A 69917-nucleotide genomic window follows, 5' to 3' on the forward strand; every position below is an offset into this window, starting at 1 on the left:
ATTTTGGTTTATCTAAAATATGATTCCAAATTACTCTAGCCAATTAGGCTAGAGCACGTTGGTGAAAACACCTGGATGCAAATTTCTTATAGATCCTGTGCGTAGTATATTTTATGCATGGAATTTATCAAACTGCTAATTTTTATTATTATAATTAATTCGTGCGGTTGGATATGACGGTGCGGATTAATCCCGTTATCCTACGGATGCAATTGTACCCAATTCGAAGCTAGCTAGCCTGCACCAACTAAAAAGTGGGATTAGCTTTTCTTTATTTTATTATTTCCCCCCAAGATTTTCCATACATCTTTTTATTTTTATTTATTATTTTTTTTTTTTGAGAGATAGGTAGCAACCACGCTACCTGCTTCGTTTATTTTATTTAGAAATAAACTCAGCTGGAAATATGAATCAACTAGGATTCGAACTTGGGTCTCGGGTATCAACCATGAAGCCTTTTGCTACTTGCTCCAGGGACGGTCGGTGATTTTCCATACATTTTATCTTTCACTTTTTAAGTTTTATCTACAATAACTATACTTTTCTCTGCATCAATTCTGTGACTAAGCTTTTGGTTGATCTCAGGCTTGTAACATTACAGGTGGAATGAACGATTTACCCTATTTTTCTAAATATATGGATAACATTGCTCTTTCTTTATAATTTATTTTGTGGTATAATATTTTAATTATTTGGTTAAATTATAGAAAATTCTTCTATAAATATATATATATTTTTTTTAACCTTTTCTTCTTTCCTTTCAAAATCCTATATTTTGCCCCCCTAAAATTTCAAAAATATTTTCAGACGGTACAACATTAATAGAGAGGACAAAGTGACCAAATTATTTTTACTTCTTTTATAAAAATAAATAATAATAATTTTTTAATATATTTCAGAGCAATTTTGATATCAATTATAAGAAATGAACGAAATATTAATGGAATCCTGATGGAGGGGGGCTAAATACAACAACTTGAAATATTTTTTTTGAGAAAAAAGTAGCTTCATTCATTAGGATTATGGACTGAACTACATTATAAGGCAACTAGGTCTAGGCAGAATAAAGGTTCCACAGGTATCTGAATTTACGCGATTCCGCCAATAATTGCTTAGAGGTGTGTTTCTTATTTTCGAAAATTTGTTTGTTACGCTCCAACCAGATAGCCCACCACGAGAAGGCAATGGTCATTAACTCCGTTTCCCATGAGGTTCCTCCTTTGAGTTTACTCAACTCCTAACAACCTGAAATGTTGAGAGGGTAAAATATAGGTTTTTGAAAGTTAAGGAGAGATTTTCTATAACTCAACCTAATTATTTTCTAATTTTATAATATCAGAGATTTTTTTTTTCTCTTAAGATGGAGTAATGCTATGCTCGCTGATTGGGCGAGGTGTGTTGGAGTGTTGAGGGCCTCACCATGTGCGGTGGAGCGGCCTAACAAAATATTCATGCATCCAAATAGAGCCTAATAGAAAAATGCATGGATTAAATCACAATATTGTGAAAGCAATTAACTGCAATTAAGTGGCAATGTGATTCTCGAAGTACACTAATCCAAGTCAATTTGATGGTGATTAGTGTGACTAATATTAGAAGTTAATGATTTCACGAAAACAATTGGACTTTAAAAAAAAAAAAAATTTGTCGGCGCCGAACTGGTTCATTGTTCATCAGATTACTTGTATTAATCTAGTACGGCAAATCAAATTGATCAATGAAGTTACAAGGACATTGTTATTATTAACATTACATTCCCAAATAAAAATGACCTTAGATGGTGTGTAGTGATCTACCTAAAACCTTAACCAATAAATTTACTACTAAATTAAAGTAAATGACTTTTTTTTCTTTAACCGTAAAATAGAAAACAAACATATAATATAACTCACATTTTCACACAACCACTAATCAAAAGGTCAGCGGCCAATATAAACCAGCTTAACATAAAATAAAGAAAGTACAATTAAATATCTAAATCAAATTATAAAAGAGTCATGACTTATTTTACATAACATATTAAAAAGAGAGGCAAAAATAATTCTAGCACTCGATCGAAAGGGAAGCTTCAAGTGTCAAACAGTGAGCAGCCTCGCATCCAAGGGTGTGGCTGCTCACTTTTTTTTTTTTTTTTTTCTTTTACAGTAAAACCATCGTCAATTCACTAAAAATATAGATAGAGAATTTCACAATATAAACTCACATCTCTACGCTATCACTAATCAAAAAGTCAGCGGTCAACAAAAATCAGCTTAACCTAAAAGAAAGAAAGTACAATCAAATATTTAAACTAAATTATAAAAAGAGCCACTACATTTATAATGCATACTAAAAAAAAGACAAACGACCATTCCGGTACTTGAAGAGCAAACTATCAAGTATCGAACGGCAAGCAACTTTTCATCAAAAGATAAGATTGCTCACTTTTTTTTTTTAAAACTGTAAAATCACCGTCAATTCGCTAAAAATATAGAAAAAAAAGTTCACAATATAAACTTATTTCTCCGCACAACCGCTAATCAAAAGGTTAGCACTCTATATAAATCAACTTAATCTAAAAAATGAGAGTGCAATGAAATATCTAAACCAAATTATAAAAGAGTCACTAATTCTATAATACGTACTAAAAAGAGAGACAAACAATCATTTCAGTTATTATTGACGCAACCTACTCTTATGCATCTTTATTAGGAATAAACAATCCTTTTATTGCTAATTGATTCTTCTATGTTGAACATAAAATATTAAAACACCATTTTTCAAGAAGCTTTATTAGGCTTTCAGAAAAATATGATTGTTTCACTATGCACAAGTCAACTTTTCTTTATATTTGATTAGGACCAGAAAATATAACAATGGATGTGCAGGGATGAGGATGATGATCCAATGGAATTATAATTCGCTTCCTATAATTCAAGTGTTGCATTGAGGTTAAGTTCATTGTGCCTATGCAGAGATAAGGACCAAAAAGTAAAATATATATACACATTGCTTTCATTTCCCATGGGCATTTAAGATCATCAAGGTGTAACTTATATATCACAGGTATTTTTATAAGCCTTGCGTATCCATATTGGACTCGTGTCCGATGTGAACACTTTTTGAGCGCGTGTTTGATGCCGTTCCATGACGCAGACAATTATATATATAATCAAAAGGTTAAATCTAACAGTGGAAAACTCGATAGCACCAAATCTTTGCTGCTATCGATAGCATCCCAGCCGGACTCTATATATATATTTATTTATTTATTTATTTATTTATTTTATACATGTAAAATGTAAGATGATAAGTATTTTAGTTTTTAATTTGATGAATGCATATAATTTTTTGGACAATGTAAATAAATTATGTATGATGGAAAAGTTTTTTCTTAAAATAAATAAATTATCAATAAAAATTTTACTAACTGTCCCTAGAGCAAGTGGCAAAGGGCTTGGTGGTTGGTACTTGAGACCCAAGTTCGAATCCTAGTTGATTCATATTTCCAACGAAGCGGGTAGCGTGCTACCTATCTCAAAAAAAATATATTTTTATAATAAATATATATATTATTATATAAAATTATTATATTTTATTAATAGTGTTCATGTCGTGTCCATGTCCTAATTTATTAAAATTTGCCGAGTCGTCGTGTTCAAATCGTGTCGTGTCCAGTATTCTGTGTCAAAGTCCATGACGCCTAGGGTGTAACTGTGCAAGCAAAATCTCAACTACTATAAATCTGAAAGTTTGAGCCAAAAATTAAAACAAATTAAAATTTGAGGCCCTTTAATTTATTTCCTTAGCATCAAGGTAGTCCAAAAACCAACATGTAAAAAGAGTTTTTATTTAATAATCTATTATATATATGTACCTAAAATTTTGATATTTAATTTGAAGGCCTTGTAAAATCCAACGAATTAAATTTCAGTCTTATGATATCCATAATTAGACTTCAAAGCTGTATTGAAAAATATTCTGTTTTGCTTATGTAAATAAGCTTTAAATTTTGCAGTATGATTAAAAAACTAAAGTATTACATTTTCTGCATTATTTCAGACTAGAAAAGTATTTTTTGTTTGTTTGATTTTCAAAAGAAGTAGTTTTTTTGAAATGTTTTTCAGATTTTATAATTTTTTATACTTTCTAAATTTTTTGTTCAAAAAATGTAAATTATAGAAAGTATGTTTTTAACCTTTTTTTTTTATAGAAAATAAGTTTCCATGATTTTTTTTATGGAAAATCTTGGGCTCAACAAATTATGATGGCCCTTGTTAATACCAAACCGGCCCAGCCGAATACCGGTTTCGGTTTCGATTTGGGTTCGGATTCGGATTTTGGAATCCGATTCGGAGTCCATTATGCTCTCGCCGTGTCAGAACGTTCGAGATTTGTATATTTATTTCATTATTTCATTTTAGAAAAAACTTCAAAAACCCTCCATATGGTTTCGTAGTTTCTCACTTTATCCCCCTGTGATTTAAAATATATCAAATTGTCCCCATGTGGTTTCGTTTTTATCTTTTTAGTAGCTTTTTCGTTAATATTTCATTAAATTATATACAAAAAACTTGAGATACCCATCTAGATTTATCAAATATTCACTTTAGTACCCTTTAATTTTAACTTTATCACTGATTTAAAAAAAAAATAATGAAATTAATAAAAAAAGAAAAAAAAAGAAACCATAGGGGGCAAATTGATACATTTTAAACCACATGGGGCAAAGTGAGAAACTACGAAACCACATGGGGTTTTTTTGAAGTTTTCCCTTTATTTTATTAACATTAAACGTTACTGCTTTTCTTTCTCTTTTAACTCTACCCGGCCCCCGACTCTTCCTATTAGGGTTCTTCGATCGCTCCCTCAAATCCTATCCAAACCCTAATCTCAATTCGGAGGGGAAGAGGCCGAGAGCGAGGGCGCTATCAATCGAGATCCGTCGTGGTTAGGGTTTCCATTTTCGAGGTCGGTGTCCATGGCGGGGCGAGAGGTTCGAGAGTACACCAATCTCAGCGACCCCAAAGGTGAGACCTTTTCTCTGTCCAATTTCTAGGGTTTTTGACGATCTCTGTTGTTGTGCGTCTCTTTTTGGGTTTACGGTGTTGGGATTACATGAGAAAGAGAAGGTTTTTGAACATTTGGTGTTCCTGTTGGATCTCACAGATAAGAAATGGGGGAAGGGGAAGGATAAGATCGACGATGAGGACATCACTTTCCAACGCATGGTCGCAAAGGTTAGCGAATCGGCCCTTCTATTGTTTTCATCTTTATTAATCTTTAAAAAAAAAGTATTTTTTTTAGTCTTTTTTGCTGGAAATTTGTGCTTGTTAACTACTATTATGATGATTATGATACCATCTACGCCTGGGATCCTACGGGAATTTGTTTTTCAATTGTAATTTTATTAATGTAGTTATTTCTATTATATGGAGAACTCATAAGGGGAAAAGGAATTTAACATTTAAATGTATGAATAAACTTTAGAATTGCTTTACTGCTAATATGTGTTGTGAATGCGTGAGGTGAGGTGATCACTTGTCGGCCATGTTTTTTATCACTAATCGCTACTAATGATACATCCAGTGATTTTAACATATTAATCTTATTATAAGATTTGGGGATTTGGGTCTAGGATTAGGTTGGACGGAAATACAACCTATTATGTCTAAGTGAGAATTGCACATTCACGTAATCCAGATGGTATTTTGAGTATACGCGCATGGACAAACATGATTTACCAAATGTTTACGTTGTTTAGTTGATCGTTATTAACATTCTAGCTCATAGCATTAGCCAGTTTCTTATACTTTTTGTATGTGAATGAATACAGTGTTCTAAATTCGAAGTCATTCCCATCATCGATCGTCCATCTTTTTTGTAATTTTCTTCATTCTGTTTCTTCCATGGTTCCACCACCATTGTCATCAATTGTAAGATGATCTTGGGCTTGTGATTTTTATTTTAATGGATACTTTTGCCAGAAGTACCTAATTGATAAATGCCATAGAAACTATAACCTAGAGGAACTATTGAGAAAATTCGGTGACTTGAAATTGTATACTTGGTTAACAGAGATTACTGGTATTTTGGTTTATATTGAAGTAGCGAACTATTTATAAGTTCACTCCATATAATATTATGGCATGTGCTTTGGTTTTGTTTTCACTTGGCTCTCTTGCTTGTTGATGCGTGAAAGATGAAGACTGTTTTCAACATCAGTAGTAGCTATCTTACTTTTATGTTTAGACTAAATGGTTCTCAACTGTCATTCCCTAGGCAGATAATTCTAAGTTACCTGGTTTCATCTCGAATTCAGCATCAAAGGTTTCGATGCGAAGTCAATAGATGGTTGCCCTAAAGTATGTGACAATCTAAATCATTGAATCTTCTCAGTATTGAGTTACACATCACTTAACCCTATTATTATTAGGCAAAGACCTGTTAATTTATGGCGTGTTCCTGTTCGTTTATGTGAACCTGGTTTTTATGAGGGATTTATTAATTATTTTTATGCAATAAACTGCTAGCAAGGCACCTTGCAGTTTCTTTGTGATGTGGTGATCTGATAACATGCCCCGACAGGGATCTTGGCATCTCCTATTGGGGTGGTTGATGCTAACAGATGCAGGAGGTTGCTGGTGAACGTGGAGGCTATCTCCATGGGCGAGGAGGTACTATTCTTTTTTCCCTGTTTTTTTGTGTTAATTAGGCTATTTATCTACTTCATCCTGTTAACTTTTTTTTAAAAAAAATTAATCTGCAGCTTTGGACAGTGATGACCTGCTCTACCTGAAGGAACAAATGGAGGCTGAGGAAGATGCTGAGCGTCTTCTCCGCCGGACAGAGAAGCGGGCGTTTGCTGCTTTTAAGATATCCTTGTGCAATTGATTAATATAGTGAAATTTTGTTGGTTTTTCTTTAACCTATTTAAAGTTTCTTTGGGTTTGTTAACTCGTTTTTTACAAAGCAGCAATTCTAGCAGATTCTACACCTGCTTCACTACCCTTGCCTCTCCGTGTTGAACCAAAACCTAAAAGCGGAATCAGGTATATTCAGAAAGGGTTTTTTTTGGCTCAAATATTGAAATTTCCTGAAAGTGTGTGACTTTCACTTTACTGAAAATATTGAACTGATATATTAAACACTTAAAATATGATTATTCTAGACTTTTGCCTCTTGTTGATGGCTCATCTTTTCTCTGCTATAAATATATATATATTATATATATAATAATATATATTTATATATGAGTGAGGCTACTATGCTTCTGTAAGCACGAAGCTTCCGTGCTTCTAGGTCGTTTTTGATGTTGCGACTTTCGAATCGTCGATCAGCTCCGTTAAACTTGATCTAGAGATTGAATTACTAGAAAATAAATTTGCAATTTTTGATATCATTTGCCTAGTGAATCAAGGGGCTCAAAATCAACGGCTGAAAATTAAAATCTTACAAAACGTGATAAATATGACATTAAAATTTAGATCAAAGATATTGATCTTGTTTTATATAGTATAAAGAATTTTCTAATAAAATTCAGTGATTTGGATATTTTATACACCGTTAAACTTGCAAACGGCTCACCACGGCCATTAAAATTATTGATTTTGAGTCCCTTCGATCACTAGGCAAATGATATCGAAAAATCATAAAATTTATTTTCTAAGCACTTCAAATACTCTAGATCAAGTTTAACGGAGCCGATCGACGATTCGAAAGTCGCAACACGAAACGACCTGGAAGCGAACGGAGGCTCCGTGGCTTCAAAACGCATAGTAGGCGCTCACTCTATATAAAAGTATTAATAGATATTATAATAGAGTAGGGCTACTATACTCTTATGAGTATAGAGCTCTTCGTACTCATAAGTTGTTTTCTATGTTGGGCTTTTCGAATCGACGATCCACACCGTTAAACATGATTTAGAATATTTGAAACTTCTAGAAAATAAATTTCGTAATTTTTCAAAATCATTATAAAGTCCATCAAGCGGGTATAAAATGAACGGTTAAAATCGAATGACATCCTAAAAATAGATGATCGGATCCTTCAATTTAAGATCGGAGTTATTGATCTTTATTTAGATAGTGAATAGAATTTTCTATCAAAATTCAATCTATTCCGATTTTTTTTTACCATTAAACTAGCAAATATCTCATACTAGCCGTTAAAAATTATCAATTTTGTGAGCTTTTGATCGTAAGGTAAATGATATTGAAAAATTATAAAATTTGATTTCTAAAAGTTTTAAATGCTCTAGATAATATTTAACGGTATGGATCGTCGATTCGGAAGTTCTATCATCGAAAACAACTTATTATGAGTATGAAGGCGATCATACTCATAATAGTATAGTAGCCAGACTCTATATATATATATATATATATATATATATATATATTAAGAGGGTGAAATGAGGTTTTAGTATATCAGAGAATTGCGATATTTATTAGGAATTTGATGGATTTAAGTAGACATTCTGCTGCTCTTGTCATGACACGTGTGTCTGACTAATGCGTGCAGGCAGCAAGATCTCTTGAAGAATATTGTTGAAATCAAACCGAAACGTCCGAGAGTTGATAGCCCTTCTAACAGAGAACAAAGTGATAGATCAAATGCTAGCAATGGTGGGAACTCGGGGAAAACCCCATTGCTGGGAAACAAATCGAGTGAATCGGTAGGTGTTCAAGTTTATGTTAACTCCGAGCAAGAAAAGAGCATTCCTTTGAAATCAAGTAGAGATGTTGTCGCTAACAAAGCGGAGGCTGCTGGTGGGAGCTTGCTGGGCTTATCTTATGAGAGTTCTGATGAGGATTGACTGGGGATATTGGCTCAAGCAAGTCTGTTGTATAGTTTGAAAATTTTCTTGCCAATCTTGTCTGTTTTGTCTAGAGTTGTGCATTTTGGTCCGATGAGATTGTAAGATTGACAGCTAGAAGAGGGACATTGTGTTTTTCGCTCACTTAGTGCAATATATCATCTATTTTATTGCGATAGAAAATTTTCACCTTCAAGCTAGTAGAACTTCACCTCTGTGGATTTTTAGCAATTTGGTTGTAGTAGTTGTCGTTACTATTTATTTATTTATTTATTTTCAGAAGTGTGTGTAATTAGTCTTAAACTTTCATGTTACTATTTATTTATTTATTTATTTATTAGGGATTAAGGCTTTTGTATGGACTTTATTTGTTCTATCAGAATTTGACAGGCATACTTGAGCAGTGATGTAAATTTTATTATTTTTCAATAATAAACCTTGCGTAGGATGCATGAGCAGTTATTCTGGGGACAGAATTAATCTTGATAAGTTGGGCATCTGGTTTAGCGGCAAATGTGTGGTGAAGGGAAGCAACGAGAGAATTTTAAACTTATTTTGAACGAAACTGTAGTCAAGCCTAGCATCAAAACACATGCATTTACAGGAATGCTTCATCTTAGACAAACAGAGCCAAGCAGTGCAATAATTCTGCAGAAGTGATAAAACAAAACTTGCCTGCTACACTTTAAAGTCATTTTTATCAACACTCGCTAGTCTACTGAAATTTGGTCTCATATGAATTATGTAAAAAAAAAAGACACAACAGTGTAACAGGGCTTTGATATACACCAAAATATGAGAAAAAATATTTCACATTTTACAGGGTTAGTCGACAAGCACTCACTATTATAGGCGGCTACAGTGGTGAAATCAAGTGTGACCTAACAAGTTTTGAATTGCAGAAAAAAGAAAATACATCTTACGGACAACAAAGAGAAGAATCTTAAATCTGAGCCCACTAGCTTCCAGAATCTTCCACGGACATCAGAAGACCCTTTCTCAAGCAATGGGCTTGCAAGCGTAAGAAAGCAATGAAGGGATTGATCATCCAGAGATCTTGTAGATGAGAGTTCACTTTTTCTTCCATAAGTTGATGATCCCATTTGCAAAAGACTTCAAGTTTCCCCAGATATTTGTCGTTTCTTCATTGGCATGCTCAGATAATTGTTTGCTGAGAAAAGAAAAGTAAAACCACCGAAGTCACATTCAGCATGTAAGAATATGCATGTTATGCACAGCAGGGCAAAGAGAGCTTCTAGCCAGAAACAGCATACGCGAAATAGGAGAAAAAATTAAGTACTTGTTAGTACATACGGCGACGAAAATACTTAATTTATACAGTACAGTATAAAAACATGCACTTAACTAAGTTTAAGGAATTTTCTTATAGACAACTTCCATGGTAACATCAACTGTTTTGCAAATTAAACAAAATATTGGGACTACGGAATGTAGGAGTTTTGCAAGTTGAACTTTAACTTTCTTTTGAATAATGTAAACAAGGTTTTTTGATCTCAATTGTTAATCTTACTACATTAAGGACCAGTTTGATTCACAATTTGTAATATTCCGGTAATTCTCCATATTTTTTATTAAAAACATTCAAATCATTACCATTTAACTCAAGTTAGGTAGTTGTTAAAGGTGTTAGTAAAGTAGTGGAATTATTATAGATTTCTAGGTGGTAGGAATACTAAATTATCATGGGTTAGAAGATATTCGCATTTCCATGTTTGATAGAAACCATTAGCAGTCCATCAATAAGACTATAATAGTTCTTAACAACCTTCAAACCCAAGTGGCTTGATAAGTTAGAAACAAACTTGTCGTTCCAAGTATAAAATATACAACATTCCCGGAATATTACAAAGTTTGAATCAGGTCGCCCCTAAAGGTAAAACCAATCAACTAACTAAAATGCCAGATGTAGGGAAGAAAGAGTTATGTAATTTTAACCACCCTACCTGTGAAGTTCATTTGATTCTGGAACTCCCCTACCGCCACTTAGTTCATCTCCCTTTGGGCTGTTAGGCGCCTGTGAAGTGCTCACCTTTGTCCTGTTGTGTTCTGCTTCTTCTGAAGAAGAATGTGAAGTCTCTATTACTGTTTCCAATTTGAAGGAAGATGAATGTTGGTTCTGCATAAGTTGCAGAGGAATCAAATAATAAGGCGCACGGAAGAAAATGAATGCCACGAAATTATGTTATCAATATAAATATCAGATATCTCCGCAGAACAAAGGGGGGAAAAAATTAACTAACTTGCTGAGAACTATCAGTGAAGGTACTTGTCACGTTGGAGTTCAGAGACCCAACGGAATCCTCAGTTGATACCAGGTCTAGAGGCTCTTCAGTGGAGATATTCCTGGCATTGCCAGAAAACTGAACTTTTTCCACTATTTGATCACTTTTGAGCAAAGAATCTTGATCTGTCTCCATTTTCTCAGCAATCATCACCTTATATCTTACACTTCCTTGACTACTTGAGTTTAGTGGTTTTTCTCTATCAGCAAAAGAAGGGTCTCCTTTAGCAACAGTACCTGAAGGTTTTGCTGTCTTAAATTTGTCTAAAGATGCCATTTTATGATTGTGTTCCAATTCCTGTATGATCTCTCGTACAATGTAATAAGATCCTCCAACCCCTTCTCGGACAAGGTAAGCAGAAGGGAACTTTCCTCCATTCAAGGCTCTGTAACTGCATTAGAAACAAAGCCAGACAGGCACTGTTCATGATAAGCTTCAAAACTGGCTAAGCTTATTGACTAAAATTTTGCAGATTTTAGTAATCATATATTACTATGCGTGGAAACAAACAGGGTACAGGGGAGTGGCCAAACCACACACATCTTTATATCATACCCCTCGGATTAGAATACAGATACAAATAATAAATGGATACTAATAATGGGAAACATATCCTATTAATATGGATAAGGACACAAATTGAATATCGGATTTATTCATATTTCATTAAAAATATATTTAAATGTAACTAATTATGTGCTATAGTACAAAAGTGTATAGAAAATGTAAGTTAGACACTTGGTGCCTAGATGAACTTGTCCTCCCAATTTAGAATAACCTCTTCAGTATCTGGTGGCCATAGAGTCTTGGACTTTATCCATAAAGCATATAAGAACTTCTAAGGCTCTATTCAAACAGTAGTCAGAGTCTAGGAAAACCAAGAGACCGATCTTACTTCTCAACGAAGGCCTCTATCAGAGCACGTCGCTCTTGCTTTGGAATTTTCTTCTGGCCCTTTTGCGCTTTGAGCGGGTCTGTCTGTACTGAAGCAGTATGTGATTTCCCACGGGATCGAAAGGCTGCTCTTGTTATGCTATTAGAGATGCCAACCAGGACTGTAAAATGAAAGTGGTAAAGCAAGGTTTATGCATCCAACAAGCAGAAGAAAAGTTCCAAACGGAGTACTTGCTCTTTTAAACATACGATTTCCAAATGGCAAGTGATATTTATACTATTCCCAAATGGAAGAAGAAGAAGAAGAAAACTTCATGAAACAGAAGATACTATAGATTCAAGAGGAAGCACAGTATTTGCAATGATGAAAACTGTCACTTGGGGATCAAGTCCCAAAAAAATTTACTCCATTACTAGGAAAGAGGTGAAATCACTAGTTTACACACACTTTTGCTATTTAATCAGCTTATCAACTCTTGTTATGCAAACATTTACGTTGAAATAGCAGATTTATCTCCACAAAGCTAGATTGTATCCAATTGTTTAGCTTAAAACCCTACTCTTTTGGGTAAACTTATTCTTTCTACAATACAGCAGACTAGTTTCGCTCTAATCCTTTTTGTCACCACATTTTGACCAGGTTACAACCTCGCTATCTCATACTAAACCCTCGATGACGAATTTAACGAATGGAAAGAGGAGGAATACAACAGAAACGCCATTAACTACGATGATTCAAACGCAGGTTATATTAACGCTTGGGATTAATAGATTCGCGTGGAAAACGAACGCGATCCAGTGTGAAGCGATTAAAACTTCGCAAGATTACACAAAACATCCAACATGACAGTCCAAGAACCCTAAAACCCTACAAAGCGTACACAAAAAGGACCAAAAGAGAAGAGAGGGGAGAACGATCGGCGAAGAAGAAACCCTAACCCCTTTTGGAGGTCGACGAGGAGGAGAATCGCGCGGCGGTTTGCATCGGAGCACTCGACTGGGGGGATCACAAGCTCGATCCCGATTCCATGGCGATTTTAGGACGCTAGGGCACGGGGGGTAGGGGGGAGGGGTATTAATGGCGACGCCATAGAAAGCGAGAGAGGGGTGAAGGGGGACGCCGGGGTTTTAGGTTTTTTGTTTTAAAGAGGAAGAAGAAGACGAAGAGGAAGGGCTTTACCTAAGCCGACGAGCGAGAGTTCTGCGGGATCATCGATCCCGAAACGTGAGACGGTCTCATCTGCCTTTCATCGCGCGGATGGCACGAATCTCAAAGCTAAATGAGCGGTATATGATGCCCGTCCTGGCTTTTGAGCGAGTGTGAGACCCAAGCGGACACCGTCGTAGTAGGACACGAAGTTGGACCGTACGGGCCCACACCGTAGCTAGGCCTGGGCCGTAATAATGGGTCTACTTGATGGGCTTGTAAATGCACCCATCGAATGTCCAGATCAAATAGCTAAGTTACACTTTTTTGATTCGCTGAGCCAAATGATATTTTATTTCTCAAATTAATTTATTATAAATTTTGACTGAACGATGACGTGCCGCTGATGTAACTACATTGTGAGAATGTTGTTGTCGACGACGCGTTAATCATTAGAATGTCGCATTGCAGTTATATCAACAAAATTTCAGCATTTGATTTGCTAAATTGAATTGTGAAATTTAGTTAGAACAATCGGCAAAGGTTGCAAAAGTAAATGTTTGAAAGACTTAAGTGTTATAGGCGTCATTGTTCGATCGAGGACCAAAAGTGTAAGATATTCATTCCAAATTTAAGTCAAACTATCTGAAATGTTTTGGGATCCTTCAGGTTATAGTTCTTGTAAAATGTTAGTGCATTACAGTTATAGTTTACCCAAATCTCGAATCAAATTAGTAGGACGATTTTATTGAGGAAGTTCTCAACAAAGTTTTGTTTCTGTACAGTAGAATATTAAAAACTCTGGGTCAAATAGATCATTAAATGCTTATTCGACGGCACTTGAGGAAAGCGTCGCCAAACGTTCTTACTATAGAGTAAACACCGACGCTTCACAAAGCTACATTATATGAATCGTCTATTGTATCAAACTAATTGTAGGATATATTATATTATTATCTTAAATTTTTTATACTTTAAAGCGTCAAAATATATCTCACTGACATATGACATAAGCGTCGATATATATATATATACGTGATGACTTTCAAATGAGACGATAAATTATTTTAAGACGTTTTTAAGTATCATTAATTATTAAAATTATATATATTTTTAATGATATGTGACTGCAATGGCTGATCATAACATGTGAAACAAGCCGAGCCAAACAGGCCCTGAACTTTCCATGTGAAGCGTGAGCCCAAAGAGAAGGCCCTCGACATTTCATGTGAAGCTTGATGAGCCCATAGAGATGGTGAGCTCGAGAAACGGCCAAGCTCCATAAGCGGTTTCTTTTTCTCCCTTATTACGTGCCACTCACCTCACGCTCCCTCCCCACACGTGTCCCCCTCACACCCTACATCCCTCCCCCTCCTCTTCACGCCCCTTATTAATGCATGCATTACCTCCTCTCAGCACTCTTTGCATCATCATCATCATCATCATCATCATCATCTCCCTCGCTCAAACAAGCAGTATTTTGAGTTCAAGAAGATCAAAGAAGCAAAGCGCTTCAAAGAGGAGATCAATTAATACGAGGTACGTAGAAGAAGTAGAAGGTTTGTGAGGTGAGAAGAGAAGCCATGCCGCTCCGCCGCTTCGCCTTCGGCCGCACCGAGGACGCCGTCCACCCCGACACCATCCGCGCCGCGCTCTCCGAGTTCGTCGCCACCGCCATCTTCGTCTTCGCCGCCGAAGGCTCCGTCCTCTCCCTCGGTAAAACGAATTGCCTCAATCTACTTGCATGCACGACTAAATATGCACCTTTTTGTTGTCCCGTGTCTTCTGTTTGTATGTACAAATATTTTGCTCGACATATCTCTTTATCTAAAATAGAATGTCATATTAAGAATTTAAATACTAATTATTAGACAATTTGATGCAGACAAGCTGTATAAGGACACTTCCAGCGCGACGGGGCTGGTGGTGGTGGCGATCGCCCATGCGCTTGCGTTCTTCGTAGCGGTGGCCATCGCCATCAACATCTCCGGCGGGCACGTCAACCCCGCCGTCACCTTCGGCGCGCTTCTCGGTGGCCGGATCTCGCTCATTCGTGCCCTCTTCTACTGGGTCGCCCAGCTCCTCGGCGCCGTTGTGGCCTCCCTCCTCCTCAGGATAACCACCAGAGGAATGGTAATCGTTGAATATAAAATATTAAAAATATAATTCTGACAAAAAATAGCCGCTTTATATATATTATTTATATATTATTTCACAAGGTATCAGGTATAACATCTTTATCAGTTTTCTATTCAGATTCCAGTTTAAGATTTTTTCAATTTCATCAAGAGAGTTATGATTTTAGCAGAAGAAGTCTAATGACAGTTACTATATATATTGACACTTTTTTACACTTAGGGATCATTTGGTTGCATGTAGTTGCAACTACATTGCAGTTGTAACTGTATGTAAATGTAAATTTTGTGTTTGGTTTGATGTATTTAATTCCAACTCCTGCAGTAGGAACTGTAGGAGGAGACCCAACTGCAGCAGTTCGAACTACGCTCAAATTGGCCGCAGTTCCAACTACAGCAGTTAGAGAGAGTAATTTTAAATAAAATGTATGCTTACCTCCTCAATATTTTTTAAACAAAAATTATTTTCTTTTTTACATTGGAGGTAATCTCACCATCATATATATAAAATAATAAAATTTTAAAAATTATTTCTCAACGGCATACAACCAAACAAATTATTTATACTTGCAGCGCTTTCTATTACATCCAACCAAACAAGATTTTTGTATTTATAACTGTCGTATTTCCAACTGCATGCATTTCTAACTACACTGCATTTATAATTACATCTAACCAAACGGCTAGAAACAACTTCAATTGTGTAAAGAATAAATTTGAGGAACTAAATTGTAATGAATTGAGGGGCTAAGTTTATTATATTTTTATTAAAACTTGGGAATTAATTGACACTTGATTATCTATGGGGACCAAATTTAAAAATTAGTGTTTCTTATTCTTTTTTTGAAAAAAAAATAGTATATTATCTGCTTATACATTTTAAAAAAGAGCTTTAATTTACATATATTCTCTTTATTTACTAGTGTTGGAAATTTTCAAATTTATCAGTGACTACTCAAAATATCTTTCTAAAATTCAATCCCATTAATAAATAATAAAGAAAAAGAGAATAATTTAATTTTTTTTATATTTTGGTTATTCAAGATAAATAAGGTATGTTTGAAGATTAGAAAGGGATATTATATATTCTCTTAAAAAATTAGTGCTAAACACTCTTTTATGTACTCTGTTGAATGAATGCACTTTGTGTAATTAGCTAGTCCTTTCTAATTTTTAACTTCTGTAGAATGGAAAAACTAATGAGTTAGATGATTGAAAATAAAAGGACATAACTGTACTAATACTTATGTGGAGGGCGATAGTGTTTTGAATTCGGAGTACCTATTATTTTTTGCTCTCGCACTCTTATCATGCAGCGTCCGCCGGGCTTCTCGCTCGCATCGGGAGTGACCGAATGGCACGCCGTCCTGCTCGAGATCGTCCTGACGTTCGGGCTCGTGTACACCGTCTACGCCACGGCAATCGACCCGAAGCGGGGCCACATGGGCACCATCGCCCCGCTGGCCATCGGCTTCATCGTCGGCGCCAACATCCTGGCGGGGGGGCCGTTCGACGGTGCAGTGATGAACCCGGCACGAGCGTTCGGACCAGCGCTCGTGGGGTGGCGGTGGAGGCACCACTGGGTCTACTGGGTCGGGCCGTTCGTCGGAGCCGGGCTCGCCGGGCTCGTCTACGAGTATCTGGTCATACCCGAGGAGACTCCTCATGCTCACCAGCCCCTGGCACCTGAAGATTACTAAAGAAGTGTGTGTGTGTGTGTGTGTGTGTTTGTGTTTTTTTTTTTTTGGCTATGTTTCTTATGCTTGTTTTGTTTGTGGAGTGTTTAGTAGTGTGTGTTCTTTAATTAGGTAAAGAAATAAATGCCTAGTTCATGTAAGGTGGTGTACATTGGACAATAAGTATGGTTTGATTTTACTTTGAATTTATTTTACTTGATGGCGAATTTCATTTTCTCACAGCATTATTTTTTTTAACTTTTGTTGCAGGCAAGGGTCTTTGTCATGATTCTCAATTTTACAGTTATTTTAAATAAAGTTTCATAATTTGATTGACACAAGTTCCTAGAATTGATTGGAATCGGAATTTGTCTTAGGATTATGCAATAAGGAAGAGCTAGTTTCAAACCAAATATACCGACCGTATCTAGAGCAAGTGGATGGTTGGTACTCGAGGTTTTAAGTTTGAATTTTAGTTGATTCACATTTTTAGCTAATTGTATTTTTAAATAAAATAAATAAAGCGGGTAGCATGCTATATATATTTTTTTTAAAAAAATAAAGTTTCAAACCAAAATTTGTGGATACAATTTGTTTGAAGTGTCAACTTGCCTCTCAATCTTCGTTTGTTTTATTTTTATTCTATGATACATTGGTCATTAAGTTAAACTGGCTCTCCTAACAAGGGTACCGGAAGTCCAGCTCTTCTGACAAAGGCGTGTTTGTTCACCGGAAGTCTAGCGACGTATTTGTGAGTTCATGTAGCCTGACTTTCTCCGGTGGCATACATGTGCGATCAGTCTTACGGAGCAGCCTACATGTACGGTCAGTCTCATAGAGCAACGAGTTCGCACAGGACACGAACTTGTGAAGTTCCTACATATACAATTAGTCTCACAGAGCAACGAGTTCGCACAGGACACGAACTTGTGAAGTTTCTACATATACAATTAGTCTCACAGAGCAGCGAGTTCGCACAGGACACGAACTTGTGAAGTTCCTACATATACAATTAGTCTCACGGAGCAGCGAGTTCGCACAGAACACGAACTTACGACTTAAACTCGAACTTGCAACTTCACGCTCGAGAAGTGCGATGTCCAGTTCCGTTTTACGGACGAAACTCACCGACTTCGACCGAGTGCGGTTCCGCGGAACAAGCATGCCCTAAGGAGCAGTTCATTTGCAACTATAAATGCAATACAGTAAAAAATATGTACAATAAAAAATGTAGCAATAATAATCCTAGCATCTTATAATGGTCCCACGCACGTACCGGAATGTGTTATAGTTCAAAAGAATTTGTTTGATTATATAGAGTTGAGGATTATTTTTATCAATTTTAACAATTTATATTTGTATTGATGAATTATTTCTAATATAGAAAAAAATATTTAAGAAATGATTAGATAGGCAAACTAACCATCTATTTAAAATTACTTCCTCCAACTACTATAATCAGAATTGCGGCTAATTTGGGCATAACTTCAACTATTGCAGTTTAGTCTTCTTATGCAATTCCATCCTAGCAATTTAATCTAAACCATCACACCACACTATATTTAAATCAGTATTATATTACAACTATAGCACAATTGTAATTAGGGTAAACTTCAAATATCACCCCTGTAGTTTTGCATTTTCTCACTTTAGTACCCTACGATTTAAAGTGTATCAAGTTAGTGTCATGTGGTTTCATTTTTATCATTTAGTCAGTTTTTCTGTTAATATTTCGTTAAATTATATAAAAAATATTTTAAATACCCACCTACATTTATCGAATATTCACTTTAGTATCCTTTGGTTTTAACTTTGTCACTCATTTAAAGAAAAAAATTAGTGAAATCGATAATAAGAAGATAAAAATAAAATTACATGACACTAAATTGATACACTTTAAATCACTGGGTACTAAAGTGAGAAAGCATGAAACCATATGGGTGGTATTTGAGTTTTTTCTTGTAATTATATGGAGCCAAACAATCTCTAAATTTAAGTTCGGTTCACTCTTTTAATAAGAAAATTTTTTAAAAATGCTGCCTATGCATTTATTTTGGAGTGTAAATTTTATATTCCATCCATTTTATATGTAAAATTTGTCAATAGTCGTATCAAGATAATTAGTTAAAAAAAAATCTCGTATGAAATGGACAGAATATAAAATTCACACTACAATAGAATTAGGTTATGATGATATATTTTTAGAATATTTTTATATAAATGTTCCATTTATGTCAATTTTTTTTTTAAAAAATCTATTAAAGCCTAAATATAAAGTTCAATTCAATAAAAAATAAAAAATTTCTCTATTCAACCAACTCCACCCAGTCCACTTGGCCCGATTACAAATAAAAAAAGAAAAAAAAATGATCATCATCTCTCATTCTCCTCCTCCGCCGCCGCAGCCGGCGAGATAAAATTCCAACGGTTGGAGTTCGGCCACGAGGATCTTGCAGGAACTGTAGAGGGCTATAATCGCCACGTATCGCTCCGTCATAGATCGCTAAAGGAGTGGGTGCCAAATATCCCACATATAGCAACACTTTTAAAAAATATCAATAATTTAGCTAGCAGCATTTTTTTGACATGTACTAATATTTAAAAGTATCGTTATACATTATTTTTATTGTAGTGTCAACTAATTTTGGATGTAATAATAGTATTACTCTTTTTAATAAATTTTTTTTTTTAATTTTCATCGAAAGAATCTCAAAAATATTAAATTATATATAAAACAATAAAAGAATATAGTAAAAGTTAGGCCGGATGTTTGTTGGATGTTATTCTAATATAAAGTGTATACCAACTAGGGGTGGAAACGAGCCGAGCTCGAGCGAGCTTACCTCGGCTCAAATTCGGCTTGAAATTAATTTCGAGCCTAAATTTAAGCTCAAGCTTGGATTGAAATTAATTCGAACCGAGCTCGAGCGAGTCTAATTTCGAGTCGAGCGAGCTCAAGCCCTAAACGAGCCGTTTGAAATTCTCAATATCATACGATCAATAGTTTAATTTGTATAGGATATCATCTATAATTTGATACAAAAATATGTCTAATAGTTCAAAGTACAAAATAATTATATGAAATATAGTATTATAATATAAAAAATTAATGAGTTGAATATCTAATCTTTTCAGCCTCACATATCTTTTCTCCGCATTCATCTCCATATTATTCATTTTATTTATGCAGTCAAAATAAATAAATTATACAGATAATATTGGATTAAACTATCCAATCATATATAACTAAAATAAAAATTTATATGATAAATAATTTTTTACTTTAAAAATATTTGTATATTTTTCTCAAGCATACAATTAAGTGCAAGGTAGGCCGAGGGGCATATGCTGTTACTTGGTAACTTGGAGGGCTTCCGGTTGGCCACTTAGGTGAGAGACAGAAAAGAGAAGAGAGAAACATATGAAAATTTAGATCTCTGTCAAGAAAGAAAGAAGGAAAAATGTATAAATTTAGTGAAATTTGCTCTTTTATTTGTTTATGGGTTTGTTTTTATGGTCAACACATTGGCCAATTTAACTAAATCAGATTATTCACTCAGCCTATATATAATTAAAATATATTATATATATTTTTTTAATATATATATATATTATAATATATATATAGAGTTGAGCTAGAATACTCTCGATAGTAACGGAACGTTTTATATCGAGTTGTTTCGATGATAGAGCTTCCAAATTGACGATCGGCTCGTTAAATATGATCTAAACCATTTAAACTATCTAGAAATCAAATTTCACGCACTTTCGATATTGTTCTTTATCCATCTAGTGAACAAAAAATAATGGCTGAAAATGAATATTCTTTAAAAAATGAATGATAGGAGTCTTGTAATCAAGATCAAGAGTATAGACTCCTGTTTTAAATAGTTTAAAGAATTTTCTAACAAAAATTCAATTGATTTGGTATATCTTTACAACCGTTAAACGAGAAACTGCTCTCTTATCCACCATTAAAAATTACAAATTTTGGAGAACCCTTTGATATCAGGACAAATGATGTCGAAAAAATTGTGAAATTTGATTTCTAAACACTTCAAGTGGATAGATCATGTTCAATGGAGGCGATCGTCAATTTGGAAGCTCTAATCCATCGAAAACAACTCGATAGTAAACGCCCCGTTTACTATCAAGAGTATTCTAGGCTCAACTCTATATTATATATATATATATATAATATAGTATATATATATATATATATATATGTAGGACTACCTATACCTATCGAAAATATAGAGGATTTGATGCTTTTCGAATTTTTGACCCTTTTGATTTAAGATTGTATGAGTTGGAAAATGATTGCGGCCCTCTTTAGGATTAATTAATATCCCTATAAATTGAGTGGTCCCTACAAGGTAATAATAGTATTAGTTCCAATCGAGCACCAGATCCCTATTCTTTCAATAGCAATAAGAAGCTCTACTCTCTGCTCTCTCATCCCTCTCTCATCGCTTCTCTCTTCTCCCTCTCTCTCTCTCTCTATATATATATATATATAGTGGCTCCGAATACTTGTACAAAGGTATCATGGGGTGATACATTGTGTGTTTTAGGCGCTTGGATGAGAGCATGTGAGGTTGAGATGATGGTGGTAGGTGTGGTGGTGGTATAGTGTTTAATCCAAGACTATTACTAATCAAAAATGTAGATCCAATGGCTTAAACACCTAATAGCACCAATCGAGTGGATGCTTGTAAGTATCATACTCAACTCATAATATATATATAATATATATATTATATATATAGTATAATTATAGAGAGAGAGAGAGAGAGAGAGAGAGAGAGAGAGGAGAGAGAGTAGGGCTAGAATACTTTTACAAGTATCACACAAATGATACTTGTGTGTTTTTAGCCATTGGATCTTTTTTTTGATTACTAATAGCCTTTAGATCAAACACTATTCCACCTACCACCATCATTTCAACCTCACATCTCTCCATCCAAGGGCTAAAAACACACAAGTATCACTTGGGTGATACTTTTACAAGTATTCTAGCTCTATACTCTCTCTCTCTCTCTCTCTCTCTATATATATATATATATATTCGAGCTTTTCGAGCCTAATTCGAACCAGCCGAGTAATACTCAAGCTCGGCTTGAAATAAATTTCGAGCCTTTCTTTTTGTTCAAGCTCGGCTCATTTAATTTCAAGCCGAGCTCGAGCGAGCCAAATATCGAATCAAACGCGAGTCGAACGCGAGCCGGCTCGCTCATTTGCCAGCCCTAATACCAACTCTATAACGAGGTGGTTTTTATGTCACATTTTCACTACACGCTAACCTAATCAAAACTCTCCTTTTATATATAGTACAAATTGTACAATAAAATTTTGATATTTTGTATAAAAAATTTACTGATTTTATATTTTTGAAAAAATGGGCCATCATTTTAGATTTTATAGATTATGTTCAAATTTTTAGTAAACTGGTTATAATAGTCTTTTTTTTTCTTTATGTTTTTTTTTTTTTTTCACTTTCGTTCGTCTTCCTCCACATTTCTTCTTTTCCTTCTCTTCCCCTTTCTTCTCATTCTCCACTACCCTCATATCGACATCACGTTCTGCTTTCTTATCTCCTCCGCCGATGCCGGCTCGGATATGGCATATATTGCAGAGGTGAGGCTACTGCGGAATACATGATTGCGGACGGCGACGGCGACGAGTGTACCACAGGATTTGAGGGCGACGAGAATGGAGAGCACGTCGGGCAGGGGCAGGGGCAGTGCTGCGGCACGGCAGAGGGCGAGAGAGAGGGCGCAATAGCGAAAAAGAGATGTAGAGGGTACAAGAAAAAAAAAAAAATAAAGAGTAAAAATAAAAAAATTCTTCTGAAAAGACTATTACGTGTTGTGACAATTATCAGAAAATTGAAGAGAGTAGATGTTGGTAGCCGAAATTCCCGACTCTTGACCCGGTCGAAAATCCTCCTTGGGAAGCGCGTCGGGGTGAGGAACGGCTGCAGATAGTGACCCTCGAAGTTTGCGCCCTTCGACAGATCAAGTGATTCGGCTGACGAGGGATCAAGCCAACCGAGTTCAAAAACCACTACTATCTGTTCGGTTCGGCTGGAATGAGCCGAATGTACAGAACAGGCCAGAAACTAGGCCGGAAGAAGAACCGAATGACTAAAGCAATACGAGCTCTGATCGGCTTGAAGAGCCGAAATTACTTTCTATTGATTAACTGATGGGAAGTACAAATATGGATATATAGTTTACAACGGAGTAATGCCCGTGGGACAGACAGACTCCAGGATTCTATTTTAGCGAACTACTCCTAGAGAAAAGCAGTAAAATTACAGGTAGACTACTCCTAGAGAAATGCAGGAAATTGCAGGAGAATAAGGGTGGTCTTTTGTTCACAGGGGAAAAGACCTCTTTTTAGAGTATTGTTGCCCTATTTATAGATCGCCCCTGCTGATAAGTTATTCTATTTTCACGATTGGCCACTATCCTTATTATTCGGACCACCTTCAGCCGATCAGAACTGCTTGCAACCGCTTACGGTTACTGTAACTTCTTTCAATTGACGTGACGGTTTTCTTTAAAACATTGCTGGTGCTCCTAGTGCACGGCTAGATTGATGCCTTTGAAGGGAACACCGGCGTACCACCTATCCGTGCCTAATTGACTCAACAGTAGAGAAGAAAGAAGAAAGAAATTGCACTACTTGAATTAAAATTTATATTGTTTGAGACAAAAAGTTACACTGTTGGAGATGAAAGTTACACTTTTTAAAAAGAAAATTGTATGATATAAATTATTTGAGACTAAGTTGGACTATACAAAATAGAAGTTGCCTTTTGTCGTTAAATCTACTAGGGGGCGCAACCCCACTCAATTTATTGGCTCAATTCAACATATAAATTATTTATTTCCTAGACCTATCATTATAGAGTAGAAATTTGGACCTACCAACAATAAATAACCATTAGACCTATTTTAGCCAACAATAAATAACCAACTAGTTAGATAGAATAGAAGGATGGGTCATGGGTGGGTCTAAGTGCACGATTATAAGGTTACACTGGGCTTAGGCTAAATTTCCTCACTTTACCGGGCCGCGTCGAATCAGGCATGTGTTTGCTCCACCGAAAGTGCAGAGTGCAGCAATTTTCAATCAGAATTGCTCACTTTCATTATTATGTTAGTCAAAACTTCACCGCTGGTCGAAACTTAAATTTTTCAAAATATCTTAATTGACTTCGGTCCACTAAAAACTGAAATCAATTATAGAAAAAAATAATATATTAATCTATTTCTTACACTTTCATGGCGTGTTTGGTTCGCTTCTTTTTCACCCTGAAATTGAAATCGGAATGGGTGAATCTGTTTGTGGGTGTTTGGTATGCGGGAGTTCTATTTTGATTCTGATTTCCGAGTGGAATGAGAATTCGAGAATCACCTCTTTTTTCAATCCGGCCTAGAAGGTCGGATTGGAAGTTGAATCTGAATGGAATGAATATTTATTCGGATTAAATTTATTTTTTCAACTTTTTTAATTAAAATATGAGTTTAAATTTAGAAATTAAATTTATAATTTTAGATTTTAATTTGAATTTTAATTAAAAATTAAAATTTAAGCAAGTCTTTTGAATCTAACTTATAAATTTGAATTTAAATTAAATTTTAATTTATATAAAGTTTTATTCAAATTTTATTTAAAACTTAAATTAAATTTATGGATTCAAATTAAAATTTAAATTGTAATTTTAAGTTTGAATTTGAATAAATCAAAATTTAGTTTTATATTTTGAATTATCCACTAAACTTCAAAGTTTAATTTTTTTTAAAAAAATTAAACTAAAATTTTGACATTATTTCAAAATTTTNAATAGATTTAAAATTTTCACATTATTTCAAAATTTTGATGAAAATTTTTAATATTGAATTTTTATTTTGAATTTAAATTAATATATTATAAAGATAAAGTTAGTATATTAATTTGATTACATTTTTTACCTGAACCAAACACCGACAATGGGAATGATTTATCCCGATTCCGATTCAGATAACGAACAAAACAGAATTAGATAATGAGTCATTCCGATTCCGATTACAGCTTATTTCAATTCCGATTCTGATTCCAATTTCAACTTCGAACCAAACGCGCCCTCAGTTTTACGTTAATCACTTTCTATCAAATAGATTAACAGCAGAACTGAGAAAACTTCAACTCCACAGCTAGTTATTAACCTGCGCTCTAATTTACCTGAAAGTCTACTTCAATCTAAAATTCACCTTTGGTGAAACAAACATGTCCGGTACCACACCTTATATTTGATGATTATAATTATCGAAATAATCCAACAAATTTGATTCAAAATATATCTGAAAAGTCTATATGGAAAAATAAACATTTTTTAAAAATTTTTTAAAAAATCTCCTTGTAAGAAGCCTGTTTTTAACAAAAAAAATGGTATAGAACATATCCAATAATTTAAATTTGAATTTTAAAAATCCCTATCTTAAAGTTTAAGAAGTACTGTGTATATATGTATATATACACCTGGTGCATAGATGCTGTTGTTGTTATTATTATTATTGTTATTAATTATTAATTATTATTATTATTATTATATTTAGTAGTACGTAACCGAATTCGGTTAAGCCACATCGCTCTTATCCAAATTCACGCACCTCTTAATTATGCGTACGTAGTGGGTATTGGTGTGTATATATCTATATTTATGTACACATGATATAACACACACAAACGAAGGAATAGAGGCTTCTAAAGTGGTGAACGAGAACAAGCGTGTTTTGTATTGATAAAGGGGAAAAGAAAACAAAAAAAACAAAGGAGATGGGGAGGTGTACAATGATGCAGCTCATGGTTTTCGCAATATTGTTCGTCGGCGCGACGAAGAGGGCCGAGTCGCGGTTAGATTCGAGCTTCGACAAGCGTCGACGGAGCCTCCTCGCCAACGGGCTCGGCTTAACGCCTCAAATGGGGTGCGTAGCTGCTCTTCTTGTTCTTCGTCACTAATCGCGAATTAATAATAATAATTGGTTTATTTTTTTAGCCAATTTAATTATTAATTGCATTTAGTAATTTATTTTTATTATTATTAATTTTTGAGTACAGCTGATGCTTTGGTCTCTACTGGGCTTGCAAAGCTTGGATACAAGTATGTCAATTTAGGTAATGTTCTCTTCACTCTCCATTTATACACAACCTCTATATATATATATATAGATAGATTTAAATAAGATGATTTATTTTTTTCATGTGTGAAACAAATGAAATTTTATTATATTTTTTCTAAATATTACAGATGATTGCTGGGGAAACTACAATCGCACACCAGAGGTTCAAATTTGAATTATTTCTCCCTTTTTTTTTTCTGGGTTTTTAATTTGTTTGTTTCATCGACGCGGTAAGTTATTTTGCTTATATATCTATAATACGGTTTACTTAAAATATTTCAGGGTAATTTACTTGGAAATGAGATAACATTTCCGTCGGGAATCAAAGCTCTCGCCGATTACGTGCACAGCAAAGGGCTCAAGTTAGGAATATATTCTTCTGCAGGGTAAAGTTACTTTGGTGCTTCTTCAAATTTATCATACATTATCTCTACTTTTCAAAAGTTGCTGCATGATTTAAATAATTGAGTTTTAACTCACGAAATTCGAACTAAAAGGATTATTCGTCGCTTTTAGGTTCCGAACATGCAGCAATCGAATGCCGGGATCGCTTGGCTACGAAGAAAAAGATGCTAAAACCTTTGCTTCATGGGTAAAGATTCTAAGATCTTTGATTTTTTAATATGTTTTTCTACTATTCATTATCGAAATAATATTACAATTTAGTTAGTAAGTTTGTCAGAAAATTTTCAGTCATTAACTTGCTTCGAAATGTAGGGAGTTGATTACCTGAAATATGATAATTGTTACACCGACGGATCGAATGTGACGAAGAGGTTATCTTATTTTTCCCAGATTATTATCGACTAACTCGACTTAAATTCGCTCGTCAAGCTAAATTTTACAAACTATTTGTAGATTCCCTGCAATGTCTCGAGCACTAAGGAAGGTCGATCACCCGATCTTTTACTCTCTGTGCGAATGGTAAAGCTAAAATTGATCACATAACTTAATCTGATCATAAAATTCTGCAACTTTTTTTCTTATTTGTTCATTTTAGTGATTTTTTTTTTTTTGGTTTTTTTGGTTAATGGGGTGTGTTTAGGGGATGGGCAGAGCCAGCATTGTGGGGTAACATGTTTGGGAATAGTTGGAGAACAACCACTGATATTAATGATACATGGATTAGGTATGCTTCAATTTCGCCGAAGAAGCATAAAAACAAAGAGGAATTAGCCTTGTTTAATCTCTTTACGAACTTGAATGGATAATTTTGTTCTTGTTTCAGCATCATGTGGAACATTGATGAGAACGAAAAGTACGCAAAGTACGCAAAACCTGGTGGTTGGAATGGTCAGCATTGAGTAGATCAGATCAACTTTTAGCCTCACAAGTTGTTGCTTCAGATTATCATTTGAATATACTAAGAAAAAATTTGCTTTTCTTTTTATTTGTTTTTATTTGTTTTTCCTGCTGCAATCAGATCCTGATATGCTAGAAATAGGAAATGGAGGAATGACAAAAGATGAATACATTGTTCATTTCAGCTTATGGGCCATTTCTAAGGTACTTTTAGAAAAAAAAAAAGAAAAGAACACCCACAAATGGATACATTCAATTAGTTTTAGATTTCATTTGTTCTTAATTTCTTATCATGTAGGCTCCCCTCATTATCGGATGCGATGTGCGGAACATGTCGAAGGAGACTTACGAGATTCTGACGAATGCAGAAGTTATCGCGATCAACCAAGGTGGTGAACTCGCGAACAAAAATCTTTTCTTACACTTCAAATTTTCCGAGGATACTTATTTCTTTCGATTTTGGGAAACAAAAAAACAGATTCCATCGGCGTTCAAGTGCGCAAAGTAAAGAAAGAAGGAGATCTCGAGGTAGATCACTCTTTGTTGTCTACTACTGCGTTGTACAAAACTCATTTCGCAACTCGGAAAGCGGTTTCGAAAATTATTTTCCGTAACAGGTATGGGCCGGGCCGCTTTGCGAAGAGCGAAGAGTAGTCCTTTTGTTAAACCGAGCCGACAAGGGATCGAGCCCGATGACGGCCCATTGGAAGGACATAGGAATTCCCTCTGGCACAGTTGTTGAAGCAAGAGATGTTTGGAAGGTATAAATTAACTTCAAATATTTGTTATTTTTCATTTATTTGAACATTTGTACTTCTCTTTTGTGCGCATGAACTATGTTAATTGTGAGAAATGTAGCTAAGAATGTGTATCTTCTTATTTCTGCAGCATAAGACACTGAAAGAGAAGCTCACAGGGAAGATAACGGCGACGGTGGCGGCCCATTCATGCAAACTTTTTGTGCTAAAACCGATCCATTAACTGATATCAGATTTTATTTATTTTATTTTTTTGTTTTGTTTTGCTTTTGTTTTAATATAAAGTTAGGTCCCAAGATCAGAAATTCTATGTCTTTAGTGTTTTTTGTTTTGCTTTTGTTTTTTTAGTATAAAGTAAGGTCCCAGGATCAGTAATTCTATGTCTTTAGTGTTTTAGTTTGATTTATTGGATGTGGGGTGAATAAACTGAGATTATTCTTTGTTTAATTCGCTCTGTGTAAGATGGTGTTGAACTGTTAAATTTTCTATAAAACCATAAGTAAATGATGGTTTATCAATTTCCTCCTTTATCTACGGGATTTATATCTGTGTAGAGCTTAAGATCACAAAAATCAACAAACTTTTCCTAATGGAAAATTCAACATTACATATTAGATAATTAGGTGCACAAAAAAAAAAGAAGATAAAACACTTAATATTTCCCAAATTTTTGCTTATAAATTTGTCCCATACATTGGATTGAGTTAAACTTATGAGTGGAATTAAACATAGGAAAATATTGTTGATTTTATATGATTTTAACCCTTTTGATTCAAAATGTTTATGTATATGAAACGTAGTGAAAGGGCCATGAATTTCGACCCAAATTCCCCACAATGTGGCCCCATGCGAAGCAAAAGGCGCGTGGGGACGCATCACCTCATCAGTGGACTGTTACGATTTAATTTTTGGTCATCGTACGGTGATCCTGCGAGTCCGCATGCGCCAATAAACGGACGAAAGAGCGGTTGGAATAAGTAATGTGTAGGCCCTCTCAGCTGATCTGAGTCGTCCAATGTGAATCCGACGGACAACGGTTCCCATTCGGGGTAACTTTAGTCCCACATCGCTTGTTTTCATAACGTTATATGTCTTCTTATAACCGATGCGCGCTCCCTGTGCTGTCTCTTCGGAGACATCCGATAAAATTGGAACGATACAGAGAAGATTAGCATGGCCCCTGCGCAAGGATGACACGCACAAATCGAGAAATGGTCAAAATTTTTTTAAACTAATTATCCTTTTTGCAAGGAGATTTTGATTCCTCGAAGTGCTCTGTTCTATTTATTTATTTATTTATTTATTTGTTCGTCCAAATTTTCTCCAAATTTTGATCTTTGGATTGGAGTTTTGATCTTGGTTTGTTCTCTTTGATCTCTGAATTATTTTTTTTTTTTTCAAATTTTCTCATAAGTTTTCTCTGTAAATTAGGGTTCGGTATCTCGGTTTATTCTCTTTGATCTCTGGATCCTCGAAATGCTCTCTTTTATTTGGTTTTTTTTTTTGGTTCTTCCAAATTTTCTCAAAAAATCTCTCTTTGGATTAGGGTTCCGATCTCGGTTTGTTCTCTTTGATCTCTGAATTTTCTTTTGCCTCACCGGAAATTCCTCTACTAGTTAGGGTTTTGACTTATTAATTTGTTATTTTAGGTGTTTGATTTTCTTTTTTTCCTTTTCCGTTGGTAATTTGTGTTCTTACGGAATTAGGGCTTTGATTACCAAGTTTAGTAATTGAAATGTTGAGTTGTTAGTCTCGTTCTGTATGATATAGTAATGTTTTGTCACAAATACTTGATTTTTTGCAGCTACATATGGCTACGGATTGTGTGATCATAACTACGAATTTGCACCTGATTTTGTGGAAATTTTGTTTCCCTTCAAATAGGACATTTTTAATTCAGTTTCCCTCTTTATTCTTGATAATTTTTTCTAGACCTTTTGCATATATCTTGATTCTTAACAATGTGTATATATCTACTCTTTTTTTTAAAAAAAATCCCCTTGTGCTTCTGCATAATATTGTTCGGTGCTTCCAAGTGTTGAAATCTTTAGAAAATAAGGAAAAAAAAACTTGATTTTGAGAGTGATATTGTGCCTCATATCACCTCAGGCGTAAATAACCACCACTCAATGTGCAAAAGAAGCAGCTACATTAGATTTTATACGAGTTGGTTGATTCCTTTCATTCACATTACCAGAGAACATCTCTTCCATATTATTTTGAAACTTCAATCACCACCTTGTTTATGTAGCATGCTTTATCACTTTAAAACAGTTAATCAATGAGGTATGGTCACATTAACAGCAAAATATGTCAAGATACCATATATGCATAGCATGTAATCTCTGTATATATTTCCTTTATTTGTTCTGTGTTCGATGTGGTCGTGATCTCCTCTTTCTTTTTCTTGCATATTCAGATGCGAGTGAGGCAGTCCCGCTGCTTTTTAACACATAAATGGTAATCTTCTTTTATATGCCCTTTTCGTCTGTGACATTGTTATATATGTTAGTGTTTTGTGCATCTGCTTTTGTGCGGCTGTTCTCTAATCACTTTAGTTGGAAATCCGTGAAACAATCTACAATTTTTACTAGACCCGCATGCTCGGAAATTTGCGTTGGATCGAACTTAAGGCCTCGTACAATCTAGCTATTTTCTTCTATTTCTGATTCTGGCGGTCGATGCAACTTGATTGCAGTTTTGCTTCAGGCACAATACTTGATTTGGTAATATTATATCCTGCTCATGGAAGTTTGGTCAGCGTATGATTATGAACTGAAGAACTTGAAATTTCATGCACTTTTTAAGTTTCAAGTTAAATTTTGCAACCCTATATGCTTAGATATCACTATTTTAAATAATCCATAAATAGTTGTTGCCCTGCATTCTTGGGTTGTTATCTTTCTGCAGGTAGTAGGGCTGCAAGAGCAGTATAGCAATAAGATCAGTAGCAGCATGAAGGCATTAATTTTGCGCATCACATGTGAGTTGCAAAGGAAATTTAATTTTGAAGAACAGGTTTGAGTATAATATGCACTCTTTTTTGTGTTTTTTTTTTTTCCTTTATTTTTGTCCTGGGAGAGCCAGTGTTTTTTCAGAATAGTTATCCGGTATAACTAGATGAATGTTATTATGTTTAGTAGCATTGTTCACTGAATAAACCTTAGTCAACAGCAGTTGTATTAATTTGTTCTTACTTCTTTTTTTTTGTTGTTCTTCTATAAGAAGGCTATTTATTTCCTTTAGTCACAATGTTAAGAATTTTGCTTTATTCATTTGAGGGCATGATTTTCATCTCAATCTATTTAAGGCACTTGTTTTTTTGCCTAATTCTTGTCAGATAGATATCATAGAAAATGTGGTGCACCGGTGTCGCAGATAAACAAGGAAGACTATCTGTGGAATGGTTTTTTTTGGGTTACTTTCATTCAGCTCCCAGTAAACATATCGAATAGTAAATATATTCTTATGAAGTTCAATTTTTCATATTTATTTATGCAAAAATTCAGTGATATTCATATTTGTATTTTTCGTTTGTTATTGTTAAAGCACAGTTTATTTTTTAAACAAAAGATATGTGAAATAACTTTTTTACCATCATAAATATGTTACTTCAAAAATTTCAACCGTTAGAATTATACAGAAAGGTCCTTTCAAAAATTCTCAATAGTCATCTTTTTTCTTTCTGCCATCACAAATAATATAAGGGGAATAAAAAAAGTCAATTTACCTCATTCACTAATTAAGATTAAGTAGTTTACTTTTAGTTAATTATATTTTTCTAATGGATCCTAACAAAAGGGGGTATATTTGAAAAAGTTAAGATTTTTGCAAGAACAAATATAAAAAATTGAACTTTGTAGGTCCATATTTGCTATTCGACATATTTACAGGGAGCCGCATGCAATTTACCTTTTTTTTTTTTGTAATAATGCTTATTTGCCATTTTCATGTTGTTCTCTTGTATTTTTTGTAAACTCCATGTTGTCAATGATTTAAAAATTGGGTCCGACGGACTAGTTCGACTAGTCCGACCGTGACTTAATCTATAAAGTAGTTCAGTTCAATTCTTTGAACCAGAAAATTTAAAATTCACTTTGAATTGTTCGAACCAGCTAATTGGTGGTTCAACCATCAAACCGATAAACTAGTCCGATTTTAATCAATCTGGCCTAGTTTTTTTATCAAGTTGATTTAAAATCCAATAGCTTAAAATCAACTTAACTGATTTAATTTTCTAGTGCTACATATTAGTCTTATAAAACGTAAAACGTGAAAATTTATGTATAATTAATTTGGTCTAGAAATTAATATTTTGTAATTAAGTATGATACTAAAATAATAATAATATATATATTATATAATAAAATTAAAAATAAAATTTAAATATTTATGGTATTATGCTGATATTATTGGTTCACCCATAATTCTTTACCCAATAACAATTATGGCCTGCTATTTGACCTGATTTTTAAAACATTGCACAACAAAAAAGAAAAAGGCAAAAATATAATTGTAAATTTTTTTATTTACTTATAAATTTTATGGTGAAGTAGATCAGTATGGAGACAAGCTAACAGCACGAAAAGAAGTTGATTGCACATTCATTTCATCAATGATAAGAACTACAAAGAAATGGAAAAAAAGGTTCATTTTAGGGGCGGTTGGTTCCTCATAAAACGAATCGAAAAATTATTTTTGGTATAAAAAATAATTTTTTGCTTGTTTGGTTCAATGTAAAAATACTTTTTCGTAAAAGTATTTTTACAGATTTGAAAAAAAATTGAAGTTTTTGTTTTCTGCTATTTTTTGCCGGAAAATGAAAATAGATTGCGTAAAACTTTTTTTTATTTATCAAACCAAATAAATGTGAAAATTTTTCCTTTCAATCGAACAAATGTTGATGACAAATTATTATTCTTTTTTTTACAAACCAAACACTACAAAACATAAAACATTTTTCCAGCAAAAAGTGTTTTCCACAAAGATTTTTTTTTACGATTTTATGTTGAACTAAAATGCATGTAACAAAGCCTACTCAGGAACAGAGAAAAGAGACAATTTCATGAAAAATTTGCACAATAGGACCATGTTTTTTTTTTTTTTTTTGGCTTTCTTGAAGATAACAGGGAATTATTTTTTTAATATGATAGCATTATTTTGAGCTCTAGCACTGCATTTGCATGGATGAAGGAAAATTAGGAGAGAACTATTTTCTCTTTGTTTGATGGAAATTTGAGTAAGAGAAATGCAGAGAAAAGGAGAGAAATAGATAGAAGTTGACCTTCTAAAATGGCCATTTTTTTTTTCTCTTCTCTTTTTTAAATCCAAACAATGGGAGAATAAATGAATAACAACAGACAAAGGAAATTTGATCTGCTATGCCCATTTTTCTTCCTTTAAATATAATTTCTCATCTCTTTGCTGAATGGGTCGAACAGTTGCCAAACTTGTTGAGCTAATTATATTGGGCCTATTTCTTATTTGGGCCTTGCTATTTGGGCTATGTAATTTGGTGAAGTCAAAATCTCCTCTTTTTATATTTTCTTATCATGTATGTGGGCCTCTATTTGTAAGCTTTTGGATCATGATTCTTTTGATCCAAAGGCCCATATTGTTAGCCTCTTCTCTTAGGGAGCTAAAGTGGGATATTAGAATAGAGAGAAAAAAAAAGAGAGAAAAGTAGAGAGTGAAAAAAAGAAGTGGGAGAAAAGAGAGAAAACCCTAGACTTGGTTTTGATCTTTGTTCTATCAAGAAGGAGGTGAGATCTTCCTTATGATGTGTGGTTTACACTATTTGGATAGAGCTAGAGATTGTTGGAGCTCTCTTTTATACCTTGGAGATAAGGTGATATTTCTCCCATTTGAATCTCTCTTGTAATCTTCAAGTTTATAGTGAAAGCTTCTTTTGTATTGTTCTCCCGTAGATGTAGGTATAGCCGAACCACGTAAATCCTTGTGTTCCTGTGGTTTTTGATTTTTGTTATTGCTCTTGTGCTTGGCTCTCCATTTGATGCTTAAAGAGAGTGGGTTGTGTAATTGCCCACTAAGTGTTTGTGAAATTGCCATCAATATTTTTCACCCTCATTTAACAACAATTGGTATCAGAGCTTGATTGGTGGTTATCTAAGCATTCATTTGTGTTTATTCACTCATCTTTCAAATGAAAAAAGCTATGGAATTTGAGAAGTTGAATGAGAGCAATTGGCCTATATGGAAAATCATGATAGAAGATTATTTGGTTGCAAAAGAGCTTGATTTACCAATATTAGGAAAAGGTGCAAAACCCACTAGTATGGATAATCATGAATGGGATATACTTGACCGAAAATGTTTGGCGGCGATTAGACCATGCATTTCATCATCGATTTTATTTGATGTCTATCAATGCAAGACCGCATCCGAATTGTGGGAGACTTTGGAGCAATCATTTGAGCAACCTTCCGGTGTGAACAAGATGCATGCAATGAAGAGACTCTTTCTCTTGAAGATGCAAGAAGGTTCTACTATTCGTAAGCATGTGAGTGAGTTTAACTCTATTGCGGCACAATTGAAGTCTCTCAAAATTAACCTTGATGAAGAAGTCCTTTGTTTACTACTTTTGAGTTCTTTACCTTCAAGTTGGGATACTCTTGTTACTATGGTGGCGAACACAATGGGGAACAAATTCAAGTTGAATGATATTGTTGCTTCATTGTTGAATGAGGAAACTCGCAAAGCCACAAATCAATTGTCTAGTGATTTGAGTCAAGCACTACCTATTGATGAAAGAGGAAGGTCATCGAAGCGAGGCCAATATTCCAACACAAAGGAAAGATCTCAAAGTAAAGGAAGATCAAAATCACAAGGTAGAAAGCTTACTTGTTGGTATTGCAAGAAGATGGGTCATGTGAGAAAGGATTGTTATGTTTTGAAAAATAAGCAAAAAGGTAAAGGCAAGGATGTCAAGAATGAAGTTAACAACGCTTCGGATGGTGAAAGTGGAGTCACATTAAGTGTTGCTTGCACAGTCTCTTCTTGTGTAAACACTTGGGTTTTGGATTCCGGTGCTTCTTTTCATATATGTCCGGATCGATCATATTTTTCTACATACAAAGGAGTAGATGGTGAATTTGTTTATCTTGGTAATGATCGGGCATGTAAAATTATTGGCATGGGTGACATTGTCATAAAGCAAACAAATGGTCAAAAGCATACATTGACAAATGTGCGTCATGTTTCGGAGATCACAAAGAACTTAATGTTGGCGGGACAATTGGATGATTCCGGTTTTGTTATCACTTTCGGAAAGGGCTCTTGGAAGATATCAAGGGGTAGTATGACTATTTTGAAAGGGCAAAAGAATGAAAGTCTCTATACACTTCATGGAACCACTCAAAAGGGTGATGATTCAAATTTGATGGTTACTACCGCAAGCAAAGGCGAAAATATGCAAGTTTGGCATAATCGGCTTGGTCATCTAAGTGAGCATGGTATGCAAGTATTACAAGAACATAAACTTATTCCTTTCTTTGAGCATTCATTTCTTGATTTTTGTGAACATTGCATTATGGGAAAACTACATAGAGTTAAGTTTAAAAGAAATGAGATGCATAGAAAGGACAAGCAATTGGAATTGGTTTATTCCGATGTTTGCGGTCCTTTCAATATTAAGTCTCTTGGAGGTGCATACTACTTTGTTACTTTCTTAGATGATTATTCTAGAAAGTGTTCGATTTATCCTTTGGCTTCGAAAGATCAAGTTTTTGAAACTTTTAAGAAATTCAAAGCATGTGTTGAAAAGAAAAGTGACCATTTTATTAAGTGTTTGCAAACCGACAATGGTCGTGAATTTTGCTCTAGTGCCTTTGATGATTTTTGTTTTGAGAATGGCATCAAAAGAGTGAAGACGGTTCCCTACACACCACAACAAAATAGGATCATTGAAAGAATGAACCAAACAATTGTGGAACAGATTCGAAGTATGTTGTCGCACTCCGGCCTATCAAAGTCTTTTTGGGCCAAAGCGGCAAATACGGCCATTTACTTGATTAATAGATCACCTAGTGTTGCATTAGATGGAGACATTTCGAAAATTATATGGAGTGGCAAGGACATTTCCTATGGGCACTTAAGAATATTTGGGTGTGAAGCTTATGTTCATATTCCGAAAGAAAGTAGAACAAAGCTTGATGTGAAATCAAGAAAATGTGTATTTCTTGGTTATGGAGGTGATGAGTTGGGTTATAGACTTTGGGATCCCGTTGTTAGAAAAACTATTCGGAGCCGGGATGTTGTGTTTAGAGAGGATGTAATGTTTAAAGAAGGCACGGAAGAAGAGCAAAAGAAAGATAAACTTGTTGTTGATGTACAAGTTGATGGTTCTTCTCAAGATATACATGAAGTTCATCCTCCACTTTATGATAGTGATGTTGGTCATGATGATAATGTTGATCATGAAGAAAGTACACAATCTAGTGAAAGTCGGCATGATTCTCATGAGAGTGAGAACGATATGTCTACCCCGCCGGCACATGATTTGAGAAGATCAATTAGGCTATATAAACCTATCTAAAGGTATTTTCCTTCTTTATATTATGCTTTATTTACTGATTCGGGTGAGCCCGAGTGTTTTCAGGAAGCAAAAGATTGCCCCGAAAAAGCAAAGTGACAAAGGGCAATGGAGGATGAGATGGATTCCGTACATCAAAACCATACTTGGGAATTGGTGGAGCTTCCGGTCGGAAAGAAAGCATTGAAAAATCGATGGGTTTATGTGATAAAAAATGAAGTCGATGGATTCAAGAGATATAAGGTAAGGCTTGTTGTTAAAGACTATGGATAAAAGCAAGGTATTGACTTCAATGAAATATTTGCTCCCGTTGTTAAGCATTGCTCAATTAGAGTTGTTTTATCCTTGGTTGCTAATTTGGATCTTGAGCTTGAGCAACTTGATATTAAAACCGCTTTCTTGCATGGTGATTTGGATGAAGAAATTTATATGTTTCAACCCGAAAGCTTTGTAGAAGCTAATCCTAATTTAGTATGTAAACTAAAGAAAAGATTTTATGATTTAAAGCAAGCATCTAAACAATGGTACAAGAAGTTTGATTCTTTCATGCAAGATGAAGGCTCCAAAAGATGTGATTTTGATCATTGTGTTTATTTTAGATGCTCAGCATATGATTCTTTTACTATTTTGTTACTATATATGGATGACAAGTTGATTGCTAGTAATGATCAAAATGATATTACAAAGTTGAAGCTTGATATGTCAAAGAAGTTTGCTACTAAGGATCTTGGTGAAGCAAAGAAAATTTTGGGCATGCAAATTAAAAGGGATAGTGAGCATTGCAAGTTGTGGCATGGTCAATCGAGCTATATTTCTAAAGTTCTTGAAAGGTTTGAGATGAATGATTGTAAGCCGGTTTCTACTCCATTAGCCGGACATTTCAAGTTATCCAAGAAGAACTCTCCAAAGAATGAGGTCGAAAGAGATAAAATGAAGAATGTTCCTTATAATTCGGCCGTTGGAAGTTTGATGTATGCTATGGTTTGTACAAGACCGGATATAGCTTATGCGGTTGGAGTTGTTTCAAGATATATGTCTAATCCGGGATGGGAGCATTGGCAAGCTATTAAATGGATTCTTCGATATTTGAAGGGCACACAAAATGTTTGTTTGTGTTTTAGTGGAACTTCTTTGGAGGTGAATGAATATGTTAATTCCGATCATGCCGGTTGTAGAGAGACAAGAAAGTCCACTACGGGATATGTTTTTACATTTGGAGGTAGTACGGTTAGTTGGATGTCTAGGTTGCAAGACATCGTTGCTTTGTCCTCTACGGAAGCCGAATATGTTGCCTTGACCGAGGCGGCGAAGGAAATGATTTGGTTAAAGCGATTGCTTGCACAATTTGGAGTGAGGCAAAATAAATATGTTGTGCATTGTGATAATCAAAGTGCAATTCATCTTGCAAAGAATGCGGCGTATCACTCCCGAACTAAGCATATCGATGTTCGCTTTCATTTTATTCGGATGGTATTAGATCGTCAACACTTGGATGTGGAGAAGATCGATACAAAGAAAAACCTTGCGGATATGTTGACAAAGGTTGTTCCTACGGTAAAACTCATATTTTGTAGGAAGCACTTCGGATTGATCGAGACATTGATGGAGTGGTTGGAGAACAATGCATTGTGATGAAGCTCATTTGATGGATGGAGATTACTTATTTGAAGGATAGAGATTTGCCTTCAAGTGGGAGATTGTTGAGCTAATTATATTGGGCCTATTTCTTATTTGGGCCTTGCTATTTGGGCTATGTAATTTGATGAAGTCAAAATCTCCTCTTTCTATATTTTCTTATCATGTATGTGGGCCCCTATTTGTAAGCTTTTGAATCATGGTTCTTTTGATCCAAAGGCCCATATTGTTAGCCTCTTCTCTTAGGGAGCTAAAGTGGGATATTAGAATAGAGAGAAAAAAGAAGAGCGAAAAGTAGAGAGTGAAAAAAAGAAGTGGGAGAAAAGAGAGAAAACCCTAGGCTTGGTTTTGATCTTGGTTCTATCAAGAAGGAGGTGAGATCTTCCTTGTGAGGTGTGGTTTACACCATTTGGATAGAACTAGAGATTGTTGGAACTCTCTTTTATACCTTGGAGATAAGGTGATATTTCTCTCATTTGAATCTCTCTTGTAATCTTCAAGTTTATAGTGGAAGCTTCTTTTGCATTGTTCTCCTGTGGATGTAGATATAGCCGAACCACGTAAATCCTTATGTTCTTGTGGTTTTTTATTTTTGTTATTGCTCTTGTGCTTGGCTTTCCATTTGATACTTAAAGAAAGTGGGTTGTGAAATTGTCCACCAAGTGTTTGTGAAATTGCCATCAATATTTTTCACCCTCATTTAACAACAAAACTTTTAGAAACAAATGCATAAATATTTTATTTAGTATATATTTTTTTTATTCACTCAAAAAACTTATATATTTGATAGATAAGAAGTGTAGTCAAATATTTAGAATTAAATTTGCAACGTATTAGATAAAATATACTATCTTATCAAATCATAAATGTATGATCATTCAATGAGCAAACTCAAACTCGTTTTCTATAATCGCGCCAGAAAATTATCATATCGAACAAGTTATCCTTCGATAACCAATTTCGATATCCGGTGTAAAGAGAACATGGAGCCCCAAATTCACCTGGGTTTCAACATCACCCTGTACAACAACTCAAAAACTTATGCTCAAATAGCTAAGAGAAGCAATGCAATTAGGAGGGTTGCTGAAACAGAGAAAAGAACATCTCAAACCCAACAACATTCACCAAATTAACATGATGTCCAAATGTTAGCAATTTTCAGACCATCCTGCAAGCCCAGAAACCTCAATCAAACCGCCGAAAGTCGACTGTTATGAAAGCACTAAATTACCCACCTATTCATTGCCACCGGCTTCAGAAAGTTCAAGCTAAGCAGAAAAACGAAATTATATCACAAGTTCGAAGCTTAAACGACGACGCTGCTGCTGGTGCAGCAAAGCAGTTTGTTCCGGTGTCAGACTGTCATGCATTGTTTTCAGATGGAGTGAGTGCTGAAATAGTTGAAGTCATGATGGTGGACTCCGAGCTGTTTGAGCCAGGAGTCGGCAGCGCTAAACAGAGATGCGATCTTTTCGCTGTCGCCAGTCTCAGGATTAATCCAGAGGCTCCCTTCAAGTTTGTAGGTAGCAAGCCCGAAAGGAGTGAGCGATACATTGTTCCAGTTCTCCTCGGATTTTGTTTCGCTCTCTTTCTCATCTGAATAACACAAAGTGTCTTTGGTAAATTTCTGGAAATATATATCTACATAGTATCATAATTCACCGTAGACTAATACAAAAGGAAAGTAATAATGAAAGCGCAGATACTGAAAATAAGTAGTCAAAAATTCCATGAATTAAGATCATCGAAACTCATGCAGAACCAGAAAAAATGTGATAACAAATAAGCATGCAGTGTCTTCTTCATAAGTGCTCCTCATAGAATTGAGTAATTATGGAGACTAATGTGAGAACAAGTATCACATTACAGTCGCAGTTCGATACTCTACTTCTCAGCTATATACTGCATAAACGTCCGATTAAGAGAAAATAGGAAAAAGTGACAAGAAGATTTGTTGATTTCGAGAACCAAATATAGGAAGAATCTGTATTAAGTAGAAAATATAGTTACGAGCAAAGCGTTCGCGAACCTTGAAATGAAGCAGAGATAGTATGGTAAGTCAGGAAGCATGTAGACAAGTCCTTCACATTGCGCTTGGCGGGGATTTGATAGATCGGATACCTAATTGACAAGAGAAAAATAGTAAGAAAAGATCCAAAGAAAAGTAAAAAAGTCATACAAAGATCTAGATTTCGCGATCTTCATCAAATAAAAGATCCTTCTAAATGTTCACAAACACGTGCCGAAAGCTGTTACGAATCATCGAAAACGTCCAAAATAACTTGACAAAAAAAACTCAATTGTCATTTTCGTTTGTCGTTTCTGCTTGTCGTTTCCGTTTGTCGTTTCCTCGATTCGACGATTTCTTAAATCATGAAGAACCGGACAAGACAGCATGGATATCAGAGCAACCAATAGATCACGAGATTCGCCGATCCTTATAATAATATCCTTTCCAAACATGGATACGCTTACGCAGCTAACCAAGTTAAAGCAGAAGCAAAAGGTAGGCCAAGCATAGATACCAAGCAACCGACATCCAACTCGCTGGCGAAAGCTCGGCGCTCGTAAGAGATGTCAACCCCGAGAAGTAATGAGCTAGCTCATACACCTACTTGAAACAAAAGGGGCAAAATATGTAAACAAGTACAACGTAAGCGACACACGCAAAGAGTTTCACCATCGAAATAAGATCCATGCAAAATACCTTGTCCACAAAAGGTACCCTTCCGTACGGCGAACAAACCTCAAAGAACTCAAAGCACAAGTGCCCGAAGCTTTTCCTAGCATCCCATGCACCCCCATTCCATGAGGTCGATAGCTTCGCGTACTCATTGCGATGATCCCCGTTAAGGCTCCTATTGTCGAAATGAACAGAGACAGTTCAAATTAGCCTTTTCGCTTCTCTTGATTTACTTTAAGCTTATGTTATCTCTTCGAAAGGCGGTATGAACAAACCTAGATGGAGTAAAAGGTTTGTTGGTGTACAATTGGATCGCGGAAAGGTATGGCACATAGTATTGGACTAGTGTTTCCCCATCGGGAAGGCGAACTCGCGTCCCCGCGCCATAGGCACTCCACTCATAGTACTGGTCCCAGAGCTCGCCAAGGTTGAAATACTTGACGGTTTCCGCCCCCGGAGTTTGCCATGCAGAGAAGGAATGCTGCACAAACAAAAAGAACTTTGATTTTTTTTTTTTTTTTGTTCGAATTCGAATCCATTTAAAGGCAATACAAACAACTTCTGTCTAAGAGTATTATCCTCTAATGTTTGGACACAGCATTTGCTGAAAAAGGTTAAGATCACTGGCCAGATCACAAGGGAAAGTGGCTTCAGAAAGGATAATGGTGATCCAGAAATATATTTTTTTTAAAAAAAAAAGGAAAGAAAAGGGGGATTAAAGTAGAGATAGACCATTTGTGAAAACCAACTATAGTTTCCATCAAAGGTTCTAGAATAATCTTAAAGAATTGAACATTGTAGACAACAACAACAACAACAACAACAACAACACAAATGGATATGGAAAAGGATCATCAACCACAATGCTTATCACATTATCCAAAAAGATCATCAATCACAAAAGAAATATATATATAGTAGTTTGATTTAGTCTGAGGAGTGAATCTGTCAAAGTAAAAATGACCAAAAAAAAAAAGAAGTTAGATCCAAATGTGGATACAAATAGTTACAACTGCAGCACAGTCGAATGCTGGACGCTGATGCAACGCCAGCGATCCGAGCAATAAATTTGGATTTGCATGCAGTCACACTTGCACGTGTAGTAGTGCAACAACAACTGCGTGCAACCAAACGCTGAAAGAATCGTAAACGAAAAGAAACAACTTGACTATAAAAATAAAAGAGAAAAAGAAAATCAAAGAAGAGAGAGAGAGAGAGATCACCTTGGAGAGGAATTGGATCTCCACAGTGGGAGTGGTGCAATCTAAGAAGCACTGGAGATTGGAGTATCCTCCCAATTTTCCACTATCCATCCTCTTATCCCACTTGTATTCTCGCAGTCGCTTTCAACACCCCGTCCAACGCACGAATATACCAATCAACTATTCCACCATTTCCTGCACACTATCCCACAACTGTAAAAAAAATCCAATCTTTTTCTGGTCAAACCCAGCAAAAATAAACAGAACAAGAAGAGTAAGGATAAGAAGAAGAAGAAGAAGAAGAAGAGTACTCTGTTTTTTTCTGGGGGAAAGATGGGATTTTTAGTAAAGATTATAGTAAGTACTAAGTGAGAACACACTCACCAACCTACCTAGGAGTTAATGGAGCCCAAAAATAGTAAGGAGAGAAGAGAGAGAGAGAGAGTAGGGAGAAGAAGAGGACCCAATCATATATATATATACATGGTAAAAATGCATGGGTAGTCCTTGTACTATTCTGATATTGCTACTAAATCACTGTGGTTTGCATTTAGTCCTAAACTTTTGTATATATTACACTTCAGTCTCTCAGGACCATTAAAAATTTGTTTTTTATTACAAAATAGACTTTTAATTCTACTTGAAATAAAGTAGAACGAATTAGTCATTTTGTTAAAGGTAATATATTAGCCGGTTTGTAGATAAAAATATCAAATAATTATTTTCCAAAAAATAAAATGTTTTGGATGGTTAGAAACTAATGTGTATAAATTTATAAGAGCTTAACTATTTATGTGAAAAATATTGATAAAAATATATATAGAGAAATGCTAAGTCTACATCCTTTGTTGGATTGTGGGGATTACAATTCTCATCTAAGGATTGTAATCCTCTCCCTTAGGGTTAAAAAAGATTAAAATAAATTTTAGTAATTAAACAGATGAGCAAAATTTTTAACTAAAATTAGTTAATTTTGAAAAAATAAATGAAGGATTTCATTGAATTTATTAGTGAATTAATCAGATATAATAACTCTAAATACTTTTTGACCAATAAAACTAGATTAACTAATAGTCCGTAACCAACAGAGTTGCCGAATTTAGCAAAATTTTAACTTAATTACCCAAGTGCCAAAACTCAAATAAAAAAGAAAAAAAGATGTTAAAAATAGTTAAGAGGTCTATTTCAAAAAGACCAATTTTCATTACAGAAAAGGAGAAAAATTCTACTTGTATAGCCAAAAAAATAAATAGGTCTTACACTCTTATTTTAGAGTTCATAAAAATTTTAAAAAAAATTTAGTAAAATTTAAAAAAAATAATGTGATAAGTAAAAATTAATATCTTGAATGAAATGGGTGTCAAATATTTACTCTAGTTTGGAGCTTAGCTAGGGACGGAGCCATTAAGGAGCCCACAGTGTCCATGGTCTTTCTGAACTTTTAAAAATTATATAAAAGTCCTTTATATTAAAAATTAATTTAAAATATTATAAATTTTAATTTTAGGGGGCCAAATTAATTGTTTTTAATAAAACTTATGCTTCAGTTTTTTTTCGAACTCCTTAGCTCTTTTTTTAGCTCTTACAGTGTTGCTCTTCTTTGAGCAGATTATTATTATTGTTGCTAGCAATAGATGATCAATGAATCCGATAAATTTTTTTTTTTACTATCCGAGGTCGAATTTTTTTTTTTTATATCAAATCTAAATCTTAGCCCTTCCGAATCTTAATTCCTAGCTTCGTTCCTGAGCGTAACGATAGCATTGCGTGAAAGAAGAATAGAGGGACCGAAGTCACAATATTTGCATAGTACAGGGACCCATCCTGCGAAATTACCCCCCACACCACACAGCGTAAGCGCGCGAGCGTGGACGACACTTGGAGGGGCTTCACGTGTAAGTGTAAAGTGTTTAGTGTGGAGTGTGCTTCTACGAAACGAGCGTTTTGTTTCTCTCTCTCTCTTCTCACTCTCTCTATAAACTTTATTACAGAGCTTTATTATTGAGCTTCTTTATTCGCAACGAGAATCGAATAAGGAGAGTAGATAACGAGAATAAGGTGGAGAATAGCGATGAATAAGAAAGAGATATAAAGGAAGTGGGATAATTACTACCACGACGTTGGAGGAGGAGAGAGAGGGGCTTACGCTTAGTTTGGTATTGAGATTTATTTTATCTAATAAATAAAATAAAATTTGGATAAAAATACATAAAAATATACTTCAACGTTTTTCCGTGAAACTATAAAAAATATATGGTAATTGGAATGCAATATTATTACGTACGAAAATAAATATGACAATTTTTCATCATATTTTCTCACCGCACGTAACGTAATCTTTCCGCAATCCAAAATAAAATCTTTAAAAAAATAATTGCTTTTTTAGCTCCCACAAAATGTTGCTATTCTTGTATAGCATACTAATTAAAATACGTGCACCAGTGAATAAATTATTTCAATCATATCATATAAATTATCAATATTATATATATATATATATAAAAGAAATTTTTAATTATTATTTAAAATTTTTAAATTTATTCTAAAATTATCAAATTAGTAATTCTATAGATATGAAGATATTTGAAAAAAAAAATTAATAAAGGCATTTTGATCAACCAAAAATATATTATATATTTTTAAAAATTTTGATCAATACATTAGATATCATCTTTATGAAAAATTAAGCGCACCAACTAACTTCGATTTTGATTTTGAAGGATGTATTGTGGAGTTTGGGGAGCGTGGTGTTTGAGATGTATGCATACACCAAGTGCAGGGAATAATTTATGGTGTGTAAATAAATGCTGGGTCCCGGTTCACTAAAAGAGAGTATCTACTAGATGTGATATGGTATTATTCAATGAAGTAGTTAACGTCCTGGACTGGGTCATTATGGATAGCAATGTAAACGGGTCGGATGCAGTTGGATTTTTAAAAAATTCGAATCCGAATCTAACTATGGAATTCAAAATTTGAACACAAAATTGAAATTGTCGGATTTTGGAAATCGAAAGCCAAAATTGAACCCACCAAAAAAAGTAAAATACGAAACCGAACTCGAAAATCAGAATCCGAAACTAATCATTTTCCTGTTGTCAAATTTCAAGACATATTATATTTAAATCTAAATTTTCAAAGTGAAAAACAACTATAAACTAAAAAGTAACTATAAATTATTAGATTTTTTTGTCTTATTAGATTTTTATCTTTTATGTTCATAATCGAAATCAAAGATATTTAGTATCAGATAAACTTGTTCTCTTCAGATGCGGGCATCTGAAACCATCGACATATGTAATCACACGCCAAGTTATTTAAATTTAGTATTAGTTAAACTGGTTCTCTTCAAATTCGGGCGTCCGAAACTATTGGCATATGTAATCACACGATAAGAGGTTTTTTTTTTAAAAAAAGAAGGATTGCTATTTAAAGAGTTGGAATAAGGCGGAATTAAATTCTGTGAATGTGATTGATGGGATCAAATTTGGGCCAATTTCTTTGAAATCACATGAAAATAATCTATTTATGTCAAGATTTATTTATTAATTTATTTATTTTTTGATGATGGCAATGTCAGTTTTTTTTTTTTTTTTTTTTTTTTTTTTTTTTTTTTTTTTTTTTTTTTTTTTTTTTTTTTTTTTTTTTTTTTTTTTTTTTTTTTTTTTTTTTTTTTTTTTTTTTTTTTTTTTTTTTTTTTTTTTTTTTTTTTTTTTTTTTTTTTTTTTTTTTTTTTTTTTTTTTTTTTTTTTTTTTTTTTTTTTTTTTTTTTTTTTTTTTTTTTTTTTTTTTTTTTTTTTTTTTTTTTTTTTTTTTTTTTTTTTTTTTTTTTTTTTTTTTTTTTTTTTTTTTTTTTTTTTTTTTTTTTTTTTTTTTTTTTTTTTTTTTTTTTTTTTTTTTTTTTTTTTTTTTTTTTTTTTTTTTTTTTTTTTTTTTTTTTTTTTTTTTTTTTTTTTTTTTTTTTTTTTTTTTTTTTTTTTTTTTTTTTTTTTTTTTTTTTTTTTTTTTTTTTTTTTTTTTTTTTTTTTTTTTTTTTTTTTTTTTTTTTTTTTCCTGAACTTCTATATCAGCGTTTTCGTTTAGGAACTTCCATCTCCGAAAGAGTGAAAAGTACTAACCAAAATAAGTGTTATTAGTTTGTATAAAAGCTTAGTTATAAGTATAGTGTAGCACCACCGTACAGAAATTAGTATATGTTTTTTTTCGAATTAATTGCATACACATCCCTGCAAATATGGTGAATTACAAATATATTCCTGCAAAGCTCCACTTTCATAATTTGTTTCTGTAAAAGTTCTAATGTATTCAAATATGTCCCTCTGGTTAGGATCCGTTAGAGAACTGTTAATTTTTTAACAGTATGTTCGTGAAATGACACTTTTACCTTCACAAATATGTCCCTTTAAAAATACTCCATCTTCCTCTTCGGGCCGCAGGAGTGAACGACGGCGGCGAGGGATCATCGACGACGATGACAAAGAAGAAAAAGGAGGAAAAGAGGAGGATACGAAGAAGAAAAAGGAGGCGGCAGCGGAGGCTGGAGGAGCTCGGAGGTGAGGGGTTTCGCAGCGAGGTTGGAGAGGTCGCCGACGGCGGAGGAGAGGCGGGAGGCGGCTGCGGCGGCGCAACACCAAGCGCGGAAGAATTGCGCGGTGGCGGCAGCGGAAGATACGGCGGAGAGGAGACGGTGGAGGTCGGCGTCGGTGGCGCTTCGATGAGGTCGGGGTCGGGTTCGCCGGCAACGAAGAAGAGAAAAGAGGAAGAGGAAGAGGAAGAGAGAGAGGAAGAAGAAGTGGGAAGAGGAAGAGAGAGAGAGTTCGCCGCCACATCTCCTCCCTCGCCGGCGACAAAGAAGAAGGAAGAGGAAAAGGAAGAGGGAGAGGAAGAAGTAGTAAAATTATCATTTCACTTATTAATTAACCATTGTTAAGTATTTTAATTATGGTTAACAAAATTTTTCTAACGAAAACTAACAGCAGAGTCATATCTGAATACATTAGGACTTTTGCAAGAATAAATTATGAAAGTTTAGCTTTGCAGGAATATATCTGTAATTCACCATATTTGCAGGAACGCGTATGTGATTAACCTTTTGTTTTTTTCTATTTTATGTTAGTCCCTTATGTTAAAAGACTCTAACCAATTCTAAAACATAAGTTAATAGATGGAAATAATTTTGACATTAAATACAAGGTTTAATTTTGCATCTCATGTGGATAACACATGCTGGTAGCTTTGTTTAAGGTCTCAAATCGATTAAAAAACTTAAACAAATAGATAAAAATGTGCTCCCTCGACATTATTTACATGTTAGGATTTTATCTTGTATTTAATAAAGGTGACAAGCTTTAGATGATACTATCACATGACATGAACTCAATTCAATTGCACAAAACTCACACATTAATTCGCATCTAATGTATAATACAAATCCAATTTACACCAGGTGTGACTAATATATAATACAAACGCGCATATATTAAAGACGATGAGTAAACGATCACTGAACCAACTAAAAATTATGGTAAGTGAACAAAAAATTGAGAGCAAATAGAAGATTAGAACTATCCCAATACTTAAGTTAATAGATAAAAATGTCCGATTTATTATATGTAGACCAAATTAAGTTTTATTTTGTTTTATATATAGGAGTATATTGGCAAAACGTAAAATTAGAATTGTTCGATTCCTCATAACTATGAGAGAGAGAGAGAGAGAGAGGCGCCATTAGGATACAGTATGAATTCAACACAACCATCTATACAATATAAAAAAGGAGTGGGCACCGATCGTCTCTAGAGCAAGTGGCAAAGGGCTTAGTAATTGGTACCTGAGACCCAAGTTTAAATCCTAGTTAATTCACATTTCCAGCTAAGTTTGTTTCTAAATAAAATAAACAAAGCAGGTAGCGTGCTACCTATCTCTCTCTCTCAAAAAAAAAAAAGAAAAAGAGTGGGGGGTGGTGAGCCCCACTTTTTTTTTTTTCACTCTCTCACACACTCTCTCTCTCGCTCTTATTTTTTTATTTTTTTTCTTAACATTTTTTTTATTTTTGTCTATATCAAGTATAAAATTTTATCGCATAAATTAATTTTAATTTTTAATAGTTAATATAATAAATAAATATAAAATTTTATCACATTGATCAATACTATTTTTTAATAGCCAAGATAACAAATTCGTATGATTTTTGTTCTTATTTTTTTAGTCTTCTTATAATTTATTCTTATATTTTTATTACAGAAATAATTACTTATTCTTCAGTTGCTTTTTTTTATATAACTTCTTGATTCTTTTTTTACTTTATTTAGTTATTTATTTATTTTTATGAAATCATTCCGTCGGAATGCGCGAATCCTTCACTAGTACTAAATAATTCATGTATTAAATCATGATTAATAAGCAGTACAAATTCAATCCATATATCAAGGTGAAATTAATATACCGCACAAACAACTTCGTGTTGGATAGGGATGCAAACGAGGCGGATCCGGGGGCGGGAGAGTTCCCCCACCTCCCGCTCCATTTCTTATCTGGGCGGGGCGGATTCGGGGCGGGTTACTTTTCATTTTATTTTTGGCTCCCACTTACCGCTCCATTCGGGGCGGGAGCGGGACGGGAGCGGATTTTTAACGGATCGGAGTAGATTGAAGGAAGAAAAGAGTCTCCCGCCTCCCGCTCCATTTACTTGGCGGATCGGGGCGGATTCGGGGCGGGTTATATTTTTCTATATTTTTTGTTCCCACTTACCACCCCATTCAGAGCGGATTGGGGCGGAGCTCCACCAACCCGGATCCATTTGCATTCCTAGTGTTGGATGGTTTGCAGTAATCATAATTTTAAGAGTTCAAATTGTTAGGAATGAAACAACTAATCTACTTAAAATGTATAGATATAGTGATTTGATTCACTCGTCAAACATGACTACCACATGATGATTGAGAGTGTAGACAAATATCTGATATGAGATCAAAGGACTCATCAATCTGAAAACTTTAAACAAACCGATAAGGCCAAATTATATATTTGGTCCTCAAACTCAAACTTTAGTTTATTATAAATGTTATTCAAATGTTATAAATTATTACAATCAAGTTTTCAAAGTCAATTTTTTTAATTAAATATTAATACACCGTTAATGTGAAAGTAATGCCACATCTTAATTATTATCGCATTATTAATATATATTTGTAATAAAATAATATTTAGCTATGTGTTAGGGACACTTCCGGAAGCCTCAACTGTCCGTATGGAACACACGTGTCCTTATTAGATTCGTGTCCGACGTGGACACGCTATGGACATGCGTTCGACATAGATCCATTACGCATCCCATTTAAATTTTTTTTTTTCTTTTATGTATATGTTGTTTGCTTAAACGGACCAGCACTCTGCCTTGTGGCGGGGGCCAAAGTTGAATCAAGTCACGTTCGAAATGGCAGGAGGTTAGGTTGGGCCAAGTCATCTTCGAAGTGGCGCGAGATTGTTAGGATCAAGTCACAATCGAGATCCGCAGGCGCTGTGTCTGTACGTTTTAAGTGAATTAGTTGCATATTTTTAATAGCTCGAGTTTTTGAAATTAATGGTTAGTGCTAACGATCCGATAAGTGGTATCAGAGTCAGAAGCCACAAGTTCGATTAAGTAGTATTAGAGCCAGAAGTCACAAGTTTGATTCCTGAGAGAGGATTGTTAGTTATCATATCAGAGCTAGAGGTGATGAGTTCGATTCCCACTGAGAAGGGATTATTGGCTTAATCGTATGAAAAATACAACAATATTTGAGCAAAACTAATATTTTATAAATAATAAATATGTATTATTATTGGCTTAATATAACAATATTTTAGCAAAATTAAAATTTTATAAATAATAAATATATATTATTATATTAATAATATTATATATTTATTAATGGTATTCATGTCGTGTCTGTATCGTAATTTTTTTGGAACTCATCGAATCACCAAGATATTTATAACGCCTAGATATTTAATCAACTAAACTAAATTAGATTGTGAGACTACAAATTCAGAGAAATTGAGCCAAAATTGGAGGACCAGAGCGTCACGTAAATTAGATTGTGAGACTACAAATTCAGAGAAATTGAGCCAAAATTGGAGGACCAGAGCGTCACGTGCCACATAGTTGGAGGACGGCATGTGCAATTTAGCCAACAGAAGTTATCGAAAATTTTATTTTATTTTATATTAAAACCAGAGGTATTGTTCTAAACACCTTACTCCGTTAGAGGAGATAAATAGTTCAAAATTTCTAAAAACTATTTGCTCTTTGACACAACAAAAAAAACAAAAAACTATTCCATTTGAGGAATTACCAGAGAGAGAGAGAGAGAGAGAGAGAGAGAATGCTCCAAATTCGACTAAACCCTAAACCCTCGGCCGACCCGGGCGGCGGCGCGGCGAAGGCTCCGGCGGAGGCGGCGGCGGCGACGGAGGAGGAGGCGGCGGTGATGGTGGCGTGCCCGGAGCACCTCGTCCTGGCCGGCCTCCCCGTCGCGAAGAGCCTCGGGACCCGTCGGCCGCCGGTCCCGCCGCCTCCTCGGCGAGCGCGTCCACATCTGCGTCCGCTGCGACTTCCCCATCGCCATCTACGGCCGCCTCGTAATGCCAGAACACCACCACCCACCCTTGCGATTCTTTGAATTCTCCTCAATCTGATAAACCTTTGCGCGAGATCGACCATCACTTGTATGCATCGTATACGATCGCAAAGATCGACGCTGCTAACGAATCTACAATTTGGCATACTAAAAAAGGATTGTTAAGATTATGGTTTTAAAGTTATATGTATCTATACATGCATATCTGTTTAGGTTCTAGAATTGAGTTTTGAAGACTGGTATATATATATATATATATATATACATATATGTATATATATATACATATACATATATGTATATATATATACATATACATATATGTATATATATCCTATACTAAGTTTATATATTACATTCATATATGTAATATATATATATAGAGTTGGACTGGGGACTATTAGTAGCAAATAGCCTCATGTTGCTGCAGTTTTTTAGCATTGGACAACTACTTTTCATCATTTCTAACCATTGGATTAAATACATATAACCCTGTTGGGACCCACTCAACCTAGGGGACCACTTAACTCTAACTGACTAATATCATCCTAATCCTACAACTTTTTATCCAATGGTTAAAAATCTGATAGTAAAAGAGCGTTTTACTATTAATAGGTATTCCAGCCTAATTTATATATATTTATATATATATATATATGAGTCGCTACTATGCTATCGGAAGCATAGGGATCTGGGCTCTTTCGGTTTTTTAGCCCTTAGATCATCCCCTTCAATCATTTCTAAACATTTAGATTAATACTATTAATCTGTGGGGACCACTCAACCCTAGGGGTGATCTCAATCCTAGGAGACCGCAATCATCCCAACCGATATTAATTTTTTATCTTATCAATAAGTCAAAAAGTTGCGAAGCATCTGGACCTCTATGCTTCGATAGCATAGTAGCTCTACACTATTATATATATATATATATTATATTATATATTATATTATTATTATATATATATATATCTATAAGCCGTTTCGTCGATGAGAGTTCTGAATCGACAATCGCTCCATTAACTTGATCTACGGCGTATTGAAGTATATAGAAATAAATTTGTAATTTTTCGATATCATTTAGACTTAATCGCCATCGAAAGGGTTCATATATCAACAATTTCTAATGAGTTAATATATACCGTTTGCAGAACAGACTTTAGAAGCATCCAAATTAGATAAGAATTTGGATAGAAAGATTCATTTATTTCATATCTATAACAAATCTATCTTGGATCTGAAATTTGGTATATCACACTTTTATATGAGATTTTTATTTTTCAGCCGTTGATTTTGAACCTTTCGTTCACTAGATGTAAATAATATCGAAAATCCAAATTTATTTATCTACTATACTTCAATATGCTAGATCTAAGTCTAACGAGCCGATTGTCGCTTCCGAAGCCTCCATCATCAAAAACAGGCTTAGTGAGTACGGAGGGCTCCGCTGCTCCTATAGCATTATCAAGCACTCTCTCTCTCTCTTCTCTCTCTCTTCTCTCTACTCTCTCTCTCTCTGCTACTATTATATATATAATAGAGCTGGAGCTACATATGCTATCGGAAGCACGAAGCCTTCCGTGCTCTCAGCTCGTATTCGATATTGTGGACTTCGAGTCGTCGCATCGCTCCGTTAAACTTGAATCTAGAGTATTCGAATACCTAGAAATAATAATTTTTATGATTTTTACGATATCATTGTCGCTATCGTGAACCCGAAGGGCTCAAAATCAACGGTGAAAATGAAAAATTTTACAAAAGTTAATAATATGATTAAAATTTATTAATCAAAGATAATTGATTTGTTTTATAGTATAAAGATTTTCTATCAAAATTTTCGACACGTATTGGATATTTATAACCGTTAACTTGCAAACGGAACTCACTACGGCATTAAATTGTTGTTTGAGGCTCATTCGATCACTAGGTAAATAATATCGAAAAATCACAAAATTTATTTTCTAGGTACTCCAAATACTCTAGATCAAGTTTAACGGAGCCGATCGACGATTCAAAAGTCGCAACATCGAAAACGAGCTGGAAGCACGGAAGGCTCCATGCTTCCGATAGCATAGTAGTCTCACTCTATATATATATATATATATTACGTCTCCCGTACTTTTGAAAGTACGGTATATATATATAGAGTCCAACAACTATACTCTTACGACTCATAGGCTTCTTTGTACTTATAAGTTTTCGGCCGTTAGATTTATCTCTTTAATCATTTCCACCTATTAAATTATACTATTTAACTAATGGTCAAAAACTTATAAGTATAAAGAGGTCTATACGCATACGAGTATAACAGCCCTAGACAATATATATATACAAATCAAGTTGCATGCAATAATTTCTCCTTTCTTTGAGCTCCCCTTTTTGTGTTATTGTTTGTTTGTTTGTTTAAATTCAGATGCATGGTAGAGTAAAAATGTTGAAGAGAAATTGTTGATTTTTCGCCCCCCTCTGTAAGCATGTAGGGCGATGCAAAATCTGCAACATTTTTATTTCGTGAAATCAAAGTTGTTGAATAGAATTTTGGACACGCCGAACTAAATCAAACTAGTTGCCTTCGTTTTCCTTATAAAATATGATTTATTTCATGATCAACCAAGTATACAGCTTCTGTACCGTCACTTTGGATCTTGTGTGGCTTCTAATTCGTTGGATCTTGTGTGGCTTCTATACCATTCAGTATATTGAAACTATGCTGTATTTTTCGTTTGTATTTAACCTGTTTGATCTAGTAATTCATGTAAGTTATCATGTATCTTATTATTGTTTTTGTCCGTCGCAGATTCCTTGCGAGCATGCTTTCTGTTTGACCTGCGCAAGGAGTGGCTGTAGCTGCTTTCTGTAAGCTATTTTTCGAACTTTTTTATACTCTAAATAAATTTATGCTGAGAAATCTGTCCATGCATCCGACGTCCCTCAGAGCATTTAACATGCTAATAATTGGGCTCGTATAAATTACATAGGTAATGAGAAAGCATAGTAAGCAATTTAACACTGGAGTGTAGGAGATTGCCTATAACATGTCTTCATCAGATACTTTATTACATGATACATCCTTGTAGCATTTTATTGGGATTATATGACATTACTACTTGGTATAATTGTTTCTTGCTTGATGTGATAACTGGCATGCTTGTCTCTTTTATTTCAATATATTTGCCTTTTATTAAACTCTATCTCGCTTATGTTCTATATATTACCTTCGCTGCACGCCATAGTTGAACCTGTAAAAATGTGATCGACTAAATGGGTCATACCTAAACACTTAACCATAGAATATTATATTTCATCTTTGTAGCTTCTATTGTATGTTTTGTTGTTGTTGTTATAGTTGGTATATTGTTACTTCTTTGCTTTGAAACTTGCACAGTAATCTTTTTTAAGATATATGAGTTTCTCACTATTGATTGTAAGAAGATTCTCAATGAGTTCTGTATCTCTTTTTGGCCATCCTTGTTTAAAGGTGTTTATTTATTTTGAAACACTTTGGGTTAATAGCCTGCTTATCATATTTTATTCTATATATAATGTTAATTGAGCATGAAAACTTGCTACAGTTACTGAGGTTGCAGTAGTAGGTTAACTCAAAAGCAGATTGAGTTTGATAGTAAGATGGGCATTTAAGTCTTGAGAGTAAAAAATATCTGTAATAGAGAACTTGATAGCATACCTCAACACTGCATTGCTTAAGAAGTCAAGCTGAGTCAACCGTATGAAAATGCTAATTGAAGTGTTGCTAAAAGTTTTTAATATACATCAGCAATAGTTCCTTGCCTTTTTTTTCTTCTTTTCTTTTTTTTATAAGTAATGTCTTTAAAGTCTTCTAAATTCTTGGTTTCTTGCCCTAGCTATTTGACTCTTCTTACTTCTCTTCAGTTGCGATGAGCGTATTCAGAAGGTCCAAAGCATTAAGATGATGCAGGGGATGTTCATTTGTGCCGCTCCTCATTGTCTCAAATCCTTCCTCGACAGAACAGAATTTGAGACCCATGTCCACAAAACACACTCCGATCTTGGCCAAACCAACATAAATAAAGAACGGAGCAATGAGCCGGATGCTTTCAACATTCCTCAACCCTCATCAACTGATATTCAAAAGCAAAACCTACTTTCAGAATCTTCCACCGCACGTGCTCCTTTAAGGTCCGGCTTTTCTCTCAGCTCAAATTCCCCTGTCACAGATTGCGGAGACAGTATTCGCTGCCACCAATCTGGTGATCAACCACGACAAAACCCTAATTTACTGTGGAACCCACCTGCATTTCAAGCTAATCTGCCTCAAGGGCATTCACAACCTCCAAAAAATGACAATCAGAGTGGGCTGCCACAGCCGCCGCCGCCACTACAGGCACCATTTAGCGGCTATCTACCTTTGCCTCCTCATCAGCCACCAAACTTTGCAGTAACTGTGAAGACCAACCAACCCTTAGAATCAGGGTTTGCCCGGCCGAGGGGCATGCCTTTGCGGAGCGGATTGCCATTTTCTGCATCTGATTACTGCAGTTCGGTTCCAGAAAGTTCCTCACTGAACCAGAGGTTTCCATGTAAGGAGATCCAGGGAGGTTTTACTGAGCAGAGCGAAGGCAAGGGAGTTCCAGCACCAATGCCGCCGCTACAGTTGCATTTTCCTTCTCAGTCGCTTTCACCGCCTCTGCCACCTCATCTTTCGGTGCAGCCGCACTTTCACTGAACAAACTTATCCCATGACAGGTGTTAAGGAAGGTCAAGGCTTCAGATCGATGCGAGACAATATTGGGTCTAGGTGCAGAGCCAAGAGTAGCTTGTGCTCCTGTTCTAAATGTATCATTTAGGGAAGTTTGATGTTACAACAAGTGCAAGAATTTTGCCTTGGCTTTTAATATTCTTAATTTTTGTTCTGTTAATAGATGAGAGTGAAGCATTTTTTAGATCATCTTGATAACTGCTCTTCAAGTGACATAAAGTTTAGGGCCTCGATTCCTCTTTAAGAATGTGCTGATTTGTTTTATAATTTTCAGTTTGGTTTGAGAAAATTGTGAAATCTCTAACCATGAACTTGAAAGTCCAGGGAATCATGAACAAAGTCTTAGCCACAACTATATTAACTGAAATCTTCACAACTCAACTTAAACTATGCACAGAGAGACCTAAAAAACTGTGATTTAAGGAAAACACTATTTGTAGGAGCTGAGTAACTGATATTATCTAGCTGGAGCCCGGGTCGAGGACGGGGAGTCTACAGTAGAAGCTGATGGATTTATCAGTGAGGCGCGTCCCAGGAATGAAGAACTGGAATATCACTGTTAAGCAAGCACCATGTGGAGCAATACCTATACAACACCAACAATTACAAAATATTTTCAGCATAGGAATAGTTAACTATACTTATAATCAAACATGGCAATTGAGAATTGAGATGAAAGAGGGGGGAGCATCAGGAGAACACACCATAGAAGGCACAATCTGGCTTGGCCAAATGACACTGCAAACTCTTCGCTAAGTGCTTCATGCTCACTTGCTGCTTTAAGCAAAGGAAGATGTAAAAAAAAAAACCATGATTAGATTTGTAGCATTTGCTGTAATACTACCAAATTTAAAAGGAAGTTACAAGAAGTTCATGAATTTTAGCCAGCTAAAGATTTCACCTATATAATGTGTGCAGGGTGAAAAAACACACAAAAGAGCTACTAAATAATCGCGATAGTTCGGAGTGCTTTGCAAGTTAGTACAGATGAAGAACTTCATTGCTTCTCAATTTTTGTTTTCTTAGTGCATGTTATTGTTTTACATTAGTCGTACAATTCTTATTATTAGCTTCTCAAACCTTCCACCATGCAAATTAGGCCCCCCGAATTATTCTTGTTATCGATCACTGAACTTTCTACGAAATCTTGATGTATCTATGTTTCTTTTACCATTGCAACATTGGCTTTCAGCCTTTAACTCATACAGGATTCCATGACTAATCAGATGAACATCAGCAGCTAGCAATGACAAGAAAAGAAATAATAAAGCTTTGAGAGAGAGATTCACGAACCACAGAGAGCGCCTCACCCCTCTGAATCGCCATCTCCGTACGTGTCCGGGCACTCAAGTTTTGGTCTCCGACCGGTGGTTCAGCTGAGAGAAACAAATTTATCAAAAAGATGGCTGCTTTGCAGTGAAGAAAGGGATCAGCGTCGAACAGTTGGTGAGTTATATACCATGCGCACCGAGGACTCTGAGCTTCCGGAACTCCGACCCGACGGTGATGAGGGTGGTGGAGACCTGTAAATGGAGATCACCGTACTGCGTGATGGAGACCGTGAGGAGGTCGCCCACGTTCTTGAGCCGGTCCACCAGGCTCTGTAGCTGGGACAGATCAGGCACTTGTACCAGAGTCTGCAAATAGAAACATAAAAGTAAGAACAAGCCAAAATTACAACTAAATGAAATGCGATTGTAGATCGTCAGCTAAAGTAGAGATTAACCAAGTATGTTGAAATTGCAAGTGAACCAATTGTAGATCAGTAGCTAGTGTACCATTAGGACAAAATTATACTAAGGAAAAAAACCATTTTTTAAACAAGATTGCGCAAAACTTTGTAGAAATGAGAGGATTGGGGGTCGAGATGACCACCTGAGGGAGATCCTGCGCGGCGTCGAGCGAGGCCTGGAGCTCGGCGACGTCGGCGCGGGAGAGCGGCTTCGAGATGGGCACGTCCTGCACGACGGCGGAGCGGGCGCCCTTGGTCTCGAACGTGAGGAACGGCGCCGAGGACCGCGACCCCGCGGGGAGCTTCTTGACGAGCTTGATCTGTATGTCGACGGCGGCGGCGGCGGAAGGTCCGGCGAGGGATTGGGCGTGGATGGTGAGGGCGCTGCGGAGGGCGCGGTGGAGGAGCGGGACGTCGACGGCGAAGGCGATCCGATCGGCGTTGGCGCTCGCGATGCGGTAGTCGCGGAAGAGTAGGTCCTTGTCGAACTGGGCCACGCACTCGACCCCGCCGCCCCCGGCGGCGCCGCCGAGGAAGTTGTGGAGGAACATGGCGTGGTCGGGGGTGAGATAGACGTGGCAGATCCGGCCCACCTTGTCCAGAGCAGGGAGAAACCCTAGAGAGGATATTTAGGGACACGGAGATGAGGTGTTTGGTGAAATGCGTGTGAGGGGAAAGAGAGAGATAGAGAGAGCGAGGGAGAGATTGTTATTGCGCACGCTTGTCGAGGAGGTGGACACCGTCTTGTGTGAGGAACGCTTTGAACTTCATCTTCTTCAACTTGGCTTGTGGGTGGAGAGGAGGCTCAGCTCAGCGGGGAACGGAAGGAACAAATAGCTGAACAATGAGCGAATGGAATAGGCTCCAGCGGCTATTCAAATTTCTAGAAGAAGGTTTGGCGCGAGAGGGTATTTGTAGCCCATAATGTTTGGGCGCAGCCCATGTGAAGAGAGTCACCCCGCATAAAGACAGTCTAATCGGTTGTTCATCACGCAACATACAATCCAAAGACTTCCTCGGTCCGGTCCTATCGTAGGGCTTAGTGCTTGTGTAATTTTTTTAAAAAAAATTTCTACTTTTCGCAGCAGCAAAAATTAACTTTTTTTGTAAACTAAATATTGTACTAAAAACCAAAGCAAAAAGAGTACTACTATGAGTGTAGGTAAAGATAGAGCTCAATCAAGAAGATGTTAAGCTGTAATATCAGAACGAACTGCGGTTAACTAACCCTCGCCCCTGCTGCAAGGAAAGGTTGTCAATTGTCATACAATGCATCATTATACATTAGTTATTGACAATGTGCAAATTTTTGATTCCGACAGATTATGGATTCACGGGCAGGTGAGTGAACCGTGCATTCGTAACTATACCTGACAAATAATCAAACCATCCTGGCATCATCTTTTGGCATCCTTCTGACAGCTCAAAGATCTTCATTTCTCTAGAATTCAAGTTTAAAATTACAGATCAGATCGTTGAATCAAATTGGCTCTCTACCCCTCTCACTTGAGCAATAATCAGGTAAGATTTGTACATACTGAAGAGTTTGAAGAGTTTTGTTTCTGCTGCTTTAGACTCTCTTCTCTTTTATTTTGGGCGAAGTGTAATCAGAACAATTACATTATTCCACAACATCAATCTTCACTTCTGGGCTTTTTTTTGTTAAAAAACCTATATAGCTTATCTGAACTATAGACTATTTTGAATCGGCTATCCAAATTTTCAAAATATTGATTTTATTATTCAACCTTCTAATCTTTTGATTTGAGTCGATCAGCAACACTTTAACTTTAATATTTAAGTCAATTATTTTAGTAAATTTATAATTGTGAGAATTATATGAAATATATTATTTAAATCTGTAAAAATATACAAAACATTCAAATTTTGATATTAAAGTGCTATTTACTGACTCAAATCAAACAAATTGAACGATTGAATAGTAAAATTAAAATTTTGAAGGTTAGGTAGCCAAATCAAAATTATTCAAAGTTCATATATGTTCTGTATAGTTTTACTTTTTTGTTTTGATTTTGTTGTGTGGCCACTAAAAATGTGTTTTTTGAGTTACAGACAAGCATAATAGCTTTACACTATAAAACAAATGGTTGCTTCCAATTAAAATTTGAAAAATACTAGCTGTATATTAGAAACTGGTATATATATCTTACGTCTCATCTATTTAAGGGTTGAAATAATTCATTTAAAATTTTAGTCCCTTTTTAAAAAAGAGCTCGACAGTGATAAAATTGACTGTTGCATAGATAGAGTGTAAGATTTATACTCTTTTTTGGATGTACATCTGCTTAAAAAGTGTTTTTTTTTAAAAAAAAAACTATTTCAGTTTTTAGATACAGTAAACTCTCCCCAAAAAAAGAAAACCTGTCCAAAAGGATGCTGTTTTGCTAGTAATGAATATCAAACACAAGATAAAGAAAATTGGAAGGTGTATACATTGCCACTGTCATTACCATGACTACATCTGAACAATGTATAGAGGAGGGTAAAAAATAACAAAACGAAACAAAACAAAAAAAGAAAAAAGAAAAGCAGAGAGAGTCTTTTGTAAACAACAAACTTTGTTGCTGTGGAACCAAAACAAACATGCATGCATGCCAAATCCTAGAAAAATCTAAGATCATATTCTGCTGCTATGAGCTTTGAGCAGCAGCAGTACCAGGAACCGAAAGAGCTCTCGTCCCGGACCTCGCACTCGCCGACGCACTAACACTGCTACCCCCGCGATAAACCCGCCGCTGCTGCTGCTGCTGATCACCACCAATCTCTCTTTTCTTTCCGCCCGTGTTAACCGCGACGATGTTACTGCCATTCGACCCTCCCCTCGATCTCCTACCACCGCCATTTACTCTGTTCTCTTGCTCCACCTCCTCCTCTCCGTTTATCGATTGCGAAGCCGAGTACTGATCGGTCGAATCTACCGAGTTTGGCTCCCACGACGAAGCCGCCCACGGCTGCCCCAACAAGAAGCTGTTGCTCCCCGCGGATTCTTGCGGCTCCATCTCCCCTCCTCCTCCTCCTCCTCCCCCCAAGTCCCTCACCGACACATACTTGTGAAGGCTCGGCTCCATCAAATCATCCTTCACTACGATCTCCGACTCGAAAATCGGCTCCCTCGGCACCGAACCCCTCTTTCCGAACCTGCCGTTGAAAGAGCCCTTATCGTTCTCGGAGGATGACGAGTTGAGGTCGGCCACGGCTTCGAGGATCGAGCAGGCCTTCGACACGCAAGCAGGGAGGGAGAAGGCGGTGTTGTTGTGATGGTGGTGGTAATTCTGTATGTCTTCGAGCAGCAAAGAAGTGTAGCCGAGGTTCTGATCAAAGTCCCGCGAGGATCGTCTCGACGATCTGTTCTGCGTCACCGCTCTTGGGTTGAGGGTCTCGAAAGTTACGTTCGTCGTCGAGTGGGCCTCGGCATTGCTCTTGGATGATCCTTTCACCTCTAATGCTTCTTCGACTATCTCCGATTTGCGCAGCGGAACCGTGTTGTTTTCGCTCGATTTCTACAATGAACCAGATCAGAATTTTTTCTTCATTTTTTTTTTAAAGCATGAATTGGAAAGCAATTGAAGAGTGATATGTGTTTGTTACCTGGGACTCTGTTTGATTGAGCTTCCTCACTCCATCATCCCCCTTTCGGGGGGATTTCGACACCTTGCAGTTGTTTGCTCTCAGGGAGTTCTCGTCAATCTCGGCCATCGGATTCCTCCGATACGGCGATTGCTCCGCCTTGCGCGACGAGCTCCGGCTCAGCGACTGAGGCTGCGCCGGCAGCTGCGGCGCGCGATTGAGCCCCACATTCTCGTTTCCTATTCTGGCGGAATTCGCCGGAGACTGCGACCGCGGGGACGCGCATCTCTTTGGCTTCACAGGGGAGGCTCTTTTCACGCCGGCTTCCTTTTCCCTCGCGGGGACCGACACCAACTTCGCCGGCTGCTGCTGAGGCTGCTTCGGCCTCTCCCCGGCCGACGCAGACGAAGCCGGGCAGTCTGATCTGCGGGACGGAGATCGGCTCACCCGTCTGCTGCCGCTGCCGCCGCCGCCCCCCGTAGCTCTCTCCCGGCTGCCCGACCGATCCCTTCCGGGGGTTCGGCGTCGCGGGGAGGGCCGCGAGAGGCGCTTGTCCGGCTCCCCCGCGTCATCCAATTCCTCCGGCCCTAATTTCTTCTCGTGGTCGAAGTCGAAGCTCCGCTTCGACCCCGAATACCGCCTGTGTCCGGCGGTGTCGGCCGACGGCAATTTCCCGGAGGAGCTGCGGCTGAGGCGGCCGCACTGGATCAAGATCGCGTCGACTTCCTCTTTCGAGCAGCTCGAAGTCCGGACCGCGACCGGCGGCGCTTCGTCGGCCGCGGCGGTCGCCGAAATAGTGCTGCAGTTGCGCTCAGCTTCCGGCTGGTTCGTCTTCTTCTTCTTCTCTTTCTCTTCAGCAGCTGCCGCCGTCGCCGCCGATGGCGAGTTTTTGATGCTCTGCGTGATCACGAACACCGGCGGCTTCTTCTCCGCCGCCGCGGCAACTGTGGCTGCGGCTTTTCCTGAAAGTGATTTGGATGATGGGATTGTGGTGGGTTTCATCTCCTGCTGCTGCTGCTGCTGCTGCTGCTTCTTCTTCTTATCGTCTATCTTCTTCTCAACAGCAATGGGTTTAGAAGAAGAAGGTGAATTAGGAGGAGGAGGGCTCTTCTTCTTCTTGCTAAAACAAAGGCCCATTTTTTCTTTTCTTTTTTTTTTTTTTCTGGGGTTTTCAAATCCACAAGGAAAAGGGAGAGAGATTCGGGGAGAGGGGGAAGGTATAGAGGACCAAAAGGTGTGGATTAGGTGATATATAGTATTTATATATAGAAACCAAAAACACAAAAAATAAAAAAAGAAAAAGAAAAAAGAGAGAGAGAGAGAGAGAGGAAAAACAACAATGCTTCTTTGAAGGGTGCGAGAGCCGAGGAAGAGAGAGAGACGGAGTGTGTTTTTGGACCACACCAACTACTGTTTGAAAAATAATCGGAGAGAAGGATTAGTGGAACGAGCTGAGGATTTCAAATTGATTGGGTAAAATTTATGAGTGGTCCCTGGACTATCATCATGTTGTACCTTAGCCATTATAATTTTCACCTGACATTTTAGGTCCTAAAAAATTTCTTTTTTTTTTTTTTTTTTTTTTTTTGGGTAAAACGGCAATTTCAGGCCCCAACTAAATTTTGAAGACGTTTATCTGATAATAAAAACATTTTGAAGCAACTCTTTTTTGCTTTTAAAATTTTTTAAAAATAAATTTTTATCTATTACTTGTCAGAATATATTATAAACTAACAAATTACGACAATAAAATTTTTTTTTTCTGGTAGTGGAATCAGTATTTAAAAAATAAAAGAAACTAGCATCAATGTCAAATGAGGCTCATACCTTTTAGCTTATTTAAGTGTAACATATGTTAAAGTTTAGAAACCAAAGTGATTAAATTAAAAAAACTATGCATATAAAAATATGCATAGGGACCAAGTAGTCATATTCAGGATAGTAGAGGGATTGCACACACATTTTACCCATTCAAATTAGGTGAGGTGAAGTGGGCGGGATCTCGACTCCCGTGTGTTGCGAGTGCTGTGCACGGAATCGAGCCGTTGGGGACGCGTCCGTTATAAAAGAACGCTTGCCCTTTTACTCTGCCATTTCCTATTCGTAAAATTTTAAATTTGGGCGTTTGAATCTCCTCCAACGGCTATCTCCGGAGGATTCTATCACTTATCACCATCTTCGGCCTTTTTTTGCATTTAGATCCTGACAAATTTTTATTTTAAAAATAGTCCTGTCAAAATTTAATTTGCAAAAATAGTTCTGGACCTGCCACGCAGGCGCCACGTCAGCGCCACGCGGGCAGGGCTGGGCCCGTGTGTTAAATTGAACACGGTGAACCATTCACCGTGTTCAAACATGGTGAATGGTTCACCGTGTTTAGTACGTATTTTTTGCGTATTTTTTGTATATTGAAAAGTGGAATAAGGACTCCTTATTTCACTTTTCAATATACAAAAAATACGAAAGAAACACGGTGAACTATTCACCGTGTTTAGACACGGTGAATGATTCACGGTGTTCAACTTAATACCCTGGCCCAAGTCTTACCCGCGTGGCGCTGACGTGACACATACGTGGCAGGGACAGGACCATTTTTGCAATTTTAATTTTGATAGGACTATTTTTAAAATAAAAATTGCTCAGAGGACTATTTGCAAAAAAAGCCCCCATCTTCTGATCTTAAAAAAAAAAANCTTTGGCTTTTTCTCTGTTTTTTTTTTTTTTTTTTTTTTTTTTTTTCCCTTCCACAGTTCCACGTCGTCAATCACGTGAAGGGAATGAATTGGAAAAATTTTAGTTCGATTTCATATCGGGGGTGCTAATTGTTCACGGAGATCCTCCTATTAATTGGATATTGTAAATGGATTTTGAGCATTTATTTTGTTGGAGGTACAGAATAAATTGTCACAGTGGCTATATGTGGTACACAGGAGGAGAATTTATGATTTTTTGGTGGCCGTTGGATTTCCATTCGATGGTTCTCTGATGAAACGCCTGAAATAGTGGCGATCACGATTCTTGCGTGAGCTAAATATTCCAGGATCTAGAATGTATACAAAGTATGGAGTCTATATCTAGAATAGGAAAACTCCTAATAAAAGAAAGAAAAGGGCTAAGGGCTAGATAGGAGGATAATAATAAATGTCTTTTCTCTTATTACGCTTACGACATTCAAACCACTGGTTGTTGCTTTTCAAAGCACGAAAGTTTTAAAAACCAAACTAAAAAATTATTTTGATCCTATTTAAAAGTCACAATAAGTTATCCAAGACATTCCGTATAAAAATTTTCTAGTGTGATTGTAAAAAAAAAATTAATTAATTTTTATTTCTTGAAAGGTTTAATATTTATTATTTGATAAAATAATATATTTTATTCGCAAGATGATTATATTATAGGAAAAAAATAATTTGAAGACCGAATATAGTATCCAATTCTTAACATTTGATTTAACTCCTCATCTATTAAATGTACAAGCTTCTCAAGTAAATTATAAAAATATACCGAATGAGATACTTTATGCATCCAAACATAGCATTGAACACATTTCTATAATTTACTTTGAGAAAAATATAATGTTCGATAGATGAGAAGCGTGGTCAAAGAGTTTAAAATAATATCGTATTCAACATTCAATTTTTTTTTTCGGAATAAAATAAATCACCTCGGAGCTGGAATACACTACTCTACTAAACCTGAATGGCATCCGGAAAGGATCTTCTTACAATTAATCTTCTATTTTCGCAAAATTAAAATTGAAAAACGAAAATTAGGAAAAGGAGGCCACCTTCCTGCTTTAATTGCTCATTATAAATATGACATAAGAGATTTAGCCTTCCCCTTCTGCCGTCAGCTAAAGTCAATTTTCATAAAAATATATGGGAAAACTTTAAAAACCCCCCCTGTAGTTTCGTAGTTTCTCACTTTACCCCCCGTGGTTTGAAATGTATCAATTTACCCCCCTGTGATTTCTTTTTTCTCTTTTTTTTATCAATTTTATTATTTTTTTTTTCTTAAATCAGTGATAAAGTTAAAATTAAAAAGTACTAAAGTGAATATTTGATAAATCTAGATGGGTATCTGAAATTTTTTGTATATAATTTAATGAAATATTAACGAAAAAGCTACCGAAAAGATAAAAACGAAACCACATGGGGGCAATTTGATACATTTTAAACCACAGGGGGGCAAAGTGAGAAACTACGAAACCACGGGGAGGTTTTTGAAGTTTTCCCAAAATATATTACAAGAACAGAGAAACTTAAAAACAAAAAGCTTCAAGTGTAACTGATAGAAGGAAAAGTCACTATCTGAGGCAAATTCAAATATCCTCTAATTTTTATTCCATTCAAGATGCAGGAAAATAAGTGATCTATGACATGAAATTGAAGAGAAAACAAAAGACCACCTGCTTTGTGAAAGCATAACAACCCATTAATCATCAATAGTAGCAGCTAAATCACAACTGCAATTGAAGAGTCATCTTGTGCTAATAAATTAAATCCGGTTATTAGATTAGGTTAAGAAGAGGTTTATCCATGGGACTGTAACACAACGTGTAATTGATCGAGAGTACTAAGTACAATTTATCAAGGATGTAAAGGATGCACTTTTTCCAAGTCAATATTATCTGATTTTTGTAACATAGTGCATGACTACATTGCAGAGACAAACTTTAACTTTTCCCCTAATCAAAAGGACATAAAACACGTCATGGTGCTTAAGTTCAAACTATGTTGAATAGATCCGCCAACAATGATCTGCAATTGACTAAACGCTGCTTTCCTAACGGGTCAATGTACAAATTGATTTCAAGCATGATTGAGGAAAGCTTGATTTCGACAAAAAATCAAATATTGACCTGAGATAAATCAAAACCTACGGTAATTGAGCCCTAGAAATAGTTTCAAAAGGTGCAAGACACAAAACACACAAATAAGAAAGATAAGGTGACTACACGTTGGAAGACCTATATCACCACTATAATAATTGCAAGTGACATACCGAAAACATACTGTTACAGCAGAGTTATGACAACAAACAAATCACTCCAGCGATGCAAATTGGTACATCAATAATGCCGAAAACTACAAATTATGCAACCCCCCATAATAACTGGTGTAAACATCTAATATCCCCATAGATAGCATTTCTAAACTTTATTAACCGAAACTCACTTCTGCAACTCAAAATCTGCATCTTTTACAGGCACTTCTAATCAGGCGCATATCTAGAATCGAAGGGTCAGTCTTTTCAGCCCTAACTACCGGAAAAAGGGAAAAAGGAAAGGAGGGAAAAAAAAATCAAGCCAAAGTAATAAAATCCTGGCAAGTTATAAAGATTAATCATCTTTGTAAGAACACATGTTTGCTCATTTCTTCCAGCAACATGTAGGTTGTGCATTCCACTCAATGACAAAGACCTATAAATGGAAAGGAAAACCTACTGCCTAACCGAAAAGAAACATAGCTATCTGAAATATCGAACTCAAATCTTCAAATCTCAACTACATTGTCTAACCCTCATGATCTTCAAGTAGTTAAGAATTGGCTGTTTTAATTACAATCATCAACTTGGTACAAGCATCAATTTCTCAACCTTACCAAATTTAAGGATTGAATGATCTCCAATAACATCAGAATGCCAAAAAAAAGCTAGAAATGGCTGCATACTGAATGATTAAATAGGTTTCAAGGAATGGAAATTTTACCCCTCTTGGGATTATTGGCCCAGGTCAACAGCAACTAAACATATGTCATAAGGAATAAGCAATCCGGTGATTCAGAAGTAACACATCATTCAAGAAGAAAACAATTGTAACCTGTATTTATTTTTAAGTCAGTACAACAAGAATAAACAACTAGCAAAGCGCTGGCATCTTTATGTTTAGAATTATGAATTATTGCTCTTACTCAATTTCAGTGCAGTCAATTGGGACAGCCTTAATCTTGCTATTTCAGATTGTGCGCGAGATCTACGTTTGTGGTTTTGTATGACAACACAAAATAGATGCATTTGCTTCTTTCTTCATTTTTACAGGGAAAAAAAATTAGTTTGCACACAAACCAACAACTACAAAAATAGAGAAGCCATCCCTATGAGTTTTGTATGACAAAATAAAAAAGATGTATTTGCTTCTTCATTTACCCAAAAAAGAAATTAGTTTGTACACAAACCAACAATTACAAAAATAGAGAAGTCATCCCTAGGCACTTTCAATTGCATAAAACTTTACAGAAAACGAAGAAAAACATAAACAATGCCAGACACACTTGAAATCTTAAGATGCAACAGACTGAACAGAAAAAGAACAAGCATAAGCAATAAACCGTAAAGTACATAAAAATTCAATCACGAGCAAATTTATCTTCTAAGTTTAAACAGAACAAAGAATTTTGCAGAAAACACATCCTATAATTTCCAAGCAAGTTTGAGTTTGCACATAATTTTGTCATTTGGACTTGAATCTGAAAACACATTGACAATTTTTCTGTCATGAGTACGAGGCTAGAGCTGGAATTTGGCTATGTCAACTATGAGTTGGAGATGGAATAAACATTTTCCTATAAGAAATATGGGCTTTAGCCTAATCCACCTGATGAGGGGTGTAAGGGCTTTCTTAAAAGCTTAAAAAAATCTATTCCATGTATAAGAATTTACTTTAATACAAATAAATTGTTGAGAACTTCTAACAAGGTGGTGGAATAGAGATCATCAGAGGAAAAACAGTAGCCAATTATGAAAAAATTATATGCCTATGAAAAACAAAAAAAAAAAAGCAACTCATAAATCTAGTCTACAGGATTATAGTTATAAGATAATAAGAAGCCATGAAATTTTAAGCTGCCCGAAGATCACGAATAAGATGAATAAAAGATGAGACCATTTCTTTTTCTTTTCTTTTTTTTTTTTAAGAGAGTACTGAGAAGGAATGTGTGTGTACAGATCACTCTTGCAGCATGAAATTGTGGATTTACTGGCCAATAATGACCAGAAAAACTATTAACAGATTTTTCATTCACACAATAGTACCTAAATTACATTAGTAGGATGTGCATGACTACCATATTAAAGTAAAAAAGCGATGGTAATAAAAAGAACTATACTAGATGCTTTGCTGAATAATTAGCAGGTCGAATGATAGGCTAAGAGGCCCTTGACTACACAAAACAGAGACCCTTTGTTATCACTATAAGCAAGCATAATACTGTAGTGAGATATCATATAATTGTACAATCTAGACTATAACAGCAAACATGGCCCAAAGAATAATAATGTAGTGATAACACTAAACAAGGAGAAACAAGGTATCAAGCACATTAGCATTGAAAAAAAAAAGAACTCCCCCTGTTATTCTCATGAAGAAATTCGTTATCTGCAGATCTGTTGAAACGTATGCTATTTCAATAAATGATCAAAGAAATAGATAAATATAAGTAGATCTATAGTCTGAATGGGACTCAAACTTAAATTCTTTCCTTAAACTATTTCCATTTAACAACTCACTGAATCCATTTGCCAAAAAGAAAATTCTGAAATAGCAGAAAAAGTGAAAATTTATGACTCACACAGTTAGGAATTAGAACTAAAGCATATGGCATGAACTAAGCTGATCGATTCAAAAGTCCATAGAAAGCAACTTGGCTGGCTCGGAAATACTAACATAAACTAGTAGAAGCTTCTTTATATTTCCTCAGCTTTTAAATGCTTGAATAACAATAAGCTGCTATGACATCACCTCCGTGTAACTATTGCTTGCATATTGAGAAGTCCTTAATGAAATTTTGGGATCAGTTATACTAACCTATTAATCATGTCAGTTTTAAATTAGGGAAAAATTGTTTTTAAACAAAATGGCATCATGTATTTTTTTTAGTGCTCCTGCATCAATATGATCTTTCCCTCTCTTTCAGAGTACCATCTACTTGCTGCATCGTGTATTTTTTAGTGCTCCTGCATCAATATGATCTTTCTCTCCCTTTCAGAGTACCATCTACTTGTTGTTAGAAACGTGGTCTCTGTTGGAGATGCCCAAACCATCTAAATCGATTTGAATGCAACTTATCTACTACAGATGCTATCCTAACTTGTGTCAGATAAGACAATCAAACTCTTTATCCATCTCACTATTATCGTCATGGCAACTCCCAACTTCATAAATTTTTGGTTTCCTAGTTGTATAACTGACATATTAGCATATGGCAAATATCATTCTATAAATGATTTTAGCAGCCAAGTAATATAACCACATGGTAGAAGCATATACTATGTAATCTCTAGTAATGCTTCTGCCAATAATTCAGATCTAATATATCAAAGCCTTTCAATCTACTGGCAGATTAATTTCTTAAAGTACTAGAGAGCACAAAGGAAAAGTCTAGTTGATCACTAATTAGCCTGAGAATGTGAAATTCAGAGGGAGTTGTTTTGACGAGTCAAGAACAACACATCAAATTTCCAGACGATTATGAACTTCCTTTTTAAATAGAATCTTGTTTTTGTATTTTAAGCAGATAGTGAATTTATTAAGCTCAAAAATAACATATGCAAAATCATATCAAAAAGACCACCGTAAGTACTTATATAGTTAAGCAAGTACTCAGACCATTTGTGTTTTATACATCTTGAAGTATATTTGCAAACTCATGATTTCAGATACTCCAAAGAAGTCAATAAACCTTAAAGTGCTTAGATACCAGGCCAAATACCTAAACAGTTTGTGCTACATATAGCTTGAAGCATCATTTGCAAAATCAAGATTCCGATGCTCCAAAGAGTCAACAAACTCTAAATTACTCATATACTCACCAAACACCTATACAATTTGCGTTTTATACAGCTCAAAATATCATTTGTCAAGTGATGATTCCAAATACTCCAAGAAGCCAAGGAACCATTGAACTACTATAGTGCTAATATACTTGACTTCATACTTCAATTCCAAGCAAAAAAAACTCTCCAAGTTTAGAATAAGGGAATTCC

General features: G+C 35.6%; 7 protein-coding genes, 1 long non-coding RNA gene and 1 pseudogene across 10 annotated transcripts; 5 read left to right on the top strand and 4 right to left on the bottom strand.

Moving 5' to 3' along the window:
* On the top strand, positions 4784 to 9079 carry LOC109708281. 2 transcript variants are annotated; one of them, XM_020229955.1, is made up of 6 exons: positions 4784 to 5009; positions 5149 to 5219; positions 6568 to 6656; positions 6749 to 6855; positions 6949 to 7031; positions 8506 to 9079. In XM_020229955.1, exons 3-6 carry the CDS (start codon positions 6608 to 6610, stop codon positions 8798 to 8800), a joined length of 534 nt encoding a protein of 177 aa, XP_020085544.1. In that variant the 5' UTR covers positions 4784 to 5009; positions 5149 to 5219; positions 6568 to 6607; the 3' UTR covers positions 8801 to 9079. The 2 variants fall into 2 exon arrangements, with proteins under 2 accessions (XP_020085544.1, XP_020085543.1); XM_020229954.1 differs by having other exon boundaries at positions 6608 to 6656.
* Positions 9517 to 13152, bottom strand: LOC109708258. The gene is made up of 5 exons (XM_020229933.1): positions 12937 to 13152; positions 11999 to 12158; positions 11062 to 11494; positions 10765 to 10937; positions 9517 to 9971 (listed from the first exon to the last, which is right to left on the bottom strand). Exons 1-5 carry the CDS (start codon positions 12980 to 12982, stop codon positions 9872 to 9874), a joined length of 912 nt encoding a protein of 303 aa, XP_020085522.1. The 5' UTR covers positions 12983 to 13152; the 3' UTR covers positions 9517 to 9871.
* On the top strand, positions 14609 to 17059 carry LOC109708074 (aquaporin TIP3-1-like). Its single transcript, XM_020229663.1, has 3 exons — positions 14609 to 14860; positions 15030 to 15277; positions 16596 to 17059. The coding sequence occupies exons 1-3, from the start codon at positions 14728 to 14730 to the stop codon at positions 16977 to 16979; spliced, it is 765 nt and encodes a 254-aa protein (XP_020085252.1). The 5' UTR covers positions 14609 to 14727; the 3' UTR covers positions 16980 to 17059.
* Positions 25782 to 28703, top strand: LOC109707804 (alpha-galactosidase 1-like). Its single transcript, XM_020229333.1, has 14 exons — positions 25782 to 25930; positions 26059 to 26120; positions 26254 to 26288; positions 26408 to 26511; positions 26642 to 26717; positions 26843 to 26901; positions 26984 to 27049; positions 27171 to 27254; positions 27354 to 27418; positions 27549 to 27631; positions 27726 to 27816; positions 27906 to 27955; positions 28045 to 28188; positions 28316 to 28703. Exons 1-14 carry the CDS (start codon positions 25782 to 25784, stop codon positions 28406 to 28408), a joined length of 1161 nt encoding a protein of 386 aa, XP_020084922.1. The 3' UTR covers positions 28409 to 28703.
* Positions 29295 to 31470, top strand: LOC109708250. Its single transcript, XR_002215696.1, has 3 exons — positions 29295 to 29399; positions 30605 to 30645; positions 31096 to 31470. It is a non-coding gene; the product is annotated as an uncharacterized LOC109708250 (long non-coding RNA).
* On the bottom strand, positions 39510 to 42674 carry LOC109708076. Its single transcript, XM_020229667.1, has 7 exons — positions 42568 to 42674; positions 42278 to 42469; positions 41330 to 41535; positions 41079 to 41229; positions 40897 to 40982; positions 40401 to 40492; positions 39510 to 39967 (listed from the first exon to the last, which is right to left on the bottom strand). The coding sequence occupies exons 2-7, from the start codon at positions 42365 to 42367 to the stop codon at positions 39747 to 39749; spliced, it is 846 nt and encodes a 281-aa protein (XP_020085256.1). The 5' UTR covers positions 42368 to 42469; positions 42568 to 42674; the 3' UTR covers positions 39510 to 39746.
* On the top strand, positions 50623 to 55701 carry LOC109707805 (annotated as a pseudogene).
* On the bottom strand, positions 55947 to 58309 carry LOC109707177. Of its 2 annotated transcripts, none has more exons than XM_020228292.1 (6): positions 58067 to 58309; positions 57491 to 57963; positions 57075 to 57252; positions 56926 to 56991; positions 56320 to 56389; positions 55947 to 56201 (listed from the first exon to the last, which is right to left on the bottom strand). In XM_020228292.1, the coding sequence occupies exons 1-6, from the start codon at positions 58116 to 58118 to the stop codon at positions 56132 to 56134; spliced, it is 909 nt and encodes a 302-aa protein (XP_020083881.1). In that variant the 5' UTR covers positions 58119 to 58309; the 3' UTR covers positions 55947 to 56131. The 2 variants fall into 2 exon arrangements, with proteins under 2 accessions (XP_020083881.1, XP_020083880.1); XM_020228291.1 differs by having other exon boundaries at positions 56909 to 56991; positions 58067 to 58306.
* Positions 59721 to 62513, bottom strand: LOC109707254 (uncharacterized protein At1g65710). The gene is made up of 2 exons (XM_020228400.1): positions 60957 to 62513; positions 59721 to 60868 (listed from the first exon to the last, which is right to left on the bottom strand). Exons 1-2 carry the CDS (start codon positions 62070 to 62072, stop codon positions 59999 to 60001), a joined length of 1986 nt encoding a protein of 661 aa, XP_020083989.1. The 5' UTR covers positions 62073 to 62513; the 3' UTR covers positions 59721 to 59998.

Source organism: Ananas comosus, linkage group 3 (assembly GCF_001540865.1).
Source record: "Ananas comosus cultivar F153 linkage group 3, ASM154086v1, whole genome shotgun sequence".
NCBI lineage: Eukaryota > Viridiplantae > Streptophyta > Magnoliopsida > Poales > Bromeliaceae > Ananas > Ananas comosus.

Excerpts from the sequence above, each read along its gene's own strand:
- LOC109708258 (XM_020229933.1), bottom strand. The coding sequence starts at position 12,982 with ATGCAAACCGCCGCGCGATTCTCCTCCTCGTCGACCTCCAAAAGGG. Across the intron at positions 12,159-12,936 it reads CTCGTCGACCTCCAAAAGGG|TCCTGGTTGGCATCTCTAAT; the intron begins GTTAGGGTTTCT and ends TTCATTTTACAG. Across the intron at positions 10,938-11,061 it reads TCACTGATAGTTCTCAGCAA|AACCAACATTCATCTTCCTT; the intron begins GTTAGTTAATTT and ends CAACTTATGCAG.
- LOC109708076 (XM_020229667.1), bottom strand. The coding sequence starts at position 42,367 with ATGGATAGTGGAAAATTGGGAGGATACTCCAATCTCCAGTGCTTCTTA. Across the intron at positions 41,536-42,277 it reads AGATCCAATTCCTCTCCAAG|CATTCCTTCTCTGCATGGCA; the intron begins GTGATCTCTCTC and ends TTGTTTGTGCAG. Across the intron at positions 40,983-41,078 it reads GGGTACCTTTTGTGGACAAG|GTGTATGAGCTAGCTCATTA; the intron begins GTATTTTGCATG and ends TGTTTCAAGTAG.
- LOC109707804 (XM_020229333.1), top strand. The coding sequence starts at position 25,782 with ATGGGGAGGTGTACAATGATGCAGCTCATGGTTTTCGCAATATTGTTC. Across the intron at positions 26,121-26,253 it reads ATACAAGTATGTCAATTTAG|ATGATTGCTGGGGAAACTAC; the intron begins GTAATGTTCTCT and ends TAAATATTACAG. Across the intron at positions 27,255-27,353 it reads ATTAATGATACATGGATTAG|CATCATGTGGAACATTGATG; the intron begins GTATGCTTCAAT and ends TTCTTGTTTCAG.
- LOC109707254 (XM_020228400.1), bottom strand. The coding sequence starts at position 62,072 with ATGGGCCTTTGTTTTAGCAAGAAGAAGAAGAGCCCTCCTCCTCCTAAT. Across the intron at positions 60,869-60,956 it reads TCAATCAAACAGAGTCCCAG|AAATCGAGCGAAAACAACAC; the intron begins GTAACAAACACA and ends GGTTCATTGTAG.
- LOC109707177 (XM_020228291.1), bottom strand. The coding sequence starts at position 58,118 with ATGAAGTTCAAAGCGTTCCTCACACAAGACGGTGTCCACCTCCTCGAC. Across the intron at positions 56,992-57,074 it reads CAGAGTCCTCGGTGCGCATG|CTGAACCACCGGTCGGAGAC; the intron begins GTATATAACTCA and ends TGTTTCTCTCAG. Across the intron at positions 56,390-56,908 it reads GGGGTGAGGCGCTCTCTGTG|CAAGTGAGCATGAAGCACTT; the intron begins GTTCGTGAATCT and ends TGCTTAAAGCAG.
- LOC109708074 (XM_020229663.1), top strand. The coding sequence starts at position 14,728 with ATGCCGCTCCGCCGCTTCGCCTTCGGCCGCACCGAGGACGCCGTCCAC. Across the intron at positions 14,861-15,029 it reads AGGCTCCGTCCTCTCCCTCG|ACAAGCTGTATAAGGACACT; the intron begins GTAAAACGAATT and ends AATTTGATGCAG. Across the intron at positions 15,278-16,595 it reads GGATAACCACCAGAGGAATG|CGTCCGCCGGGCTTCTCGCT; the intron begins GTAATCGTTGAA and ends CTTATCATGCAG.
- LOC109708281 (XM_020229954.1), top strand. The coding sequence starts at position 4,961 with ATGGCGGGGCGAGAGGTTCGAGAGTACACCAATCTCAGCGACCCCAAA. Across the intron at positions 5,010-5,148 it reads CAATCTCAGCGACCCCAAAG|ATAAGAAATGGGGGAAGGGG; the intron begins GTGAGACCTTTT and ends TGGATCTCACAG. Across the intron at positions 6,856-6,948 it reads GGGCGTTTGCTGCTTTTAAG|AAAGCAGCAATTCTAGCAGA; the intron begins ATATCCTTGTGC and ends CTCGTTTTTTAC.